The following is a 60,948-nucleotide window of genomic DNA, read 5'->3' as shown; positions in this document are numbered from 1 at the left end:
AGCGCCAGGTGTAAGCCACACTGGTGGAGGCAAAGCAAAATCCTGAGGTTGACGGGTAAACCAGACCCCACCCCTGGCATTTGACATGAAGGGGCTGGTGCAGGACTTGATAAGAAATAGGAATTCCACAGCAATTGTATTAAACTTCTCTGAATTAAATTGACCAGGGCACATTTGACTTGCTCCTGGACACTTTCCCATCCTACTTTTTTTCATGATGTTTGCCTCCATCTTTATAGACAGAACAATAACTCCATGTGCAGTTGGCCCTCCACAGATTACCATTTGCTCTCCACAGAGGCACTCTAGTGAGCAGAATGGGGTGTCCATCCCTGTTTTAAAGATGGGGAAACTGACTCTCACATTGCTTATAAGTACTGTCAGTGGCATCTTGATTGGAATGCAATTCGATTCAACAACATGCACATCTGAAAACCTGCAATGGGTATGGACCCTTCTCCAAGGTCCTGGGCTAGGTCCCGCCCCAGAGGAGTTGATAGTTTATAACTGGAGTTATTTACTCTGGTCTAGACCAAACTCTCCCGGCTGGAAGAGACAGACGTGCATTCAAGCTTAGTTACAGGAAAAGAAAAGAAAAAAATTGAAAATAAAAAAATTTACAGAAACCAGAGTGGCCTAATGAGAACTGGTCTCTAGAGCTGGGAACCCATGGGAGATTGACTCTTTGTCTTTTTGCCCTGTGTCACCAGGGCCCCTCAGCATTATTTTGCTGTATTCCTCTCTGGTAGCTAGGATCTCTGACTTAGGATCTCTGTGTGGCATTGACTCTGATCCCAAACAAGGACTTTAACAACCTACTAGCTTATAGCCTAAGGGCCACAAATCCAAATACAAGAACAGGCATCCAGCCGGCTCATCCAAAGTCAGGCGGTGACCCTGCCAGGAAGGCATGGTCGTATAGGGAAGGCAAATTTTTCTCTTTACCCTCTTGAGGTGATTCAGCTGGGTCCCAGAATTAAATCGACATAAAAGAGATCCACAGGACAAAAGCAGGCACATTTATTTAACATAAATTTTACATGACACAGGAGCCCTCCCAAGGAAATGAAGGTCGACAGAGGCAGCTAAAGTGGAACGTGGGTATATTGAATTGGACCCAAAGTAACACATTGTGAAAAAGTAACTAAATGATGTGAAGATTAGAGTTATGTTAATTAGTTCCGCACAGAATTCTCCAATCTCAAGTTCTCATCTTTATGATAAGAATGCTTTTTTCCTACTATAGAGAGGGAAATTTCACGTGGGAATTTCACCTCCTGTGTTGAAGTAGCAACATGAAGGTCAGAGTTAATATTCTTGTACCTTCGGTTTTAAAAGTGTATTTATCTGAAAATTATCAATGTGCTAGAGTGGCGTTATCTTGGGGTGGTATAGGCTTAGCTCCTTCAATCACCTGGCACCAACGTGGCCAGAGATACCCAGACCCATCAGATACACTGGAGAGAGAATTCTCATAGGAAATATTTGGGTCCAGGGAAGGTTCCCCCAAACCTGCATAAGACACATTTATTGTTCTACCAAGTCATACAGTCTGTGTCTAATAGACCACACGTGTCCCATTTTGCCTGATGTCATGGCTACTAGTGTCCTTGCTGTGTCCCCTACTGAACTTGGAGGTCCTCTAGGAAAGAAGTTCGTCTTCCTCACTTCAGTCTCCGGAGTCTGTGTCTAGCTGCAGGGCGGGGGCTAGCTCTGAGGGGACCTCCGAGTTTTGTTTCAATGAAGAGTTTACTCTCCACTCATCCCTCTTCCAGATGAGATGGCTACTTTGGAAATGATCTGTGGAGTGTCTCAGAGTCATCTTCTGTCCCCATGAGCTGCTTCTGTTGTCTGCAGGCCTCTGGACTTCGTGGGGACTTTCAGTAACCGGTGGTCCTATGGAATCGCCTTTGGGGCCACAGCCAATAAGATCATGTTCTTGTTCTCAGAAGGCTACCAGCCCCTGCAGGTCCCGCAGTGGGCCCAAGGTACAGGGCTACCTCACTCCTGCTGGGACTTCACCGTGGACATTCTTGCTATCAGGGGCCACAGGGGTTCTCTGGGGACAGGGGGGTTAACATTGTGAACTGCCATGTTCTTCCCGGCCTGTGACTCGCCCAGGGTCAAGACCTAGCCCACCAAGCCCTAACCCTGGTTTGTGGGGCTTTCCCCTGCGAGGTTCAGAGACCCTTTAGACGTGATGTAACAAGGGAGCAGGAAGTGGGTCACCTACACCTGGCTGCTCTCCGGAGTCCCAGCCTCGCTGCCTCTGGTTATCAACAGGCCTGGGATTCCTCCTCAAAGCATCATGTTTGCTCCTTCAGCCTTTGGCTCATCCTCCCATCCACCCCTACCTCCCGCCTCATGCTCCATCTGAAGGAGCGGGGCTAATTTACAGGTTCAGTGATTTCCTAGACAATTCCCGAACCTCTCTGCCCAGCCCATTTCCCTCTCGGGGGCTCTAAGCTTAAAAGATCAAATGCCTACCAGGCTCTCGTCCATCTTCAGAACCCAAACGCATCTCACTGGACACCTATCAGAAGTACCCAATTTGAGAAGTTTTGACCAATATTTATTTATACCCATGAATCCATTGCCAAAATCAAGCTAAGGGACCCCAGAAGTTTCCTTATTCCCCTTTGTGACCTCTGATTCCCTGTGGCCTCCTGTCACTGCTCCATCTCCAAGAAGACACCTACCTGCTTAGTTTGAGTTTCCCAGGATTGTGTATAAATGGAGTCACCTGGAATGCCCTTTCTTTTCTTTTTTTGACCTGGCTTCCTTCACCTAGCTTAATTATTTTGCAATTCATACATGTTTAGCGTTCATCAATAGTTCATCTTTTTTTTATTGCGGAGCGTATTTCACTACCTATCGCAGTTGATCCATTGACCTGTTGATGAACATCTGATCTACTTCCACTTATTGGCTATGGCAAATAAAGCTGCTACAAAAAACGAGAAATCTACATGACCTTAGTTTAGGCAAAATTTCCTTGTTCCTCTGTGTACAAGTCTTGGAATCTGTCCATGTTTCCAGTTTCCTCAGGTAAATATCCATAAATGGAAGGGCTGGGTCATATAGATCGTACAGTAGATCATGCTTTTTAAGAAACTATGTAACTGTTTTTTAAAGTCATTGTAACCATTTTTAGATGACCACCATGGTATATGAATTGTAGAATTCCTACATCCTTGTCAGCACTTGGTACAGCCAATCTTTATTTTTAGCCATTCTGTGTGGTATGTAATGGCACTTCATGGTGGTACTCCTTTGCATTTTCATAGTAATGGTGCTGAGAGTATTTTCATGTGCTTATTTGCTGTTCTTATATCCTCTTTGATAAACTTTAATAACAATGATTCTGTCCAAGTCACTTACCTAGTTTTGAAAATTGGGATTTTTGTTTTCTTATTGAATTCAGGAAGTTCTTTATATATTCTAGGTATATAATTATCTGTTATATGAGTTGAAAATGTTTTCTCCCATCTCTGGCTTGTACTCTCATCCTCCTAACAGACTTTTGAAAGGCTGACCCCTTTAACTTTGATGAAATCTAATCGACTCTGTTTTTCTTTTATGGATCATGCTTATGGTGTCATATAAGAAATTTTGCCTAAACTAAGGTCATGTAGATTTCTCGTTTTTTTTTCCCAACATTTGGAGCTTTGATACCTCTTCTTTTTATGTCCTCGGAGCCTCTCCCAGGACCCAGCTCAGAGTAGACACTTGGTACAGGTCCTCCTGCATGAATGGATTCTCCTAGATCCTGTTAGAACATCTCAGAGCTGGGGAGTAACAGGACCCGTATGTAGAGGGTGTGCTGTATGTACACAGCATGTCCCTCTGTGTTGCTACTGTGCGCTTGTGGTACTACATTCTCGTAGTTTTTGTGAGTGTCTTTCTGTGGTCTGTCTCCACCTGTCATACTGTGAGCTAATCACCTGTAGGGATTGAATCTTCTTCATCTCTTTAGAAAGCCCCTGCCTGCCCAGAGCAGAACCAGGAAGGGCCTGTTGCAGGAATGACAGGCTCTGCTCCTCCTTGGGTGTAGCCTGGAGCTTCTCCACTTTCCCCAACTTGAGGTCTGTACAAGCACCGCAGCTTCCCAGGGTGAGGGGGGAGCTCACGGTCTCTGGCCTTTTCTCTGCCAGCTTTTGTGCTTCTGATCGGAGGCTTCGAGGTCGGCCTGTCCTTCTTCCCCTTCTTCGCCTGCCTCTCGTCCGAGTTCCGGCTGACCAGCTCCATCCTGGGCTTCTGCTACTCCCTGCTCTGGTAAGATGGACTCTGCTGCTCCCCTGCACCCCCTGACTCCTTAGGCTGGAGGTGATCTGAGTGCAACCCTTGAAGGACACCTTTGCCCAGGACTGGGACCCAGAGTGGGCAGGAGTGATCTGTCCAGGGTCCCATGAAACCCCCTTGTTGAGATGCACTTGAGACTTCCAAAGGTCAGAGCAGCATTCTGTCTGCCCCACCTAAGGCTGCTCATTATTAGAGTATTCCTAGAAGTCGGGGACTTAAGCTGCCGAGGGTCCCCCTGGGGGAGATGAGAACCCCATTTGATGCTTCTCTTTAACACTATCATGGCTTGTCTCAGGATCCTCAGAGAAAGCGCACGTGCCCTTGATTGGCATTCAGGGGCATCGAAGCCTGGCCTCTTCCTCCCTCTGCAGTCCCCAGCAGTGTCTAGCACACACCTCCACCCCACGAGACCATACTCCTGCATTCCTGCACCGGCTCACCCAGCAACCACTCTTATATGCCCACCATGAGCCAGGGGAAGCAAGACAGAGCCGTGGGCCTGTGTGTTGTGGCCCTTGGTCTGTGTGTTCCTGTTCCTGGTGTGGGTCGTCTGCCCTCCACCGGGCTCAGGGGTAGATATGAACTCCTGCTCCATGCACAGTGGCTCCCGCCAGACACCCAGCTGCCTCACCTGCCTGTTGGGCTCCGTGCCCTCAGCACGGGGCACCAGACTGGCACAGAGCTGGCACCAGGGAACACTGTTAACTGAGTAACACCAAGAACGATTCTCCAGCTCCCAGGGGAGGCTCATTTTCTTGCTTCCAAATCCCTTCAGAACCTGCTAGTGTTTTCTAGGGGGCAGGTCCTCATTCCAGCCACCAGGGGTGGCCGGCAGGGCCTCACAAGCAACTGAAACACCAGCGGCCACAATCCCAAGTTTGTCAGTGACGTGCTTCTTAGACATTTAAATTGAGGGCTTCCAGGGTTCGATGTGGAGCGCTATCCTCCATTAGCCGGTGACAAACCCTGGACAAGGAAACAAGAGCATGGGAATCACTCAGCAGCTTGGCTGCCATGGGGCTGGGGCCCGACCTTGAACGTGAGCAGGGGAGTGTGTTAAGCCAGGCTCACAGCTTCAGAGCGGGGGTTTACAGACAAGGCCACAGAGAGCCAGAAGAGCCTCAGCTGCCAGGTCAGGAGGTCTGGGTCCGAGCCCTGGCTTGCCCCCGCATCCCTGTGCCCTGGATAGACCTTGCCAACTCTGGACGTCCACGTCCCACCTGAATGATGGGGGAAGGGAGAACGAGCTCCCCACATCTTCCAAACAGGGTGCCTGAGTGGGGAGGGACATACACGGGATCCAGGCACCAGCCCTCCCCAGGAGGCAAGGAGCGGGAGGCAAGTCTGGGCTGGTGGGATCCGGGCTGTTTACACAGGAGCTACTGGTGGGGCTGGGCTGGGAGGGAACCCGGTGCCCTAAATCCTGTTTCTGTTCCTCCAGGTTTGTATTCACTGTTCTTCAAATCTCAGAGTGTCCTCATGGGCAGGTGAGTGTCTGCTGACCTTACCTGTCACATCATCATGGCCTACCTGCTGTGTGACCTTGGACAAGCCTCTGTCACTGTCTGGGCCTCAACTTCCTCATGTGCAGAAAAGGGGGAGTTGGAACCACTCGTGATGCTTCCATTTGTGTAGCACCTTGTGTTCATCCGTCAAGGGGTTCACAGGCAGCCCCACCTGGTGGGGAAGTTCCTCAAACCTATTTTACAGGTGAGGAAACTGAGTCCCAGCATATTAAGTAACTCCTAGGAAGCCTAGAGTTGGGAATTGAGGTCAGGTCTGGCTGACTCAAACCCCCATCTCTTTCCATTCCCTGTAGCCTCAGTTTCTCTGTCTATAAAATGGGTGGATTCGACTAGGGCACCCTTCGGGCTTGGCCATGAGTTGTCCTTCTCAGAGTTGGTGGAAGCTGGTTCATGTCTTTAGCCCTGGAGCTCAGAAATGGAGAAAGATGCAAGTGGCCTGCTAGGCCCCCCTCCCTCCCTCCCTGCTCCGGGGCTACTTCTCCCTATTCCTCTCTTCCTTCCCACCTCGTCCGTCCATCTGGCTAGCTGCCTCTCAGTCTCTCATATTTTTCAAAAAGAACATCTAATTTCCTAATCGGGAAAACCAAAAAAGCCACGAACACTGTTTTCATAAAAGAAAACGGGGTTGGAAAGACCCTCAACCCGGGCTGCGGGACTCCAAGTCCAGGGCTTCCCGGGGCATCTCGGGCGGGCGGGACCCGGGACTGGCCGCGGACTTCGGAGCGCGGGGCGGGCGGGCCTTGGTGGGAGCTGCTGGGCCGCCGAGCCCTGGTCACAGCGCCCCCTGGTGGCCAGGCCCTGCCCCGCTGCAGCCCGCGCCCTTGCTCTGCTTCCCTTGCAGTTTGTGGGGAGGTATGAGACCCTGCTCTTCTACTGGCCCTCGCCGCTGTGCCTGGCTTTCTTGCTGGGCCGCTTCCTGCACATGTTCGTCAAGGCTCTGAAGGCCCAGCTGGGCTGGGAGCCCCACGCGGTGAGTGTACTGGTTGTGTGCACCACAGGTTTAATCCTCACGGCAGCCCTGGGAGGTGGGTGCCCTTATAACTTCTCACTTCCTGGATTCAAAAACTTGGACCCAGAGAGGTGAGTTGAGTTGCCTAAGGTAACCCAGCCAATATATGGCAGAGCCAGAATTGGAACCCAGTCTCTTAACCCCTGTCATGCACAGCCTCTCTGGCTTGGGGTAAATGTCTGTAGCCTGGGGTCATGCTGTGGTTAGATAGGTCCTCTTCTCTCCCCACACCTTCCTGTTGAATCAGAACTTGGGGTTTCTAGTGACACCTGGGACTCATTTGCTGCAGCTTTGGCCTTTTGCATCTCCTGAGTTTGAAGGAGTTGTGACTAGTTTGTTTTATTTAACTTGAAAATTTCTTGTCATTTGGTTATCTTTTCAAAAGGAATACATGCCAGTCAGGACAAGCTAGGTTATGCTGTAGTAACGAACAAGCCTCCAGATCTCAGTAACTTAAAACTCATGTCTCACTATTGCTGCATGGCCATCAAAGGGGTGTTGGGGGCTTTCTTCCAAGTTCCTTTCGCACTGTGACCCAGGATGATGGAAGAGCCATCACTGAGAACGCTACTGATTGGCACAGAACAGGGAAAGAAAACATAGTGAAGAATGCACTAGCTTTTCAAGTCTCCACCATGATGTCACTTGCCATTCAGACATTTTTGGACAAAGCCACCCTTTGGTCATGCACACCTTCAAGTGGGTGAGAAGACACAACATTATGTATTGTATCTTGAAGGATGTAGAAGCAGGGTGTTTGTGGATGGCCACAAGACTCAGCAAAGAGACCTGCAGCTGCCTAAAAATAGCACAAGAAAGAAAGTGACATTAAGGTGCCCAGGTTATGACAAAGAGCTTCGAAATGTTTCAAATTTGAATATGGAAGTTAGGTCTTCCTGGATTCCCCTCCAATACAATTGCTGGTAGAGTGTTTTTTCTAAAATATAAATTTTATCTAAATATATACTTTTTTTTTTCTGTAGAGAAAAAAGGCCAATTTGGATGCTTTTGCTTAAAATTGGGAGAAAAAAGGGAAGATTTTTTTTTTTTTTTTTATCCTGAGAAAATAGCTGTCACTAGTTGGGGGCTTTTCCTGGACAGGCATTGTGCAAGTGCTTTGTAGAGAGTCTCTTCCTGAGTCCCCACCATAACCTTCTGGGAGGTATTATTTTCTCCATTTGCTAGTGAGGGGCCCAAGAGTAGCGACGAAGCTTGTCTGAGGCACACAAATCCCGATCTCCAGTGGAATCCTAACCAGATATTTTGGACTCTACCCCAAATTTTGGATATATAAGATCTCCCCTCAAAGTACAGAAAATGTACACACTACTATGGGAAGCTCATTCCCTTGGAGAAAACATTTCAAACCAGGCCACTAAAATTTCTTTTATTTAAATGCTGAAAAGGTAAGCAATGAGCCAGAGAATCTCCTCTTCATCAACAATGAGAGCGTTAGGATTTGGGGTGCATCTTTCTTAATTCAGGACTTGAACTGTGATGGGAAATCGCCAGTGTCTCGGGAAGTCAGTCCTCTGACACAGTGACATAGTGGCTGGCAGTCAGGGGGCAGGAGGGCCGAGGACAGCAGCCAGAGCCTGAGCAACAGAAATGATGGCTAAATTGCATTCCCAGAGTCCTGCCCTCAAAAGCCATAACCCCTCAGAGTCCTGAACCCGAACCAGACAGGTGCCTTCCTGTGTCCTTTCCCACAGATGGAAAAGCCCCTGCTGGAAGCCCACCAGGCCGAGCACGTCAAACAGCTCCTGAGGAAGGCCTGCCCACGGTAGGCTGGCTTCTGCCCTTCACCCCCAGGCTCACTGAGGAGTCCCCGGGGGACAGGCCCGGGGACGGGTGGGATGGCACTATAGGAGCCAGGGCTCTTGTTGGCTAATTACAGAAAACAACCCCAAGTGAACTATCTGCAAGAAAGGAAATGAGTGGGTTCATACTGCTAAGAAATCGGGAGGGAGTCAAATCTAGGGGCGTATTGTTTTGTTTTGTTGGTAACCAGGGATTGAACTCAGAGACACTCAACCACTGAGCCACATCCCAGCCCTGTTCTGTATTTTATTTAGAGTCAGGGTCTCACTGAGTTGCTTAGTGCCTCACTTTTGCTGAGGCTGGCTTTGAACTTGTGATGCTCCTGCCTCCGCCTCCCACTGGGGATCACAGGTATGCACTGCTGTGTGCGGCCCTCCAGGGGCTTATTGATATCATCAGAACTAGGTCTCTTTCCCCGTCTCTTCTCCCAGCTAGACTTTCACTGTTTGGGCTTCACAGGTAGGTGGGCTTCCTCTATGTGGTGCTCCCAGACTTTTAAGTTTATATCCTCCTGACTTGAGCTCAGAAGAAAAATTTTCCTTTCCAGTTATGCAGATAAAAGTCTCAGACTAGCTGGGCAAAGTGGCACACACCTGTAATCCCAGCGACTGGGCTGAGGCAGGAGGATCACAAGTTGGAGGCCAGCCTCAGCAACTTAGTGAGACTTTGAGCAATTTAGCAAAATCCTGTCTTAAAATCAAAAATAAAAAGGGTTAAAAATGTTGTTCAGTGGTAAACTACCCCTGACAGCCTCTCCAAAGTCCCCCCCATCCCCGCCACTTTTCAAATTGTATTGGCCTGAATTTAGTCTGGTCACTCTTCACTGCTAAGAAGCTAGGAATTTGGTCATTTAGCTTAATAAATTACTGCCCCCCACCTAGAAAACCCCCACAGTCTTTGTAAAGATAAGGGATTATGGGGGCTGGGCTGTGGCTCAGTGGTAGAGCACTTGCCTAGCATGTGTGAGGCCTTGGTTCAATTTTCAGCACCACATATAAATCAATGAATAAAATAAAGGTCCATCAACATCTAAAAAAATCTTTTTAAAAAAGATAAGGGATTATGAAAACAATAGAAACTACTAATGCTCTTTCTGTACCCTAAATCATCTCCAAGACAAAGAGGAGAAGATGGTGCTGTTTTTGGAAGAATCGGGTATTTCTTTACCTACGTCTCTTTTTTTGGTGTTTATTCATTCACAGAGAGAGAGAAAAGTCTTGGTTCCAAACCAGGGTTTATGACTGGGACCCCTGTTTTCAATTCCCAAGCAGAATGGTTGGAACTATCGTGTTGGCTTTCATCTGCCTGTACCTTGTAAGTAGCTCTGTGAAAATCCTTTTATATTTTATAAATGGAGCAGGGCAGGGACTGGGGTTATAGGGTCTTTGAGGCATGAAATCTGGGTCAAAATCAAATCTTGGTAAGTCATGAAAGTACAGGGCTGCAGTGCTACCATTTTACTCCCAAAGGACATGTTTACCCACAGGGTGAATATCACTAACAAAATGAATCCACACAAAATAAAACTGATAGTGGTTACAACTCCACGTGGTGAAATTTATCATTAACTAAGAATTAATGGGAGAAAAAATACATTTGAAATAATTTCATATACAATTTGACCCAGGAAAGTTGGTAGGATTAATGGTCCCTAAAGAAAACTTATAATTAGGACTCAGGTTGTAGCTCGGTGGCAGGGTCCTGGGTTCAATCCCCTGCACCACAAAAATGAAAATAAAAGAAAACATAATTATATAATCTAGTTAGTAAACTGTGCTGTTAACAAAATTCAAATCAGTTAAATAACAAATAATTGATCCTGCCAAATTATTAGTGAATTAAAAATAAAAGTGGGATAGCTGGGTGCAATGGTGCATGCCTGTAATCCCAGCAGCTTGGGAGGCTGAGGCAAGAGGATCGTGAGTTCAAAGCCAGCCTCAGTAACTGCGAGGCATGAAGCAACTCAGTGAGACCCTGTGTCTAAGTAAAACACAAAATAGGGCTGGGGATGTGACTCAGTGGCCGAGTGCCCCTGAGTTCAATCCCCGGTACCAATAAATAAATAAATATATAAAAGTGGATAAACTAGAATTGGTTTATGGTACTATATTTTTCAAATGGAACGAAATTTAAAAGTCTAATTTAAATTTGCTTTCTTGCCCCCCAAATACATTTTTAGTTGGAGATGGACACAACACCTTTATTTTATTATTTATTTTTATGCAGTGCCAAGGATTGAAATAAGAGCCTCACACGTGCTAGGCAAGTGCTCTACCACTGAGCCACAGCCCAGCCCCTCACCCCAAATTTTTAAATGTTGACATGATTCTGATTTCGGTGTTTATTAACTGTAGAATCAAAACTTGTGTGGTCAAAAGTATCTGAAGTAAAATGACAGTCAAGAGAGTGTCAAATAGAATAAAAATGGTAAAGGCCAATCATCTTTTGCTCGTCTCTACGTATAGGGATGATCCTTATTTAAATTAATCCTGTGATTAAGTTTTCAAGTGAATGTATTAATTAGGTTATGCTAAAGTGTCCAGTAATCCCCTAAATCTCAGTGGATCAACACTCTACATTATTTGCCCACACAGCGGTGCTGAGGGGGTACTCAGAGGTAATTCTCCACCGTGCGGTCATTCAGGAACCCAGTAATCTTCCATCCTGTGTCCCTGCGTCCTGAGGACCTCATTACCTCTGCATGCTGACAACAGAAAGGAAGGAGCATGGAGAAATGCCTATGGGAGTTTTCTTTTCTTTCTTTCTTTTTTTTTTTTTTTTGGTAGCAGAAATTGAACCCAGGGCTGCTTAACCACCAGGCCACATTCCCCAGAACTTTTCTTTCCTTAATTTTGAGACAACGTTTTGTTAAGTTTCTGAGGCTGGCCTCTAACTTGTAATCGTCCTGCCTCAGGCTCCTGAGTTGCTGGGATTACAGGTGGGTGCCACTATGTTCAGCTTATAGGAAATTTTCATGGACTGGGGGGCAAGTATCACATGTCCCTTCTAGTCCTCTTCCATTGCCTAAAATTGGCCATGTAGCCACTCCTAATATAAGAAGCTAGGAAATGTGGTCTAGCTTTGCACCCAAAGAAGGGAGAATGGATTTTCAGGGACACCTAGAGTTCTCCTCAATATTGAACAACTCCCTAGGAGTTATGGCATTTCTTAAGTGTTCATTGAGCATCTATTGTATGTTCAGCACTGTGTCAAAAATCTCATGTTCTGAGTGATGGATGTAAGACATGGTATGGATATATAAGACATCTTCTAGTCTAGGATAAAAAAGTGGATAAGGTGAATGTGCTCTGGAAGTTCAGTGAATTCTTCTAAATTGAGATACTGCTTGTACGTGATAGCATTTGAGCTCCACTTTCAGAGACAAACATGATTTGGTTGGCAGAGAAAAATGGCAGCAGGAGCCATAGAAACAATGTGCGATGATAGGATGGCAGACTGGTGGGTAAGCACGTTTGTATGGAAACACCTTGTTCTATTTGGCTCCTGTCAGGATCAATAAAGGCTAGAGCAATGGGAGTGGTGGTTGTAACGGTCCCTAAGGCCAGCCCTTTGTCCTGCAGGGGCTCAGACCCTGGGAAACAGATTTGTCATCCATGCAGGTAAAAGAAGATGCAAGGTGCAGTTGGGATGGTAGACATGCTCTACTTGGAGACAGCAGGAGCGTCTAGCCACCAGTCCTTCCATATGCATTTTTATATGCAGACCAAACAAAGAAGGCACATTGCCAGCAGGTTACATAAGTGCGTGCCCACGAGAAGATGTTTTTGATCTGAGCAAAAGTGCTGAATCAGGGTGTTTATGACCTTGACTACACGCTAAAACATAGCTGGCTGGAAGTCTCATCGAGGGAGCTTAACTGTAGCCATCTGGGCTTGCCCTACACCCTCACTCAAAGTTAGCCATTCATTTCACGCTGATCCCATTAATGTTTGAGGAGTTCCTTGGGGCCCGTCTTGTGTGCTATAAGGTGAGAACAGAGTGGAAAGTTTTCTATCAGCTCCTGTTTCATTCATCTTAAAATAGCCAGGGTCACTTTTGGAAGTTGAAATGTCTGTAAGAGGCTGATTTCAAAACCAAAGGGAGTCCATATGCTATTCCCCTGCTGAGCCAAACTCAGGTGAGACCTTGAAACCTTTGCTCTGTGTCCCCAGTTCATCATCATTGAGTTCTGCATGTTTGTGTTCGTGAGAGACGAGCTGGATGTGTTTGAAGGCAAGCTGGAGAGTTATGTCGCCTTAATGAACGAGACGGGGACCCTGACCCCAGTCATCTTGCAGGTGAAGGAGCTGATCAGCGTCTCCAAAGGTAAAACCATCTGCTACCAACATTCCCGCCACCAGCGTGGGAAACCAAGGGAATTTTAAGTGTGGCAGTGCACACTTGTAGTAAGTATTGCTGTTAGTGTTGAGATCACCTGGCAGAGATGCCTGGCCTTGGAGCAAAATGTGCTAGAGTTGATTTGTGCCTCCCTGGGTCAGCCGAAAGACACAGGAGTCGGGACACAGAACATTTTGTCAGATTCTGTTTGGGGCTGAACTGAATGTGCCCTGAGAATTTTCTTATCTTAAATAGCCTATTTTTTCAATTCCACTTGGAAAATAAAATAAAACACTGAGTCTTCACTTTTCTTTAAGATAACATGAAAAGTTCATTAACGTTTTTCAAAATTTGCCCGAAGGTCACTTTTAAAAATAGATCTCTTGTTGTAAGTTGGAGGCCAGTGTAGGCAACTTGGTGAGACCCTGTCTCAAGATAAAATTTAAAAAGGCCCTGGATTCAATCCACAGTACCACACATGTACACACACACACACACACACACACACACACACACACTCTTGAACTTATTTCTTTTGTCCCACTGAAATTTGTATCCTTAGATTAACAGCTCCCTGAGACCTTCCCTCTGCCACTGCCCACCGCTGAAAACCTCCATTCTCTACTTCCTGCTTCTATGAATTCAACTTTTTAAGATTCCACATGTATGTGACATTTTATGGTATTTGCCTTAATATCCTCCAGGTTCATCCATGTTGTCTCAAATGACAGGATTTTCTTTTTTTTACGACTGAATAGTGTTCCATTGTGTACACAACTTTTTTTAAAAAATCCATTCATTAGCTGATGGACACTTAGACTGAGTCCATATCTTGGCTATTATATTATATTATTTATTATTATAAATAATACTGCCATGAACATGAGAGTGAAGATATCTCTTTGACATACTGATTTTATTTCCTTTGAATATATACATAGTAGTGGCATTGCTAGATCATAAAGTAGTTGTATTTTCAATTTTTTGGAAATTTTTTTGAAACGGCTTCCATACTGTTTCCCATAATGGTCGAACTAACTTATGGACCAACGGATACTATGCAGAATTTCCTATGTCTCCACATCCTTCCCAGCACTTAAGTTATCTTTTTGATAATATTCATTCTAACAGGTATGAGATGATCTCTCACTGTGGTTTTAATTTACATTCCCTGATAACTAGTGATGAGCAGTTTTTACTATGACTATTGACCATTTATGTCTCCTTTTGAAAGTCCTTTGCCACTTTATTGTGGGTGACAGAGAAGCCACGTCCTCTTATAAAGAAAGCTTTCTTGGAAAATGATAGATCCTAATGACGTGCCCATTGTCTGTGGAGGAAGAAGAATTGTCTTCTATTTCCAAATGAGAAAGCACCTGGACAAGGCGTCAGGATAAACTTGTCCTTGCTGCAGGACAAGTTGGAACCCTTCTCTTGGCCTCTGTTTTCTCATCTGTAGAGTGGGGCTTGTAGAGGCTTGCTAAATGGTTTGCAAAAACTTTTAGGACTCTGATATTTAATGGCTATTGTTCTCTAACTCATGAAACAGATGTGGCAAGTGACTCTCCCCCACCCCACTTAAGACTCATGAGCTGGGAGAGGGCTTTGATATGAATTACTCTCTTACACCCAGGTATGTCATGGACGTTACCTTCCAGGTGATGCTGAGGCAGGTACTGCTCCTTCAATAGTCCCATAGTTTACTGTGGCCCTTGAACATTTCATTCATCTTCAGGGCAGATTTATGTTCAGCATGGTGAGATCCTGGGCATAGCACAGAGAGCATATACTACCCTTTAATTCAGGAATACCCATTCTAAGTCTTTTTTTTTTTTTTAAAGAGAGAGAGAGAGAGAGAATTTTTTAATATTTTTTTTTAAAGAAAGAGTGAGAGAGAGTGAGAAAGAGGGAGAGAGAGAGAGAATTTTAATATTTATTTTTTAGTTATTGGCGGACACAACATCTTTGTTTGTATGTGGTGCTGAGGATCGAACCCGGGCTGCACACATGCCAGGCGAGCGCGCTGCTGCTTGAGCCACATCCCCAGCCCATTCTAAGTCTTATTTGTGAAAGTCCCCATTGGTAATAGATTGACCTATAAACTATAATGGTTATTTTTGATACTCAATTCTATTCCATTGATCCATTTGCTTATCTTTCTGCCAGTTCTATACTAACTTTATTACTGTAGTTTTGTATTAAGTTTGAAATTAGGAACAGTGAGTCCTGTAATTTTATTCTTTCTCAAGATTATATTGACTATTCTGGGTCTCTTAATTGTAAGTGATTTTTAGGATTAGCTTTGTTAATGCAAAATGGCATTTGGATTTTCATACAGATTAGTTTGAGTATGTAGATCAATTTGGAGAATATTGCTATAACAATTAATATCCTATATGTGAGCAAGAAATGTCCTTTCATTAATTTGGATCTTCTTTAATTTCTTTCAAAATCTTTTGTAGTTTGCAGTATACAAGTTGTATATTCATTCACTATGTTTATTCTTAAGTATGTTATGCTTTTTGATACTATTATAAATGTAATAGTTTTCTTCATTTTCAGATTGTTCATTTTATTATTACTTAATGTATTATTGTAATAATACTTAATGTATTATTCTTATAACATGAAAATTTTGCAGAACTCACTTATTAGTTCTACTATTTTTTTGTGTGTATCCCCTAGGATTTCCTGTATATAAGATCATGTCATTTGTGCATAGAGATAGTTTTACTTCTTCCTTTCCAACCAGGATGCATTTTATTTTCTTTTTCTTGACTAATTGCACTGGCTACAACCTCCAGTACAATGCTGACTACAATTGACAAGAGCTGACATTGCTTATCTTGTGCCTGATGTTGAGGGAAACTTTCAGTCTTTCACCATAAAGTCTGATACTTATTGTGGGTTTTCAGCAAATGCCCTTTATCAGGCTGAGGAAGTTCCCTGCTATTACTAGGTCATTGAGTGCTTTTAATCAAAGAGATTAGGATTTGTCAAATGCTATTTTTTCCTACATCTACTGAGGATTAGCTTCTTCAGAATCTTTTAAACCAACACATCACCTTCCTCCCCTGATTCCTACATCCCTCCCTCATTAACGCATAGAATCTCTCTGAAAGCAAGTTAGATTCTAAATATAAAAACTTGATTAAGGGTGAATGAGTGAATAGCCAAGACCTTTTGATCCCCATTATCCTTGTATCTGGTTGCTGTGTAACCAACACACTCCTCAGAAGTGGCAATTGTAATTCAAACATTAATGATGTTTTCCATCGACGGAGGCTATCACTGAAGTGTGTACTCCACAATTTTCCCTTCCTTTATTCACTACAGAGTGAAAAATATAACACTAGAGGAGAGAATTAGGAAGGAAATAAAGTACATCAAGGGCGTATGTGGTTAAAATGAAACAGAAAAATGAGTAGAAGTTATCTATCAAGAAATGTATGGATAAAGGAAATGAGTAGATAAAGGAATAATTTTGCTTAGACCTTTTGGGTATGGGATTCTGCTTCTTGAATATTCCATTCCAAGTTTATTTTTCAAGGCCTCTCATCTCCCTTTTCATATTCCAGGAGTCTGGGTGGCTACCATTTTGCCTGCATCTCTCACGAGTGTGAGCTATCTGTTCCATATTTTGGCCTGTTACAGGTAAGAGGACTCTGGGAGTCATTTGTGTGACTTTAGCCAGAATGTTATCACCGACTTCTCAGAACTCTGGAGCAGTACCTGCAATACCAATCTGTGTCTAGGAATTGAATGCAATGTCCAGGGTAGCCACATCTTTTGATAGGAAGGAAGAAAAAATTCAACTATGGATTTGAACTTCTTGGATGAACAGGCATTAGGCTAAAATCCTCATTGAATGTCTCCATTTTTATGCTTTGAGAAAGCTGAGACTCAGCAATTAAATAATATGCCCAAGCAATTAGCAGATGGTTCAGTCTTTCTGGCCACAGAGATGTTATCTGGCATTTCCATTGGGCATCAGATCTACTCAGCTATTTGAGGTTGATAACTTTGGGCTCCCAACAGGTAAATCTAGATCAAGGGACATCAGTGGAACTTGGGTCATGTGGACCAGGAGCATCAGTCTCAAGAATGACAGTGCAGGGACAGCAGTGCACAGAGCAGGAGGAGGGGATGGCCTTAAATATGCATAAGCATTTACTTACAGGCGTCAGTTTTGGTATATACTGCTATCTTTCTCCCCACAAACCCCACAGGCCCAGAGAGAGCATCTCTGAAGCATCGTATCTTAAGATTCTCCCCTTTTGCCTGCCCAAAGAGACCCAAAGGGCAGGTCTCTTGCAGATGGAGCCCACAAGAATATTCTCCTGGCATGAAGGGACCCAGCTCTCCACCCAGCCCTGCCTTGCTCCCTCTCTCTGCTTTCTTCTCTGTGGACCTGGTGGGTGGTCTACCTGTGGCTGGAGATATTCTGTGAAACCTCTGAGTGTAACCAAGGGCAACCACACTGCAGAGGGGCTGATGGATTTGGAGGAGGGTGGCTCAAGAGGAGGGAGGAGAGGGTATCTGGAGAGAGGAGGTCTGTGTTCCTGTCCAGGTGGCTCCTTGCCTTCCACTGTCCTCCAGGAGGGCCGACCCGTGCCTTGCCTTCTTATCAGGACAGTGGGGCAGAGGAAATTATGGGTGAGAAAACCCCCTACATACTTCAGGGCACTAGCACTGTGCCAGCATTTTAATTGCTCTTGGCATTATCCTAAGCTACATGTAGACACTTTTAAAAAGTATTATGAAGAACATTTAGTGTAAAAGTAAGTCTTCCTCACACTTGGATTCCTAAGGTCTTACCCCCAGATATCTACTGTTAACTGTTTTCTGTGTATCTTTCTAGAAATTTCTTATGCACAGTACAAATATATGCTGTGCGTGTGCGTGTGTGTGTGTGTGTGTGTTAGTGGTGGTAGTGTACAACTCCAGTGCTACCAAAAAAAAAAAAAAAAAAAGGAAAGAAAAAGAAAGTCATGCATGCAAATTTGAAATTTCTGGTACTCCTATTTAAAAAGTAAAAAAGAGACTAGTTACATCACATATTTAATAATACATTTTATTTATGTCAATATAGCCTAAATATTCTCATTTAAAAATGTAATAATTATGAGAATTATTATGAGATTCTTCTGTTCTTTTTTTTATTCTAAGAGTTTTGAACTTAGTGATCATGAAAAGTGAAAAAAAAAAAGTCCTGGAAAAATGCTGGAGGTAAAATGTTAAGTTAAAATAAAAAACAGCACAAACGCAAACATGCCCTGGGACTGTGACAGTGTCAGCCTGACCTCTATGTCCAGGGCCAGGCCTAGAGAAGGACGAGGGAAAGGAAGCAGTCCGTGTGGGTGGGTGGCGTGGGCCACCGGGCTCTAGTTCCTCTCCGCACTGTTGTAAGGGCAGGCCAGACCCACCACCGGTCTCTGTTTTCACCTGTTCTTTGAATCTCATCACCTAAGTAATAGATATTCCTCATAGCAAACTCCGACAGCGTAGAAAGCAAACTGAAGAAAATAAAAGCCACCCACAACGCATTGATCAGATTCAGTTGCCATTAGGACTCAGTCATTATAAAAATCATTTTTACAAAATACATTAAACCTGTGGGTTTGGAAGGCAGATCGGGTGGTGCTGTGAGCTGGTACTGAACGCAGCAGAGTCCAGGCCGCCTGTCCCCCGCGTCCTCAGGCCTTTCTGTTTCTGCCCGCGGAGGTCGGTCATGCAAAAGCAGCCGTGGTTCTGGGCATCACTTAATTATTTCACACTTTTTCTCCAGAAAGCACATGAAGAGGCTGTGGGCAGGAGATAAACACTTCCTCCCCTTGCGGTTCCACAATCCTTCCCCGTCTGAGAGTGTGGTGAGTCTGAGACTGAGCCATGAGCCCAAACCTGCCTCTTTGGGTGTGGGGAACCTCTGAGACTGGTCAGGGAGTCAGAGGGAACGAAGGTTCTCTCCTGCTCTGAGGTCACTGTTTCCTTCTAAATCTCAGGTGGCCATTGCAAGGTACTCCGGCTGGCAAATAGCTTATATTCTGTGGGGTAAGTGCCACCTGGGGCCTGTGCAGCCCAACACACGTTTCCTGGGAGGAAGGAGAGGTGAGTGGGAAGCAGCCCTACTTCTGCCCTCAAGGGACCTCCAGGATGGGGGAGAAACACACAGGCCATCATCCTGTCACCCTCCCCGCCTGTCCTGAACTCACAGGCCATGTATGTTAAGGTCCACGATCACCAGAGGAGCAAGTGACTAACCCCAGCCAGGACAGGGCTCCAAGGCTCTCAAGGGAGTCTGCATTTGAACCTCACCTGGCCAGGTGGGAAGAGAAGAGTGGGAAGATAGGGGAGGCCATGCCAGGCAGCAGGAATAGCATCAGCAACCATGCCAGGGCCTCTGGTGGACTGCCGGGAAGACACGGGGGCAGATCATGGTGGCCTCCAAGTGAGCCTTACTCCCCTGTCCCCAGGCTACCTCATCATCCATGTGATGCAGAGCCTGTGTGGCCTGATGATCATGTATGGCCTGGTGCTTCCTGTCACCCACCACAGGGGCCTGGAGATGCTCCGAAGGCTGGGACTTGGGATGTAAGTGCTGGGTGGGTGGCCTGTCCTCCCTGAGTCCTGAGAGCCAATCCCTGGGCCCCTGATCATCTCAGCTCATCAGAAGGGAAGCTTCCAGTTTGAAAAAAGCTTTCTCTCCCACTGTTACAAGGAGCCTTTATAACTCTGTGTGTGTGTATGTGTGTGTGTGTGAGAGAGAAAGAGAGAGAGACAGAGAGACAGAGAGACAGAGAAATAGATGATGTCCATTTTCCATCTGGGAAAACTGAGTTCTCAGGAGGTGAGGGAGAGACAGGACAACATGATGGAAGGAGGCAGGGAATAATCCTGGCTAAATTTTTAGATGTGCTGTGTGACTTGGGGCAAATGACTCCCCTTCTCTGAGCCTCAGTTTACCCATCTGGAAAACGGTGAATGCTGGTATCCTTGAGCATTTACTATGTGTCTTTCCTCATGTCAGCTCTGTGAGTTTGGTGCTTATGCACAGTCCAGAAAACAGTCACAGAGCAACCAAGTGCTCTATCCAAAGAGAGGGAGGATACAGCATTGGAGGCCAGGCAATCTGAAACCAAAGGCTTCTTACCATGACCTTACACTGTCACTCAGGAGTGTCAACACAGCATGTGACACTCTGGGGACCTCCCTACCAGAGCCCCATGCGCGTCTGGGGTGGAGCCCACCTTGTGCACCTTCCCACGGCTTCTCAGGCTCTTCCCAAGCACCATTTCTTTCTCTCATTCTCAAACTGTCAAGCCACTCACCGGCTGCCACTCCTGGTAAGAAGGGACATCAGTGAGAGCCATAGGTTATGATCTGGAGCCAGAAGCTCTGGCTGTGGGGCCTTGGTAAATGAGCCTCTGTTCCTCACCTGCACGGTGGGCATAGGATGGCTCTGGAGCATGAAGCACGGAGCTCACACTCTGCGTGGCCAGCCTCTCTCCTCCTATCACTGGACATCTGAGAAGGGCCTAGAAGAGCAGGGGAGGCCACCTCAGGTGCCTGCCCTGTGTTTCAGCCTCACCATCTCCATCATCTTGGGCCTCATGATCCTGCAGATGTGGATTGCCGCCAGCTTCTTCCTGCAGCCCAAGCTGGGCCCAGGGGACAAGCAGAAGCCCTTGGCTCTCAATAACAGGTGAGATGAAGAGGGATGGGGACATGGCTGGGCTTAGGCTGTCTCCTAGTCCTTCCCCTTCACCCTTGCCAGGTTCCAGGGCCTCTCCGTACTCTGAGAGGTGATTTAGATGTGCTGTGTGACTTGGGGCAAATGCCTCACAATGCTTGGCCCCCAATCCCGGCTCACCGCTAGGAGCCCTGTGACCTTGTGTAAGCTTACTAAACATCTACGAACCTCAGTTTCCCCTTTACAAATCATTTTGCATATCTTAACAATGTGTGGTAAAGTTGAAATGTGTTCAAGTATGGACTTAAAACAATAGTGCCCAGCTCCTGGTGACCCTTGCTGATTCTAACTGGGGAAACCTGGGCCCTGAAGGGAAAGAGAGAATCCTGACACCACCTGCCGAGAAGCTCACAGCCCATCAGAACAGACAGGCACACAGACAGCAAGGGCGGCAGACCCCAGAGGGTGCAGAAGGATCTCTAGAGAAACATGGTCAATGGAGGAGGAGAGGCGTAGGTGGAGGAGGAGGAGCTGGGGTGGAAGGGTGGGGAGAGGGTGGTAATTGCACTGCAGATGGGAAGTTTGAGTAGGATGGTAGAATTTCTGCACTTATAGTAGAGGACATGGCCAGCAGCTATCACAGCATGACTGTAGGCAGGAAACCCCAAAAGTAGGGTGTGTTAGGAAACTGAGGATATAAGATTGTCACCATACAGGGGTCTTAGATGCTGTGCGACAGGAAGGAGACACAAAATGACAAGACCAAGAGGTGTCCTCTCTGAGGGAGACCTGACACTCAGAATGCAAAGTTTGGGTTTTATCTCGGAGACAACAGGAACCATGAGATCCAGCGACCCTCTATTTCCTCTGGGGGACTGGAAACAGCTCCAGCTGGGGCAGGTCCTAGTTGCAACAGATGGGGGGGGGGGAAGCCCCACCAGCTGGGACAGCCCTTGCGCCAGCTGTAGCACCATGAGATTTCCTCAAACCCTGAGGATCACATAAAACAAGTACAGTCCCCCCAACATTTGTCCTGGATTCTGCCCTGTGCCCTCTGCACTGTCCAGGGCTGGGAGATGGGGACTCAGCTTCCCCTACAGCAGAGTGTGAGAGCCCAAGGCTAGGAGGCAGAGTCATAGGGTTTTGCAGTGCTGGAGATTGAACCCAGGGCTTCATGCATGCGAGGCAAGCGCTCTACCCCTAAGCTACGCCCCCAGCCCTCAGGGTTTGATGCTGGCTATGGAGGACTCCAGAGCCCGCCTGCCTAGCCATCTTGTTTCTGTCTGCAGGAAAGCCTTCCACAACTTCAACTACTTCCTGTTCTTCTACAACGTGCTGCTGGGCCTGGGCGCCTGCCTCTCCAGGTTGCTCATCAGTTGCGTCCTGGGCACGTGGCTGATTGCGCGCATCGACAGGACCATCATGCAGAGTGGCTATGAGGGAGCAGACATGGGTGAGTGACCAGCCCCTGCTGGCTACCTCCTCTGGGGAGGGCTGGACTTGCATCTTCTTGATGGCTGTTTGGAAAGACAAGACAGGTATGAGAAGCCTGGAGTGTGCACCTTCACATATGCTCAGAGTGTATCCTCAGTGGAGACCGTAAAGCTGAGCAATAAAACACATGCTGCCCCATGGTCAGAGGGAGTTCAGGGCTATTCAATCCTGCCTCTTCAGCAGACATTTCAGGAATAAAGAAAAGGCAATAGTCAGAGGGAGGCAAACTTCTTTCTAAAAGTGAGAAGTTTAATTTATGAATACACAGTCTTGAAAATCTTGAGAAAGCCCACATGCCAGAATCATTATTGTTGTTCATCGGAACTTATTTGATTAAGAAAATGTCCTGTTCAGTCGGACACTCCTAAATCAAAACCGTTCCTGAAGAAGCAAAGTTTTTGTTCTGCTTTTAGGCCACGATCACTCAGTCCCTCTGCCCTTCAGGGCCTAGAACCAAGGCTTTCTCGGTTGTTGCTAAGGCTGCTGCTGGCCTCCTGGAGCTTCAAGTTCTCCATAAGGTGAAACAGATTAGAATATGATCTCAAAGCCTCCTTTCAGATCGTTATACCTCATTTTCTAAATTCTCAGCAAAGACTCAGGCACCCCTGGAGCTTATCATTAAAAGCACCAACTGGGCCACGCTTGGGAGGTGTGGCCTGGCCTTGATCTGCCACTGGGTTTCAGGGTTCAGCGCGTGGATCGGCATGCTCTATGTGGACCATTATCACACCAACCCCGTGCTCGTCAGCTTTTGCCACATCCTGATCACAGGCCACAGGGAGAGGAAGCTGCAGAAGGCCATCAAATACTGGTGCCTGGACCAATCAGCAGGTAATGTCTCCTGCTTGAACCTCACTGGGTTTGAAGAGCAGGAAATGAACCCCCTGAGGCTCCCTGAGGTCCCTGACATGCTCCAGGTTTTCTCTTTCCTGCCCCTTTTTCTCTGCACTCTGTGTCCTGGGTGTCCTTCCAGCAGGGAGCTTGGGAGGCTTAGCCGACTATGGGACCCACTCATGCTTTATGTCTGTGTCCTGCTGACTGGCCTCCACCGTTGTTCCTGGAAATGAGCTCCAGTTCTGCTAGTGGAGTCTTCCAGATCCCATTTGTTTGAGATTTCAACTTATATCCCAGGCTACATGCCAGACGCCTGCTAAGGTGGGCTTCAGTCTGGGTTGTTCTGCTCTGGTTTCTCGCGAGTGCTCTAGGGCGCCCCTGTATGTTCATTGCTATTCCAAACACGGTGGGGATCCAGGACCATGAGATGACTCCTTCATGCCCACACAACTCCCAAACCAGCTCCTTTACCATATTTCTCACACTGAAGGCAACTCTCCCAAAACCCTTTGAGAACAGCAGAGGCAAACTTCCAACCAGCCACCCGCCTCCCATGCTGTGGTCAATCTGCTCTGATTCTCTCCTAGGTCCCCGCATCTCAGCTAGGTCCAGGACGAGGTGGCGCCTGCTACAGACCCTGATCAACAACCCCAGACTCATCATGCTCAGAAAATCAAAATCAGGGCATGGTTCTCAGGAGTTTACCCAGATTCTGTTGACGTGCTCAGAGAGCTGACACTGGCTACCCACATCTGCTCCGAGGCCAGGTCAGGTCGTCTGCTCCTGAGAGAAGGCTCAGGCTAACCAGCAGCTGTTCCCTGTGATGGGAGGGGGTGGCACAGGCACTGTCCACACACATGGCAGACAGCATTGTGGCATGGCCACCTGGACTGAGGGTCGAAGTTTCAGGACCATTTCACTCTTTTATGAAAAAAAAAAAAAGATAAAAAACTAAAGAAAAGTTTGTTGAGCAAACTTTATCCGCGGATACTTCTACTATCCACCATTGGTAGGTGACCTTGGGAAGTTACCTGTTAAGAAGCCCAAAGCTTGACTCCAAGGCAGAACTTTGTCACTGAAGAAGGTGGTAAAATGTTTACATCATAAAACTCTGATTTCCTAGAACAGAGTGTGGTCCTCAGTTCTGTGGGGTCCTCTTTGCTTTCTTCTTTCCAGTCTTTAGGGTGGTGGGAGAGAAGGAAACCGAACACCTGGCCCCTAATCTGGGAAGATAAGCAGGCACAGAGCACTCGTCCCATGGCAGCTGGGGTAAGGAGAGGATCAGAGCTGACCTGGGCCTTGCTTGCAGAGAAGATGCTCAGACTCTCTCTGACCAGGGTGGGAACCCCTGGGTAAACCACCTGTCTGAGGAAGCAGAGTCGGGGTAGGCAGGCATTTCAGGCAGGGGACACTAAGACCAAAGTGGTGTAAGCAGACATGCCCCAGCATGTGTGATGAGGGTGAACTTTGACGCATATGGGGGTGCGGGGTGCCATGGGTTGGTTAGGACCACTTCAAGCACCTACAGATGCCGGGTCAGTAGGCTTGGACATTTGTTTTTGTGCAGAGTCCAGAACTTGCCCAAATTTTTAATGCTTAAGCATAAAGTATCTGATGACCCAAGATCTGTGTAAAGTTTGATCAACCATTCAAAGTCCCTCATGAGCCTGGGAAAGTGCCCTGAGGACCCCATCAACATGGTAAAGGAAAATCCCCATCCGCCACATGAGTCCCAGACCATTATTAAGTACGTGGTGTAAACTCAGTCCTGTGGCTAGGTCTATTTTCCAGAGTTCTCTCTTTTTAGCTTAATCTCCACAACCAAGCTTTGCCATTCTGCATTTAGCAACAAAAAAACAAGGACTCCCACACCATACTTTGAAGCTGTTTGACATTGGCCAAATAAATTACTTTGCCCTTCTCCATTCACTTTTCTTATCTTTAAAAAGAAACCCCGTAAGTTAATACCTCTAGCGGCCAAAATTATTTTAAGGATAAAGTGAGTTAATAAATATGAACACTCTGAAGCTAGTTTCTATCTTATCCTAAACTCTTAAAAGCAAAAGACTTGGCTTTGTAAGTTGCTATGACTTGACTATGGGTTGTGTCTCCTAAAGGTTCATGTATTAAAGCCTTGTTCTCCAGGGTGGCACCTTTGGTGAGGCCTAGTGGGAGATCCTTAGGTCATCTGGGGTGTGCCTTCAAGGGGACTGTGGGACCTGGGTCTCTTCTCTCTGTTTCTTGCCAGATGGAGTGGGTGTCACCATTTGCTCCCACCCTGTTGTGCTGCTTGGTTGGAGGCCTAAGACAATGGGCCACTTGACTGTGGACTAGAACCTCCAAAAACACGAGCCAAAAGAAACCTCTGTTCTTTATAAGTTAATTATTTTAGATATTTTGTTACAGTAACAGGAAGCTGACTTAAACAGATGTCATTTTCACAGAAAGATATCCAAGTGGCTAACAAGTATAAGAAAAGGTGCTTCACATTATAACACATCAGAAGACACAAACTAAAACCGTGCTGTTATACCACCACATAATGATTACGATGAAAACTGGTGACACTATCAAGTGTTGAGGAGGATTCATAGCTACAGGCACTTTTGTGCACTGTGGTTTGTGAAAACTGTTATAACCACTTTAAGAAATTCTTTAATGGTTTCTCCTAAAGATACATAGGTACAGACTCTATGACCCAGCAATTCCAATCTTAAGTATATGCCCAAGAGAAATGCCTACATATCTTCACCATGCAAAAGAATGGTCAAAAGCATTATAGATATAGTCCCAAATTGAAAATAAAAACAACAAAAAACCCCAGTGTGGTTCAATACTACAAAGGATAAATAAACAAAATGGATTATGTTTTCAAATAATGGAATACAGAAATAAACTATACTCATATTTAAAAATGTATGGAATTCAGGTTGCTTCCCGTCTGCTCCGCAGGCCGGGGCGCGGGACCATGGGCTTGGGGCTCTCCGTGCTTTCGGGCGCGCGCCCCATGACACCGAGTGGGGCCAGGGGGCTGACCGCCATGACCCCCCAGAGCCCCGCGTGAGGGGCCAAGATGCAGCAGTCTGCCAGCATCTGCTGCAGCCTCCATCTGTGAGTTGCCCCATCTCTCCACGCCCCTTGATGCCCCTGACACCACCGCTGGGCACCATGTCGACCTCGTCCCTTGGGCACCAGATGAAGAACATTGTCCACAACTACTCGGAGGCGGAGATCAAGGTCCGTGCGGCCACACGCAGTGATCCCTGGGGCCCATCCAGCTCTCTCATGTCTGAGATCGCCGACGTCCCCTATAATGCTGTGGCCTTCTGGGAGATCCTGAGCATGACCTGGAAGCGGCTCGATGACCATGGCAAGAACTGGCGGCACGTTTACAAGGCCATGACCCTGATGGAGTACCTCATCAAGACCGGCTCAGAGCGTGTGTCCCAGCGGTGCATGGAGAACTTGTGTATGTGCAAACACTGCAGGACTCCGGCACGTGGACCGTGATGGCAAGGACCAGGGCGTGAATGTGAGTGAGAAGGCCAAGCAGCTGGTGGCCCTGCTGCGAGACGAGCACCGGGAAGAGCGTTCCCACGCACTCGAGACCAAGGAGAAGCTTGCACAGACCGCCATGGCCTCCTCAGCAGCGCTGGGCTCCGGGCCCCCCCTGAGGCGGAGCAGGCCTGGCCGCAGAGCAGTCGGGAGGGGGAGCTGCAGCTCCAGCTGGCTCTGGCCATGAGCAAGGAGGAGGCTGACCAGCCCCGGTCCTGCGGCCCCGAGGATGACTTTCAGCTCCACCTGGCCCTTAGTTTGAGCCAAGAGGAGCACGATAAGGAAGAGCAAATCCGTCGAGGGGACGACTAAGGCTGCAGATGGCAATAGAGGAGAGCAAGAGGGAGACTGGAGGCAAGGAGGAGTCAGCTCTCATGGATCTTGCTGATGTCTTCAGGGCCCCGGCCCCTCCACCGGCTTCAGACCCATGGCTGCCCCCCATCCCCACTGCCCCCTGCCTCAGACCCCTGGGGGGGACCTGTTGTCCCTCCAGCTGCTGATCCTTGGGGTGGTTCAGCCTCCGCACCAGCCTCCGGGGATCCCTGGAGGCTGGCTGCCCCTGCGGGACCCTCTGTTGACCCTTGGGGTGGGACCCCAGCCCCTGCAGCTGGAGAGGGCCCCATGCCTGACCCATGGGGAAGCTCTGATGGTGGGGCTCCAGTCAGTGGACACCCAGCTTCTGATCCCTGGGCTCCTGCACCTGCATTCTCTGACCCCTGGGAGAGGAGGGGTCACCTGCCAAACCCAGCACCAATGGCACTGCAGCAGCTGGAGGCTTTGACCCATAATCTGATGAATTCTCAGACTTGGACTGACTCTGCACAGCTCTGCCAGCCTCTGGGAGTCGCATGGAGGAGCTGGAGCTGCTTGCAGGAGAGGTGCCCGCCAGCAGCCCTGGGCGTCTGACATGAGTGGGGTTGGTGGGTCTCTGGCTGAGACTGAGGGAAGTGCCTCACCTGCCACTGCCCCAACCCCCACACCCCCCCCACACGGAAGAATCCTTGCTGGGGACCAATGCAGCCCTCATCAATCTGTACTCTTTGGTGAGCCGACCCGGCCCCACTCCTCCAAGAGCCAAGGCTTCCAATCCCTTCTTGCCAAGTAGAACCTCTCAGCCCTGTGCCCCCAGCCCCTGGAGCACCACCACCTACATCTCTCCCCTTGGTGGGGGCCCTGGTCTGCCCCCAGTGATGCCCCCCCAGTCCCCCAGCACCCAACACTAACCTCTTCCTCCTATAATCCAGGGCAGGAGGCAGACCTGGCCTGGACGACTTCCCCCCACTCCTGTTCCCTGGGAGACAGCGTTGTGAGTGCCTGTGAAATGGGGGCACTCCCACCCCAGCGCCCTTCCCCCTTCTGTGGCCCACTCACACTATGCCCTCTTCCCACATCCCCAACCCATTTCCCCCAGAGAAACTGGACATGGGGGATGGGGAGGGGAGCCAGCCAGAGGAGGACCCCTTTCTGTGGCATCAGAAGAAGGAGGGACAGCTAGGGTCCCCCCATCATTCCCCCTCGCTCCAAATTCCTGACCCCCATCAGTGTTCGAGCCTCCTCATTCCCCTCTTTGCACCCCGTGGTGAACTCTTGGTGATGATTTGGGGAACTTTGGGAATAAATGGCAATTCTCATGGGTGTGGCTCCCCTACCCACTCCCCCTCCCAAAATGTATGGAATTCACCAACATAATGAAAGAAGTCCAACATAAAAGAGTCTAATCTGTGTGATCTCATTTAAATAAACATTTTTAAAAAGAAAAACCAACTTGAGTTAAAATGTTTGATGGCATTGGGGAAGACAGGGAAATGACCTGAGAGGGTACTTAAGGGTGGTTGCTGGAGGGTTGGTAATGCTCTGTTTCTGGGGCTACTGGTTCCTTTCAGATAATTCACTGGGGTATACACATGAGTCGCATACTTTTAGGTACGTATGTTATGTTTGATAGGTGCAGGTTCTACCAGTTGGACAAACCCCCCCCCCTTTTTTTTTTCTGATTAGTCTCAAATCCACATGGCATGGTGGTTAGTTCAAGATTTTTGAATTGCAGGGTCTAGATTCATATCTTGAATCCAACTTTTTGGTGGCTTAGAGATCTGAGCCAATTTGCTAATCTGAGCATCTGTTTCTTCATCTGTAATATGGGTTAATGGTGGTACTCTCTCAGTTATTTGAGGAAATTGAATCTTCTCAATAAGTATTAGCTCTTGGAGTCCCTGTTGTTCAGTTCCTTCTATACACTACAGAAAAGATGGACAAGGGTAGAGGAAAGACAAGGATGGATTTCAACTCCAGAGACATTTTAAAGAATTATTTTGTTATTTTATTTAATTGTTAATTGATACAATTTGTTAATTATATAATTTAATAGTTGATTGTACAATTATATTGTTAATTACACAATTTATGGGGTACGGTGTGATATTTTGATATGTGTATACAATATGTAGCTCAGATTAGGGTGATTAGCATATCTATCACCTCAAGCATTTTTTATTACTTTATATTGGGAACATTCTCTCCTAGCTATTTTGAAATATCCAATAATGTTTCACTATAATCACCCTACTGTACTACATAGAACACTAGAATGTATTTTTCCTTTCTATAATTTTGTACCCCAACCAAACTCAAAAGACATTGTAAAATGAAGATTTAGAAGGGAAAAAATCAGAGATATGGAGTGGAGGTGCAAGAGAGCCCAGAGCCACGGGCCAATTTTTCATTCCCAGTCTTTCCCTGGCCCATCCCTCAACATGGGAGGAGACTAAAAAGGTGATCTGTAACTGGTTAGTCTTTCTCTTGTGGAGTTGGAAGGAAACAGACATGCTATCCAAAAGCCAAGCACAAGCTGAAGTGGTGGTGCACACCTGTAATCCTAGTGACTCAGGAGTCTGAGGTAGGAGCATCACAAGTTCAAGGCCAACCCTGGCATTTTAGCGAGACTGTCTCAAAATAAAAAATGAGATGTAGCTCAGTGGTATAGCACCCTTTCAATCCCCATATCTGCAAAAAGAAACAAACAGCCACACACATATTTGTACATTTGATTCAAACACAAAAACAAAGGCCCAGAAATTTGGGAATAAAGTGTGCTACATTCTTAGCAGTGGATTATGGATTACTTTTGTTTGTTTTTCCCCATTGAATTGTTTTCCATTTTTTGCAACAAGTATGTTGTTTAATCAGAACAAAACACCACACATCATATATCCATGCCTACATATTTATTTATTTATTAATATTTATTTATTAGTTTTCGGTGGACACAACATCTTTGTTTGAATGTGGTGCTGAGGATCGAACCCGGGCCACATGCATGCTAGGCCAGCGTGCTACCACTTGAGCCACATCCCTAGCCCCCATGCCTACATATTTAAACCCATGACAGGAATAAAGAAAATCCAAAAGGAATAAAGAAAATCCAAAATTGCAGATGTGCCAGGAACCAGAACCTGGTTTTGTGTCTGGGCAGGGAAGACAGTGTGTATCTGGTGTATAAGGCTCAAGACTCCTTGGATGGGAAGGAGAAGAGAGACTGCAAATGATTCCTGAACGCTTTGTATTTTATATTGTGTTTTTCACCCTTTCCCTCAATCACTGACACTTTTTCTTCTTTCAACTCAAATGAATTCAATATTTATTACAATATTTCACCTTGCTAAAATCCCAGACCAAAGAATGAGAACAAAAGGGTTTTCTATTCACTGTTTCTTGATTTCTGGTGCTGGACTGGACAGAACAATCGCTTGCCCTGGGAAGTTGGCATAGGGAATATCTATTAGCAGTCTGTGAAGGATCCCGGGCCAAGGGAGGGCTTCTCTAAGAAGGAGCTGGGTATCCCATACACAGCCCAGGGGAAACTTTTGATCACCCTTTGGTCCCAACCACCAATATTTTCACTTCTGGCCAGGCAAGTTTGAGCCTTGAATTCTCCGAGCCCTGGTTTTTGGTTTTGTTTTGTTTTTGTTTTTAGAAGGAGACAGATTGATCTTTCAGAATCTTTCAGATTTCTTCCCTGCGAAAACTGATTTCAACCAAAGCAAGGAAGAAACGAGGGGTTTTCTTGACCATGATGGCTCAATGCCACCTCTCAGATAGTTTTCAGGACGTTTGGTGTACTGCTCAGGACAGCTCTGGGGTATTCTCTTGTACAGAAGAGAGACTGGCGTTCAAAGAAGCAATTGGTTAAGTTTCACTACTCCACTTCGGGGCGCTCGGGTTGCTAAGGGCAACCCCTTTCCCAGCGAAAGGCAGCGAGCTGACCCCGCCCCTCCGCGTTGCCTTGGAGACCATGGGTGTCCCGCTGCAGTTGTGGCGGGACTCGCCCAGGCGAACCTCACAGGTGCTTTCAGCAGGTGCGGACGCTGCCAGCCCGGGGACAGGGCCTCTTTGCAATCTGGGCTCAGGGGGGACGGTCAGGGACTGCCCGGGCCGCTTGGGGGTCTCGGAAGGGGAGCGGGAGGACCCGGCTGGGTCTTCTGGGCACAGAGTAGGCACCTAATTCGTGTGGCCAGAATCAGGCCTTTAGGAGGCTCCTGGAGGCTAGGGTAGAGTCCTGGACCTAAAGACCCCTGGCTTTGGGGTTCCAGCCCCAGCAGACACCTTGGCGCGTTGACTTTTCCCAGAAAATCTCCGCAGGGTGAAGCGCAAGCTGTAATCCCCAAAGTCCCTGGTGGATTGGCACCTTGCGCGACTGGGAGCGTCCGGGCCGCTCATTGCCGCTCCTTGCCCCGTCCCCTCTCTGTTTTGTTTAAAATTTAAACCCCCGAACTGCCCTCGACCCTCGAGGTGCGATCAGGACCTGCACTCGGGGCGGGCGTGGGTTCCCAACCTCGGGCGGGAGTTGACACCAAGCGCACGTTTCCAGGACGACGGCTTCCGGGCAGGGGCGTCCCGCCAGCAGCCACCATGTCGTCAGTGGGGAAGGTGACCCAGGTTCAGAGCGGCAAAGTCTACCATCAGATCTTCCAGGCGGAGGTAGGACCTGCCCTCCCTCTTTTCACAGCCCTCTTCTCTCTGTTCCTCCAAACTTCCCTCTGCTCCCCTCCAAATTTCTCTTCCTGCTTGGGAATCTAATGAATTAGGGCTTTGAAACAGATTTTTTTAAAAATTCTTATTGTCTGCATGTATGCATGGGATATCTATTCTTGAAAATTAGGAAAGATAAAAATAATAAAAATGTAAATTTAAATGTCGCAGAAATAGTCTGAATTAACTGTTCAGCACTCTGGAACCTTTTCTTATGCATAAAAGAATTTTATTTAGAGACTGGGTTTCATTCTGTGTTAAGTGTTTTGACACCTGCCTTCTCCGCAACAGTATCTCACAGACCAGTTCCCAAATCCAAGGCATTCCTGAACCTCAGTGGTTCCTAGAAGTTGCCTCACTACTCAGAAACCTCTCATATAGTGACAAAGTCAAAGCCTCTGGATGATGGCACCAGCTGACCAAATTGTGTGTCCTCTCCAATGCAATGCACAGACCAAACAAGACCTGAGGAGAAGCCCATAGACTTCCAACCCTTCCTTCAAAATTATTTAAATGGGATTTTCATTCCTAATTTGATCCCTAAATGATGCTCTCTGTAGAACCTTTGTAAGTTACAGGTGTACAAAAAAAAAAAAAAAAAAAAAAAACACTGCTCCCTAATATGCCATTCTTAACATATGGCATACTCCCTCCCACCTTGCCATTCATTTTTTTTAAAAATATTTTTTAGTTTTCAATGGACCTTTATTTTATTTATTTATATGAAGAGCTGAGAATCAAACCCAGTGCCTCACATGTGAGAGGCAAGCGCTCTACCACTGAGCCACAACCCCTATTCATTTTAAATGCTATTCACTTTAAAACTTGAAATCATGTAATTTGGTTATAATTTTAAATTTATGCTCTTAATTAATATGTTTAACTATAATCATCTCATAAGCATTTCCTCGTGTGACCAAAAAAATCCTAAGTCTTATCTTTAATAAACACCTAACAGTCCATCAAAGGGATGTACCATATTTACTTAACCAGTCTCCTCCTATTGCAGAGTTTTGTTTTTCTAATTTATGATGATGATTTAAAAAAGGCTGAGATGTGCATCTTGTGCCTTATTTTAATTCCTTAAAGGGAGCCTTCCCTGAAGTGGCTGGGTGGCTATTGAGGAGGGGGAGAGCCCTCCTGTACAGGGTTTGCAGGGGTCTGGAGCCTCCAGGCCTTCCTTGTGGCAGTTCCCAGGGGTCCTTCGAAGGTTGGCACGGTCACCCTGATGGTGCTGAGGGGTCTGCAGCTCTGACTACTTCCCTCATCTGTGGGCTTCCATGGATTCAGGTGCAGCTGGTCCAGTCCCTGGCAGCCTCCAGAAAGCGGTCTGCGGAGCGATCTGCGACCCCCAAGAGTGGCTCGATACCCATGATGAAAAGGGTGGAGATTCCTGAAGGGGAGATGATGTCTCCTCGGCAGCGGAAGTGGGTGCACAGCCTTCCCAACGACGGGGTTACAGAAAACCCCGTTCTCTACAAGTAAGTCCTGCCTCTCAGGCCACACCCACACACACTGGGGCACCCCCATCTTCAAAGACTCAGGAAGAGCTCATGAAAAATGAGTGGAGGGAGGAAGGAAGTCTCCAGTGCCTGCCTGGAACCAGGGAGGCAGTAACACCTATTTGGAGGGATTGCGTCTTTCTCTCTTCCCCAGTAATGGTTGAGTGCCTAAGGCCAGGTGCTAGGGAGGAGGATCCCACCTTCATGGAAGGGGAGGCCACTACAGAAACAAATAAGTAAGGTGGGAAAGCCTTCCCTCAGGACAGGTTCAGGAAAGCTCTCTGAGGAGGAGCCTCAGTTGAGACCAGAGGGTGGGGAAGGGGAAGGATGGGGGCAAGATACTGAAATGGATGGTCTCGACCCATTCTAGAAAGCCAAAGATGAGTGGACCTGGAGAGAGGGCAGAGGTGAGGCTGAGAGAGGCCTAGCAAGCCTCGGTCCATGTGTTGGATTTTATTGCAGTGAGTAGCTGATTTTGTGCGTCCAAGGTCCCTTGGGCAGCGTGTTGGGGGAGGCTACAGGAAAGAGGCAGGGAGACCAGAGAGGAGGGCCCCATAGTTGTCCTTGTAACTTTGGTGGTGGCTGGGAGAGGGAGAATAGGGGTGGACTTCAGGTATCTTTGGAGGCAGAACCCCAGGGGGCTTGATGATGGCTGCAGAAGGCCTGGTCTCTGGCCTGAGTGCTGGGTGCGCAGGGAGGCACTGAAACCTAAGAAGAGGGTCGGTGTGGAGGCAGGGGCATCTCGCATTCCTTGTGCAATTCCAAGTTCGGAAGTTACACTTGAGATTCCTAAACATGTCATTTCTGTTAGCTAAGCTCCGACTTCTCCACTAGGGAAAAGAGGAAAGGAAGACTCCATCTTTCTCCTGGCTTCTTGGGAGAATGCAGCAGGAGCCTCCTCAGGCTTGGCATCAGCCATAAACACCTTCCCTGGCCTGGAACTCAGGCTGGACAGTCTGGTCTCCTCTACCTGCCTTTGTCTCTTTCACCTGCTGTAGGGCAAGTTCTCTGCCCTGACCTGAGCCTCAGCCACCTAACTACCTACAATGGGTGCTCTATTGGCCACTCAGGCCAACGCAAGAGGCCAGCCTCTTCCAGCCACATCCCCTGCCGGATGCCTTGGTAAAGATCCAGAGGCATAGGCAGCTGGGACCTGTCCAAGCTCCACCTCTGCTCCCAGGAGGGCCATGTGGCATCCTCACTGTGACTCCAGCTCCCACAGGAGTCTCAGCTGACCTCATCTAGGACCAGGCGTCTCCTGATACCTGCCTTTTTTTCTTCAGGGTTCTTTCTTCCCCAGGGTTCAGCCTAGGGTCACCTATTGTCCCAGATACAACATCAGTCAGGAGCTCTTGGCACCTGCAGGGTGGTTTCAGAAAGGCACTTCTCATGGGGGTGCTGGCATTGTGCTGTGCTGGCTTCCTGGGACAGCCGGATAAGCCCAGCTCTGTCCTGGACACAGGACCACAGCACAGATCCCTGTAGCTTGGGCAGGAACAGAGGATGGGTTTATAATTTGTCAAAAGGACTAGGGCCACTAACTCCACATTCCAGAGTCTCCCAGGGGTCACTTGTTCCCTGCCTCTGAGAAATGTTTCCCTCCCTCCCTCCTCTGTCCATATCTTCTGCCTTCACTTTCTCTGCAACCAGCTTGGCCTAGTGGCCAGCTCACCAGCTCACCTTCCTGAGCCTCATCCTTCTCCCCACCCAGCAAAGCTCCCACCCTTCTTCCTGAGCCAGAGCAGCAGGAAAAAAATCACCCGCCTGTTGGGAGGGCTCCCAGATACAGCAACCAGCTCACCTGGACCCTCTGGGCAGCCCAGAGACTCACAGCAGCTCTCCTGACCTGCCACACCCCCTCAGGTCCTCTTCCCTGCCACACACTCCCACTGTTCTCCTTTTACCAGAGAAGAGAGGCCACAGGCGTCTTTCCTGGTCTCCTGGGCTGCCCCAGCTACCTCCCAGGAGCTGGAGAACAGATAGGGGAGCCTGGCTTCCTGCCATCATCCTCTCCAGCTTTCTCCCTCCCCCCCACCATCAACCCCACAGTCTTTCACTGACCCTGGCACACAGTGTCCCCTTTCCTAGAAGGGAAGCCTGTCTCAGCCACTGCTTCCCTCCTGTCCTCACATGTCCCTGCCTCCCCCACCCTTCCCTGGAGGCCAAGTGTCTGGGAAGAGCCTCTGCCTGCCCAGATATCCTCAGCCTATGGCAGTCCCGCTCTGGTCTTCCTCTAGCCACTCTTGCAGAGGTCACCTGGGTATTTCTGTCAACTCTTCTGGGTGATCCTTTGGCAGCCACTCTCTCCTCAGAAACCCCGGGTCTCTGGGCGACCCTCCCTGGTTGCTCCCACTCTTCCCATGAGTCAGGGCTCTCAGGCCTGTCCTGCCACCAGGGCCGATTCCCCTGGATACTCTTCAAGGATAACTGAGGCCAGACTCAGTTGAACTGATGACTGACAGAGCCGGGATGTCCCATCTTCCTCAAACCTCAGAGCAGATGCTTGAAAACTGGGCCAGAGAAGGCCAGTCCACCGGGCTGCTCATTCAGCCTGGCAGGGCCCCAGGTTGGGTGGAGACCAACCCAGGGTAGGGGGAACCACTAGTGTAAACCAAGCCCCAAGTCTCCAGGGCAGGAGGCTGAAAAGCCAGAGTTGACAGCAGCTTTTAGGGACCTGTGGGCTCTTAGGAGGCTGCTCTGGGCCCCGGACATTGGACTAAAAAGACGAAAAGATCCCTCTTCTTCAGGGTTGGCCTGGGCCCCCATCAGCTGCAGCCCAGGCCCCGCGGTTTTCCTCCCTGCCCGGGTCTGAATGAAGACCAGCGCGAAGATGGCTGGAAAATACTGAACCCACGGAGGCCCCCAGGGGTAGCAGGGGTCACCGAGAACTTCAGGATCTCTGTGGTGCCTGCCCTGTAGATGGTACATTTGGGAATTTTTATTCCAAAGCTAATGTCACATCCAATCCTGTTCTCCAGCTGAGCAGGTTTGTCCAGCTCTCTCCTCAGGCCCAAGCCCAGGGGTCGTGGGGTCATGGGGGGTCAGTTCTAGAATACAGGATAAGGATGACCCCAGCTGGCCCAAAGGAGGGGCTGCTCAAGGAGAAAATGACGCATGCCGGGAGGTGAAATGGCTCCGGTCCACCACCCACCCTTGTACCACCAGAGCTGAAGTAGGCTCTGGGTGGGACCCAGGTTCCCATGTAGAGTCCGACAACGTCTGCTGGCCAAAGATACTTGGCACTTCTCAAAGAACTCTGGAATCAGGGTGGGCGTGGGGCATTTCGCTGCCTGGGCTCCCTCCGGGGAGTCCCGCATGTGCCAGAGTTGTCCTGGGTGGGATCTGGCAGCGCCTACTCCTCCCCTCTGCTTGTCTCTCAGGGAAAAGGAAATAGCCAGGAAGGAAAAAGTGCAAGAGAACGAGGGAGCCATGGCTGCCCGAGAGGTGCAGGGCCTCATGGACACCATCGGTGAGTCCCCGTTCACCTGGAGGGCAAGAGAGAGTCCCTGGGCAGGGGCGGCTCCTGGGAGCCCCTCTCTGGAAGCCCCTGGTGATCGCACTGTGGTCCTCTGCTCTGTCACCCTGAGGGTATTCCCTGAGCATCTTCCCCAAGAGCTCTCCCTGGCTCTGGTGCGCACTTGCTGAGGAAGATCTGGGCTAAAGGAGGCACCTTGCTTGCTGGGATTTCATGGTAGCATGTCCCAAGCCGCATTTTCTTCCTCCCTACTCCATTGTTTTAATTTGACTCTATCTCAATATAGAGCCCTTTGTCTTGGTGATTAAAAAAGTAACAGATGCTCACTGTAACAAAAAAAAAAAAAAAAAGGAGGGAGATAAAGCAAAAAGTAAAACTGCCCTTCCACAATAGCACCCCTTCTCTACCCAGGAGAGCTCTCTGTCCTATTAGCCCATGCAGCATCTGCCTTCCCAGGTAGAGACAGGGCAGAGTGGAGCATGGGGTGGGAGTTCAGAAGGTCCGAGTCCAGATCCCTGCTCAGCCCTGGATTTTGTTCTTTACCCCCCATGCCTGAGTCTCCTGACTTGCAAATGGAGCCTAGTAATAGGACTTACCTCCTGGCTTCACCTGAATAGTAATCGAGTTAGATCAATGCCTGCTGTGTGGATGGTGCTCTTTGCATGTTTGGTATTATTATCTGTACAGACAATCCCCGATTTACTGTGGTTTACTTACAATGTTTCAATTTCTAGTAGTTCAAAAGCACACCCATACAACCATTCTGCTTTTCACTTTCAGTGCAGATTTCAATAGATTAACTGAGATATTCAACACTTTATCATAAAAAAGGCTTTGTATTAGATGATTTCACACAAGGCTAAGATAAAACATTCTGAGCACATTTAAGGTAGGCCAGGTTAAGTCATGATGTTCAGTATGCTAGATGTTTTAAATGCATCATTGACCTGGAATATTTTCAACGTATGTAGGTTTCTCAGGATATAACCCCATTGAAATTTTTAAAAAACACCTTATATGTATTTGTGGCTTTAAAACTTAAAAAAAAAAAATGGTACCTTATCATTTGGGAACTTTGCTAGATTATTTATTTATTTATTCATCTATCTATCTATCTATTTAGTGGTACAGGGATCAAACCCAGGGCCTCACGCCTGCTAGCTAGGCACTCTACCACTGAGCCACACCCCAGCCCCCAGGAAGCCTGAGATCTTGTTCCCTGAAGCATTCATGGATCCCCTTCATCTTTCTTCTTGCTTAAGCCTCAGCTGCACTGCTGGGCTGGCTTTGGGGTCCACCTTCTGAACCCCAGCCTGGCAGTGCAGGTGCTCAGTCTGCCTAGGAGCGCTTCCCTCTCCCTGGAGCTCTGAGGCAGTCTCCTCACCTCTGTTGTGGCTCCACAGTTTCTCAGGAGACCAGCACCATCACCCTTCAAAGGCGACAGGCACAGAAAAAGAGGAACTATGAGAACGCTCTGGCCAACTTTCAGGAGGAGATTGCAGAAATCACCAGGGTGAGACCCGGCACCCCCTCTCCTCTTCTGTTCCAGTGGCATTTCCTAGGCAGATTTGACCTCCCTCCCGCTCCCCAGCTGGGAGGTCTTCAGTGGCTCAGCAAGACACAGAAGTAGATGGACTCATAGTGGCCATGGGTGAGTGACTTAGGAGTGCCTGTTTCGAGCTCTCAACTCTTGGAAAATCCCCACTACTCCATTTTAAAGTAAAAGAGAGCTTGCATTACAGAGCACATAAGGGACCAAACTGGAACTGCTCTCCAGGTCTGTGTTCACTGAGACCTGTTGATGTGCCCCCCTGACAGCCCACCGCTGCTCGCCCCTGATACACTTCCACTCTGGGCTCCTGTTCCTCTCCAGACCACACTGGTGCCTGGAATGTTCCTGAAATGAGCCCAGCCTTTGCCCCCCAACTTTTTGGGTAGTACCAGAGATTGAACTCAAGAGCACCCAACCACTGAGCCACATCCCCAGCCCTATTTTGCATTTTATTTAAAGACAGGGTCTCACTGAGTTGCTTAGCACCTCACTTTTGCTGAGGCTGGCTTTGAACTCACGATCCTCCTGCCTCAGCCTCCCTAGCTGCTGGAATTACAGGCCTGCACCTCCATGCCTGACACCTTTGCTCTTCTGATTCCTCTCTGAGCCCCGGGTTTCCACTCACTCCCATCTCCCTGAGTCTTCTCTGATTCATGTTACCCTATCCTGAATTCTGAATACTGACTGTCCCCAAAGCACAAAGAACAGGCTCCCTCTTTTAGTCATCTTTTTCGCTGCTGTGACTAAAAGACCCACAATTTTAGGGGAGGAAAAGTTTATTTGAGAGCTCATCGTTTCAGAGGTCTTAGTCCATAAAAGGGCGGCTCCTTTCCTTGTTGGCTCAAGGTGAGGCAGGATATCATGGTGGAAGAGTGTGGCAGAGGAAAGCAGCTCACATGATGATCAGAAGCAGAGAGACTCCACTCTCCAGATACAAAACATATATACACCCCACAGCCACATCCTCAATGAACCACCTCCCCCAGCCACCCGCCACCTGCCTCCGGTCACCACTCAGTTAATCCCATCAGGGATCGGTTCACTGATTAGGTTAAGGCTATAACCAATTTCTCCTTCAAACCTTCTTGCATTATCTCACACGTGAGCTTTTGAGGAACACCACACCTCAACCATGACACTCCACCAGCCATGTTCTCAGATCATCTCACCTCGATGCCAGCGCTGCTTTCACCATGTGCTCCCTGAGCCTTGGTTTCCTTACCTGAAGTAAACTTGGCACTCTTTCATTTGGTTCTTCCTCAGTTAATGTTTGTTGAGTGCCAGCCCTGGACCAGGACTAATGTCAGCACCCACCTCGCCAGCCGTGATGAGAACGTGGGCTGAGCACTGGCAGAGCGCCTGGTGAACAGCGTGGTGCCGTAGTCCTGTGTGCATGAGTTAGTCATAACCCCAACTCCTCAGGGCCAGGCAGTCAGGGTCATTTTTGAGATGGGACTGTGCTTGGCACCCCCATTACAAGAACTGTCCTTTCATCCCTGGGGGGATGTTGATGTCGTCACCCTCCTGGCCTGTTGCAGGAAATGGAACCTCCGATCTTAGAGACAGGGAAACTGTTTTTGAACAAGCTGTTCCAGTCTGACAAAAACATCAACCATCTCTTCAAAAAGATCGAAAACGACAACAGCCTTGAGGACTACACCATGCAAGTAGGGGTCCCTTGGGAGCTGGGTCTCCCCCTGCCCCACTCTGCAGCTCCCAGCCTGACTCAGCTCCTTGTGCAGACCCTGTTGGAACTGTGGGATGAGGTGGCCCACATGTTCGTGCTCCAGAAACAGGAGATTAAGGCACTGGACGAAGCGCTGCTGTCCCTTGAGGTCTCCAGAGGCGATAAGGTAAGTTGGCAGCAAATAGGCTCCTTGGGGACACTCACTTGCAGGGTTTAAGGGCCGTCCTTCCCTTTTCTGTTAGTGCTCAGGGAAGTGGGAGTCGCTAACTGGCACCTTGTCCTCCCCAGCTGAAGAGTGTGTTGAAGAAATATGTGGGAATCATAGAGAAAACGTCCTACCTCATGCAGCCCGACGTGTACAGGCTCATAGATAAGGAGGCCACGGTGAGTGGGTTTCCCAGGTGGAAACCCGCCCATGGGAGAAGGATTAGGACCCCAGCTCCCCAAGCTTTGTGCCTCGGGAGTGGGGGGGCTCTCATCTGTGACATTTCCAAGTGATGCAGGTGGGCTGCTTGCGATGGGAATTGAGGCTCTGTGATTGTAAGCACCTTTCATGGAAACCTTTGCGAAGTACGTTTTCTGTTTCCCTACCATCTTAGAGCAGGCACGCCTAACATGGGCCATGATTTTGAGCTCTGAAGATTCTAGCTGGCACTTTCTGGGCCGAGTTTGAGCCACAGTGTGCAGTGGCACGGGGGCCACTCTGTAGAGTCATCATCTTGGGATGTCGTGGTCCCAGAGCCATCTCCACCCTCAGGAGCAACCCCAACCTGTTGTCTGGTTTTTCTAGCTGTTGCCTGACCTCTTCCTCACCACCAGCAGTGTCTGTTGCTCAACCATGCCTACCTCTTAACTCTGGCCCCTCACCCACAGCAGCCTCAGTTGCTGCCCTTGGTGGTGGAAAATAAGCAATTCAGGGTTGTTCGTGGTGTCTCCAAAGTCAGAGAAAAGCCCAAGGTCTCTTCTTCTGGCTGCCCAGAGGTACATTTTGCTACTGTGGGTCTCCTGGGATTGCCAGATAACAGCCTCCAGGCAGTACAGCCCATGTTCAGAATTACAGATGGGTCCAGCCTGGCTCCTATCTCTAGTGCCCTGGACAAAGCACAAGAGGAAGGGACACGGACTTCCCTCTCCACTGCCCGTTGTGGAAGCTCCTGAAATGGCTCAGGCCCTGTGCCCAAAAGATCCTCATCCATAAAATGGGCATAGCATTACTTAATGCCAGGACTTTGGGGATAATTACTTGGGATGAGGCAGGAGAGTTCAGTGTTGGTAGCCTTCTTTGATAAGTGAGAGTTGAAGTCTTCAGTGTCCAGATCATGCCTGAGTTCCACTTTCCTGTGCTTATTCTTCTCACTGTAACAGCCAGTGTCCGCTGCTTGCATTTATTTCATCTAATTTCTCAAAATCCCCGTGCTATAAGTAGCTCTATCCCCACAGCGTAACTGCAGGCCTGGGGATGAGCTCCACCAAAAAGCAGCGATGGCTTCTGCCCATTGAGCCTGGTAGAGCCTCACCTCCTAGAAGGCTTTGGGAAATGTGTGGTGGCATCTGGGACTCTACTTGTGCCTGGGAGGAATGGGGGAAGCTACTCTCATTTGAGGGATAGGGCTGCCAAAGGGCAGAAGAGTGCCACATAGTGAAGGCTTGTCCCTACTCCCGTGCCAAGGCACTCAAGTGAGAGTCACTTGGAGAATCACCAAAGAACGTCTGACTCCTGCTTCAGTGGGTCCCTGTTCTCAAAGCAGCCACACATGGCTTGTTCCTGATGGCAAGAGCACTCTACTTTTGGAACAAATTTGTGAAAAACGGTGGCCACTTTCAGTCCACTAGAGCACCCACTCCTTCCACCTTCTTTAACAAACAACCCAATCTGTTCTGAAAGCTGGGTTGAAGTTCATGGTTAAGGCTTCAAGGAAGATCCCTGTCCCTGTCTGTGGCTGCTTCCTTACCTGCTGACACCTTGGTGGTACTCAGACCCGCCCTGCCCCACTCAGGCCTGGCCTGCACCTCCCCGGTCCCCTCCCACCTCTCCCTGTCCCTTTAACTGAGACTTGCTCTGACCTGAGAGCGTTCCATCCCACCCTTGCCTTGCCTGCCTGTGACCACAGGTCATGAACTATGCCCTGCTGGGCAACCAGAGGGCCATCGCCCAACTGTCCCTGAACCTGATGGAGGCCACCCTGCAGAAGGAGCTTGACAGTCGCTACCGCTGGCAGTGCCTGGTGGACACCTGGAAGGCTCTCAAGAAGGAGACCCTGATGGAGAGCTTCAGGTTGGCGATGCCAGCGCTGCCCGCTGCTCTTCCCCGGCTCACAGGGGCCCACAGGCTGGCGGCAGCTCCCGCCCATTTCGTCATTGTTTAGAAGTGCTTCTCAAAAAGTTAAGAGTAAAGATATTAAGAAGAAATTTAAGCCCCGCCCCCCACTAATCCCGCCCCACAGTGAGGAGCACAGCTCATACTTGGGCACAGTTTCTCCCAGACGTTTTTTAGACCCATGTAGCATACGCAGCTTGAGAGCTTACTTTCTCGTGAACATTATTTTGCGAGCGTTTTCTGAGCTCAGCACGAATTGTTGGAAAACATTCGCCTGATTTCTGTACACTTCCCACTTTTCCTTATTGTTCATAACTTGGGATACTGGGCTTGGGACAGAGATGAACAGGGACTTGCCCAAGGTCACAGAGCAGGCGGCAGCAGTCAGGATTCCCAGCAGACAAGCTTGCTGATCCTGTGCTGTTGGTGGCAGAACTTCAGTGGCATCCCTGCCCGCCTTTCTCCTCCCGCTGACTCCCTCCACCCCTCAGTGTCCCACAGGGGAGGCTGAGGTGGGCAGGGAAGGGCAGGGTGCTGGGCTCTGCGTGTTCTTGCCATGAGTCTCTTCCCTTCTCGCCCCTGGCCTCCTCTCCTCTCTCTCCTCTCCATGGTGCCAACCTGTCTGGCTGCCCAGAGAGTTCATGGCCAGTGAGGATATCCAGTCTCCTCCAGTGGTGAAGAAAGAGCTGGAGGAAATGCTGACCGTCCAGGAGGTCCTGCAGCAAAAGCGGCTGAAGCACCTCTGCACCATCTGGTAGAGCCTGGAGGGAGGGGTCACTTGGAAAGGCACCTTTAGGTGTCCAGTGGGGAGATAGTATGGTCCTTAGCCTGTCCCCTGCAGGTCCTCCAGAACAGGCCATTTCCTGGTTCTCAGGTACTGGCACTGGATACATGTACTGGGGGAGCCCAGCCTCATGGCAAGAGTGAACACAGCCCATTTGCTGCAGAAAGCAGCTCTGGGTGGCCATGCCAAAGAGCTTGACACGAGGCAGTGTCCAGGAGTGAGGGAGGAGCAGGGCATGCAAGCCTGGGGAGCCAGGGTAACTGGTTGGACCTTGACCTGAGGCAGTTTGGAATCCTGGGTCAGAAGAGTCTTACACTGGAGACCCTGGAAGTCAGTGAGGAGACTACACCATCAGATAGGGACCCATTAGAGGCTGTGGACACTCCCTCCAGATGTGGATCCACCAACTCTGATCCAATAATAAAGCTGTTCAGCCCACTGAATGTTCTAGATCCTAGAAGCCCCCTATCCAGGGAGTCTGTAGCCTCCGCCATGAGAAGCAAGATGGAACTTGCAGGGTCTTGCAGAGTGGAGACTTTGATGTGGGGAAAAGGTTTCCCCGCTTCCTGGGCTCTTCAGTCATCCCTCCTGCTCTGGTAGTCACGGAACACGAGGCTTTCTAGTCTCCCCTCCCCAGCTCCTAGGTTTCCTAGGAAGTAAATGACTTTAGGACCACACTGGGCTTGAGCCAGAGGATTTCCTCCAGGAAGATGGCTCCTGCCCCACGTGCACCTACATTTTGATCCAGGTATAAAGTCGATAAGGTGGATACACAGAGCCAGCAAAAGTGATTGTGTTGTTTTCTATAATTTAACTTAGTTCTGATTCTGAGCCCTGGTTCTTTAAGTTAGGGAAAACTTGGTTTGGGGTCCCATCCCTTGAATTCTAGAATCTCGTGCAGTTCCAGGGCTAGTGTTGGGGTGAATGGTCCTCGGCCCCAGGTTCACCCAGATGCTGCTGGGCCCCTCCTGCCTCCAGACAGTTGGATTTTGCTATTCCCTGAGCCCTCAATCTCAGGCAGCTTTTCTCTCCAGGGCCTTGGGTCTTGAGGCTGTCCCCACATTGCCACCAGGTTGCCACTGCCAGGCACCCTTCAGCCCTGCTGTGCCTGCACTTGCCCCACCCTTTTCTGTTGAGTGGAGAAGACAGCTGGTTCCCAGCACAACCTTGTCCCCCAGGCTCACACCCCTCAAACACTTGTCCCATGTGTGGGCTCTCTAAGAACTTAGGCATTCGAAAACAAAATCCAGGGAGATTTCCAGGCTGCTTCCCCTCAGCCCTGCCAAGCCTCTCCCACAGGCTGCAGTTGTGGGGCTGTCTGGCTACCTGTCTGGAGGGCAGAGATGGGGCCCAATACACGGGGGAAGAAGCATCCATGGACACTCCTGGCTGCAGCTCAGGGGCACTGTGTAATGGCCATGTCTGCAGGTGGAACTGGGCCGTTTGGCCTCGCCTGCAAGGAGTGGGGGCACCTCTGTAAATCAGATGCAGTGTGGGTGGTGGCAGGACCAAGTGGGTCCTTCACAGTGAGGGTACCTAGACAAGTGAGGTCAGGACATGATTCAAGTGTCCAGAAGTGTGAACAGCAAATGCCAGGCTTGAGCACACAAGTCTAAAGAAAGTGGCAGAGCCTTTGTCACAGAATCTCAGTGAAGCATCAGCAGGGAAGTCTTGGTTTGTGGTCCATATGTGCAAGGGAGACTTGAAAGTAAACTGTAGATGACCCTGTGCCCCCTACAGAAGCTGTCCCAAGGAACTGCCTTGTAGGCAGCATGGAGAGTCCCAAACCCCATCCCAACCCATAGCTGCAGGCCCTTCCTTCAGAGCCCCCAAAGCCTGGGTTGGGGGGGGGGGTCCTCACCGCTGCACACACAGCCCAGGGGGAGGCATGTGGCCCTGATGACAGAGGGGGGACATCTAGCTGTGATTCTCCAGGGTCTCCAGAGGGAGTTATCCAAAGGCCTGGGGGGAGCCCCATGGATTTTCTTGGCCCCAATAAAATACATGTGCATATTATTTAGAAATAATCATTCCAAAAAAATAAAATTTGTATTTTGGAGTCATGTTAGCTGAACAGAAAAGTTACAATGACAGCGCACAGGATTTCTAATCCTTACTCACCAAGTTTCCCCTAAAGTTGTCCCCACAGCAACAGAGGGCAAACATGGGTACAGCCCTTCCTCAGCCTCTTCCTGTTCTGTTTGCTGACCACCCCATTGGCCAAAGCCAATCCAGACAGGCCCAGATTCCAGGGCTGCAGAAGGAGGCTCCACCTCCCAAGGGGAGGAGCTAACAACATGGTGGGGATGGGGAGGGAGTTACAATCTGCCACATTGGCTTTAGACTTTACAGGAGGATTCACAGTTTTTTAGATGGTTTCCTACTGTTGAGTATGAAGTTTTTTTAGAAAAATCATTATTATAGGTTTTTATAAGTACTGCTGTTTAATTGATGCAAAACTTAAGGCTTAATCTTAATGCATAAACCTTGTAGGTTTTTATATTGTCAACCCACTTTAGGTTCCTAGAGGCAGGCTTCCTTGGTCAAGTCATGTGAACAGTTGTTTTTTTGTTTTTTTTTTTCTTCACTGGGAAAATTCAACTTTATTTTCTAAGAAAGAAACTCATATTAACATTGAAAGACCTTTGTGTAAGTTAGGTTTTGGGTACCAGGAAGTCCCCAGCAGGTCCTTTGTCCCTTCAGTATTCAGTGGATAATACATCTTTCAAAGACACTACCCATTGTGACAGAAAGCCTTTTAATGTGCAGGGCTGACTTGTCCTACCTTCCCTCCCCAGTGACCTCCTGCCCCCCAATTACAACATGGCTCAGCTGACTGAGTGGCATTCTTCTCTCAACGCCCTGAACCAGGAACTCGGTGAGTGAAGTTTGTAGGAATCTCTCAGATCTCTCCGGAACTCTCTTCAACTAGTGGCTTTTTACTCTGTTCAACTAGTGGCTTTGTCGTAGCTCTACCAGTCGGTCATTAATCTGAGAGGAAGTGGGTGGCACCCCCCTCCTGGGAAGGAGGGAAGGGAATTGTGCACACTGATGGCGGGGAAAGCCCCCTCCACCCTCCCAGGACCTTCTGGACTCGCTGCCCCTCCCACAGCCTCCAGGCGCCACACTCTGACCCCTGGCCCCTGATCTAAACATGGAGAATAGAGGTAGCTCCCATGATCACCTCTGACAGCAGCTCCTGGGAGTGTGAGGGCTTGCATTAGAAAGTGAGGCTAACGGCCAGCACTGCTCCATCCCAACTGTGTGACCTTCAGGAAGTCCAGGCCTCCTGAATGGCCCTTCCCTCCTGGGGCTGACATCCAGATTGGGTTCCTGGCAGACCCAGAGGGTACTCAGTCATAAATGGGAATGTTCTAAAATGCTCTAGAACAAGGGTCACCACACTACAGCCTAAGGGCGGGCTGCCTATTTCTGAATAAGTTTCACTGGGACACTGTCATGCTCTTTTGTCAGCTTGCTGTGTCTGACTGCTTTTGTGCTGTGACAGCAGAAACCTCAGAACGGCAGCAATAAAACTATTTACTCTCTAGTCATTTATGGAAAAATTTGTCAAGCCTCACTGTAGATGATCTATAATAATTTGACCATTTCCTTTGAGGCCCACAGCAGCCCGTGAGGTCAGTGGTGTCATTGTCCTCCAGTTATAGAGAAGGACTCTCTCGGTCACATGCGTTCGGAACACATAGACATGAGCTCCTTATGTGAGGTCCTTATCCTAGGAACTCTGCGAGGACAGAGACACCAGCCCCTGATCTGAATTGGGACCACCTGCCAATCTGCACCTAAATCAGTTTTACAGAGGAGGCCTTTGCTGCAGAGAGCTGCCTCCGGTGCAGAGGGGACTCTTTTCATTTCCCTCTTCCTTCTGGAAGAATGACTGACCTATTTTGTTTTCTGCACGTGGAGACAACTACCACATGGACCGCATGATGCGGATCCGCTTGCTGTACGAGAAGAGCTGGCAGGAGTGCCTGGCCTGTGTGCAGAAATGCAAGGTGGGCACCCCTTTCTGCAGACCTGGGAGGAGGAACTACATGTGCTGGTGCTGGGGCCTGATGTGTCCCTCCTTAGACTTCTCACCCCTCCCCCACACCCTTCAGCCTTGATCTAGGCTTTTGTTCCCAGGTACCCACTCACCTCTGAGCATTCTGATGCCTGAACTCCCCAGCTGTCCCTGCCATCCCTTAGGGCTTAGCTTGACACCAACTTCTCCAGGAAGCCCATGTGAGCTGGAGTTGTGAGCTTTCAGGCCACCTCCTGCTTTATCCTTGACCGCGTCCCTAGTAGCACAAGATCTGTTCGTTATTGGAGGTTGCACCTTGGGGGTTATTGCAATGTCCCTTTCATAAGAGAGTGCTGCCCATCTTTTTCCCAGGCCACGCATACTTCACGACAAGGTGAGACAGTGAGTTCACTCCCCAATCTCTTCAGGCCAGTGACTGGTTTTCTGAGGTAGGGGAAATAGTTCGCAAAAATATCCCCTTTTTGAGTATCGTTTTATGCAACAGAATTTATTCCAAGCAGAGGAGAAAGAAAAAAGTTTAAACTAGAATCAGATAATAAAAAAGAACAATGGTCATTGAAGTTTGCATTTCGATGCCACCAACTCCAGGGAACCGATACCTAAAGAATCTGAAAACATACGTTCTTTTGTGAGAGGAACTGTTCTTGATGATTTCTCCTTGGAATTTCCATGTTTAAATGCTTTAAATAATCTAAATAGTAATCAGTGGATAAGAAACAACAACAACAAAAATCCCCATCTTCCCTCCTTGGTAAGTTTAGGTGAAAAAAAAGCCTAGTTATTTTGAAGAGCATCCAAGCCCTGAGGACCCTACCTGCTGCCCCCTTGGCACCTCTGACAGTTTTTCTCTGTCACCCAACAGGGGGAGCCCACGTCTGATTTGCAGCCCAGGGGGCCCCTGTAGGATGCAGTTCTGCCTGGACGTGGGGGGGGCGGTCTGCGGCCCTAAGCCAGGTCACCTTGATCTCTCTCACTCCAGAAGCAGCTGCTGGACTGCAGGTCCTTCACCGAGGAAGAGGCGGAGAGCCTGGTGAACCCGACCTTCTTCCAGATGGTGGGAGAGCTCCAGAGCAAGGTGGAGGGGAAGCTGGAGCTCCTGGATGTGCGTGCCCCACAGGGACTGGGAGGTGGGGAGTGTCGCCCTGGTGCACCAAGCTGTAAGGAGAGTAGAAATCTGGGGACTTCCAACTGTGTGTCCCTGCTATGTCTGTTATAGAAGTCATAGGCCAGAGGCCAGACTCAGGGGTTCCAATTATCCAGGTCCTGCCATTGCCCCCCTAAAACAAGCAAAATGGTAACAGTGAAAAGCAGGAAAGGAATTTTAATCAATATGGCCCCATGGGAAAGACAGGTGAGATGGAGTGTCTCAGTTTTGTCTTCTGCTGCTGACATGAGCTTCAGGTTTAAACAGAGAAAGAATTGGCGGGGGTGAGAGGTGATGCATAATTAAACAGTCAGGTCAGACTATGGTTCTGGTTATCCCAGTTCTGGTCTGTAAGGTGGCTCTGGAGAGGTCCTTATCACTTGAGGGGACAGTCTCCATTTGCTGCTCAAGATGTCTATTGATCAGACCAGTGATCCTAGAAAGGACAATTCGGGTCCCATGGGATGGGTGCTCCTGCCAAAGGGGGCTGTCTCAGTGCAGGGTGATGTGTCTGCAAGGCTCTAGTGGCCCTGGAAGGTGTAGGGCAGTGACGGAAGGATTCTAGGCACCACTCCAGGGGTCTGGGTCAGGATGCTGTAAATGTCCCTGCAAATCTTGAATGGGACAAAATAGGTTAGGTAAGTTTAGGGCTAATAAACTTGTATTACCAGTTTTTAGATGAATATTCCTTAATGACTAATACGCCTGCATGCAGAACTGAGCAGGTCACAAAGTTGAAGTTAATAAAGGAGAGAGATGCAAAATGAAACAGAGATGCCAAGCTTTATCCTGCTTTTAGTTACCCATTGAACATCTGTGGGTCTAAGTGTCACTGCTTTTAGCAAGGACAGCCTCTTTTTCGTCCCTATACATGTCCACTCCCTTGCCCTCCCCAGTCTTTCTCATAGCAGATCTCCTCCACTGGCCACTCCAGAAGTATCCCCTGGCCCCTCGCAGCTGCCCCTGACATGGGTGCTGCATAGACTCCAGGAAATGATCTCAGGCCATGAGTGCACCTGAGCCCTTGCTGACCCTGGGTGCTGGGAACTGTGGAGGAGTAAGACATTCCCAGCCCCAAGACACTGACAGTCTTGAGCCGAGGTCAGCATATTTTTTTTTTTTTTTTTTTTTGTGAAGAACCAGATAGTGCCTATCTTGGGCTTTGCAGGCCATCAGGTCTGTGTCACAGCTTGTAGCTCCATAGCCCCAAGAGGTACACTACAGACATGACAATACAGACACGAATGAGCATGGCTGTGTTCTAAAAACTTTATTGATGGACACTGGGATTTGAATTTCTTAAAATTCTCACATCATTTTTTCATTTGTTTTGAACTTTTTCAACCATTTAAAACTGGAAAATCTGTGCTTAGTTCACAGGTCCAAACAAAATAGATGGAGGGTCACATTCAGCATGCAGAAAATAATTTGCCAATCTGTAACCTGGATGGGTACATAAGACATGAATATTATTTTTAAAGTGGGGTGGTTGGTGGTGGTGCATGGGGGTTGAGCAGCAGGTATGGTGTTCAGTGCAGATGAGAACAGAGGTGCCCAGGCCCAGATGGGTATGGCAGGAGGGAGGTACCAGAACTCAGATGTGACCCAGATGTCAAACTTGAAGGATGGTACCCAGACAGTGATATCCAGTCCTTTTTTTTTTTTTTTTTTTTTGTGAAGAACCAGATAGTGCCTATCATGGAGCTTCGTGGACAGGCCTGGGCTAGTCAACCCGTAAGGCACCTTTTCTGGGTTCTTTCCCTGCAGAAATCCTTTGAGGCCCTGGCCAAGCAGACCGAGTGGCAGAGCTCAGACCTCTTCAGGTATTTCCACGAGGCTGTGCAGCTATGGGAGATGCACCAGAATATGCTGTCAGAGAAGGAGCTGGAACTTGAGAAGAATATGGAGCAGTATCGGGAGAAGCACAGCCTGGAAAACCAGGTGCCCCCAAGCCCGGTGACTTCCAATGGGAACGAGGAATGGGCCACACTGCCCCAGGCCAGGCCAGTAAACTCAGTCAGCATTAAGATGCAAAAAAACAAAAGAAAAGAAAAACCCACCACAAACAAAAATGAACTCAAAACAGATCCTAGACCCAAATGCAAACCCTTAAGTTGTAAAATGGATGTGGATGGGGAAATGGAGGCTTACTTGGATCCTAGGACTAGATGGGAGGAACAAGGTTGCAGTTGTGTGATGGGTCTTCAGAACCAAGCCTGTCTGTAAGAGAGTGTGCAAGGGAGAGACAGTCAGGTAGAATCAGGAATACTCTCTGGATGACTAAAATAAGGCAATGATTAAAATATGATTTCATAAATCACAGTTTACTGTCATACAAAGATCTTTTTGTCTGCTCACAGTGTTTGAAGAGGAGGAGAATAATGTGGAGGAACCATTGTGTGAATACACACAATAGACCAGGTTCATTCACTACTCTGTGAGTTCCAAAATTATTAACATCTAGTTGCCCAAGTCAGTGGAAGCAGGCCTCTGAGGGAAGTAAAGTCTAGCTGAAGGTTCTCCAAGGGGTTTCTTGGGAGAAACTTGCTTGACACCAACACAGCCGAGATGGTGGTTTCAAAGCTTCAAGGCCTGTGCAGCCTGAGCGCTCACAATGCAGCCCAACTCTTGGGTTATGTGCATTTTGTAGTCCAATAGTTGAGGTCAGCAACTTACATACACAGTCTGATAAGGTGTGATGTTAACTTTCCTGAGGGGTGGGGAGGGCTCCAGTTCTCATACATGGTGTGTCTGATAAGACCTCACATCCTCTCACTGGGGCAAAATACAGCAAAATATATATCATTCACTGTTGCATTCCCGGCGACAGAAACACTCAGGGTCACTCCAGGGGAACTGGGTCATGCAAAACAGCCACACAAGAGACAGAGATACCTTTTCCTTTGGGAGTCCTGTGATGGCTCCTCTGACCTTAAGGGTCCTCAGAAAGAGAGAGCCTGCGCATGTGCTGACCCCTTTTATTGAGGAGAAGCCATTCAAATGAGGCAAGGGGTCAGGTTTCAAAGGGCTGAGTCTAGCTTCATGATATCTGCTGTCAGCAAGTTGACTGACATCTAGGAAGGCCACACCCAAAGGCAGAGCAAGAGAAGGGGACACACAAAGGGCATTTCCATGGAACATTCTATCCCAAACCGGGCAAGGGGGTAATTTCACAAAGGAACAGGTGAGCATAGCTCGACCCATGGAGCTGCAGGAAGTCACGCCTACGCATGAAGACACATTTTGTGACATTTTGTGACTTCCAAGATCAGGGCTGCCATCTAGGGCCACTTTGATGTGGCCAGATCACGGGAAGAGACGGACAGAGTCTCAACCGATCAGGGAAGGAAAATGCTGGTCACATAGCGCGACAGCCTCCCACAATTCACACGGCAGATTACGTACATGTTAGGTATCATTTCAAGGCTCTATTACGTGGGAATGAAGTATGTGTGTCTGACAGTCTCTCTGACCCCCACAGATCAGTTGGTCCCTACCCCCACTGCCCTCACAGTCTAGGAGGTGGTGGAGTGCAGGGGCTGGGGGACAGAATCAGCAAGTGATCTTGAATATGATTAATGACAAAAAGAGGGAGGAGAAGGCACTTGGGAATGTGTAGCCCAGACCTGACCACACTGGGTGGGGGTGAGGGACATATTCCTGAAGAGTCCCACCCGAACTGGGTCTTAGGGGAAATAAAATGGGCAAGAACATTTCAGGCACAGAGGGGAGGCCAGAAGTCTATAGCAGAGAGACAGAGCAGTAATAGATCTGGTTCCCCTTTTGTGGACAAGAAGTCCTGGCCTTCCCCAGCTGCCTAGACCTCAGTTCCAGGGGCAAGGGTTCTGCATGTCACTTATACTCTGGGAACTCATATTTGCTTCCTCTTGTTTTGGGGGAGGCTGCCAGGCCCAGGAGGCCAACCTTGATAAGCTCTTGGACCAACTGAGACAGCAAAACCATGAAGAAGCATTGAAGTTATACCTGGAAAAGGCCAAAACTTTTCTGAAGAGCATGAAATCTAGGTAGGTTGACCAGAATCCAGAAGGCAGGTGGGGATGGCTTGGATTCACATTCAGGTCACAGGCAGCCTGAACAGGAGGCGGGTGTGCCCAGCAAGTTTAAGATAAAAATTATAGTCGTATGCCAGGCGTGGTGATGCGTGCCTATGGTCCCAGCAGCTCAGGAGGTTGAGGCAGGAAGACGGCAAGTTCAAAGCCAGCCTCAGCAACTTAGCCAGCCCTAAGCAACTTGGTGAGACCCTGTCTCAAAATACAAAGTAATTAAAAGGCTGGGGATGTGGCTCAGTGATTAAGCGCCCCTGGGTTCAATCCTGTGGCTCCAGCATTGGAGTTCATCGTAGTCCTTTGTAGCTCTGCTTGAAGCCAATACAGAAGCTTCCAGGGAGAGTCTTGGAAAGTTTGTGGAGTGAAGTTTCAAGGCAATGCAGTTTAAAGGTCAAGACCTTGGGCCCCTTTTTAAAAATTTAAACATGCATGCTCTTTGTGAAAAGGAAAAGAAGTCAATGACTACAAACATACAGATTTCTCCCTCATTCCTGCCCAACTTTTCCTTTTAATGGACATAATGTGGATATAGACACATTTTTAAAATAAAGAATGGATTATATTATGTAAATTGTTGTATAGTTGCAGATAAATTTCAATTTTTAAAAGACCACAAAGAACTTATTACTGGGCTGGGGGTGTGGCTCAGCAGTAGCGCTATCGCCTGGCATGCGTGCGGCCCGGGTTTGATCCTCCGCACCACATACAAACAAGATGTTGTGTTTGCCAAAAAACTAAAAAATAAATATTAAAATTCTCTCTCTCTCTCTCTCTCTCTCTCTCTCTCTCTCTTTCTCACTCACTCTCTCTCTCTCTCTTTAAAAAAAAGTTAAAAAAAAGAACTTATCACTACTGGTACTTTGTAATGATTTAACCATCTCACAATTGATTAGCTCTTTTCAGTTGGTTCTGGTTTGTCAGTACAGTATTACCAGCAGTTTTTGTGAACTTCCTTATATCTTTGTGCTTTTGTACAACTAATTCTGTGTAAGGACTATTCACATAAATGAAATTGCACTCCAGTTGATTTCAGTACTTAGATCCAGAAGTATAACTTTGGGCAAGTCAGTCCCTGCTGAGCTTTGGTCTCCTTACCTGAGAAACATAAAATGCTGGGCCTTGGAATGTTTGAGGACTTGGTGGGATAATGTAGGTCAAGTCTGAGGTCAGAGAGAAGACAGTGGACAAGAAAAGGGGATCCACTTGACAAGCAGAAAACTCATTTATTTTCTATATTTTTCTACAAAGAGCATGTATTCCTTCCCCTTATGATCAGAAACATAGTAAAACAAATCAAGGACTGTTTCTGTGAAAGGGATCCCCACACACATAACAGCTCTGTGCAGAGCTAATTGCCAGATCACTGCCCACCTTGCTGGGGTCAAGGGCATGGCTCCTGGCTGGGATCAGCAGAGCTCCCCTTAGACTGTGGTCTCCCCTCCCTCCCTCCCAGGTATGAGTGTTTTCATGGCATCCTGACCAAGGAAGTGATGGAGTACCCAGTGGTCGTACTGAAAGAACTCAACTCCTACAGCTCCACCCTCAGCCAACATTTCTTTGTTCGTGAAATCTTTGAGCAGGTATGGAGAGGGAAACGATAGCCCTGGCCGCTCATAAAGAAGCAAGGGGAGAGGAAGCCTCTCAGTCTGGACTGCCCAATCTTTGGAAGTCATGCCTAACGCTGCAGAGTGCAAATCCATGTCTGGACAGCAAAGAGAAAGAGGCGGAAGGCGTCTCTACAGGGACCATCTCTTTCTGAGTTTAAAAGAGGTTGACAGGCTCCTGGGTTGCATGGACTTACAAAGAAAAGGCTAATTTATATGGCAGTCCCAACCTACTCACGCTGTCCTCACCAACTCTGCAGACCCAGCTTACTATGACCAGGGACACCCTGTCCACCTTCCGCCCTGAATCCTCCTGGCTCAGCAAACTCATCCCCCTCCTGCTTAAGCTCCCGCTCACAGCCCTCTCTCTTCCTGCTCCCTGTGCTGGGAATTTCTGTCTCTTGGGTCCCAAACCCACCCCATACTCCCAGTCCACTACCAGGGCAAGGATCCTACCTGCTCTCAACTGAACCCTGTCTCTCCTTCCTCCTGTACTGCCACCTCTTCTCCGAATTTGTTTATTCTTAGTTACTATTGAATCCAAGAGTGCAGAACACCCAATCAGAATGTGTTTCCTGAAGGGTGTGTTTTATTCAACTCTGATTTCCCCTTAGCCCTGGGTCTTGCACATAATTTAGGCACAGTAAATGCTGCGGGTAAGCTCATGCAGCCCTGGGAGGAGTTGTTTTGAATACTCCAGAGTGGCTTCCCCCACCCCCATCTCCAGCCAGAGTCTTCCTGGTCAGAGTGAAGCTAAACTTGGCTGAATGTTTCCCACAGGAATTGGGTACCCGGTTCTTCTGCAGAAGGGATGGATCCCTGTTCAGATTGCTAACAAATGTTCCCCACGTCACCTGGGTTGAGGCGGAGGCTCAGCCTGTAGGAGGGCAAGTTCATTGTCTGCCCTTTGAGATGGTTCTGTTGCCTGAGTAAAGGTGTGGACACCATTATGATCCCCATTTCACTGGAGAGGACACAGAGCCCACGGGGTTTAAGGCACTTGACCAAGGCCACTCTGCTTGTAAGGAGCTGGGATTCTAATCCAGACCTGCAAACTCCCCAGCTCACACCATCGTCCATAAAACAGCATGCCCACAGCTTCACCCAGAGTTTGTGAAACAGGAAGTGGTAGGTTAACAACGAGACTCCCGGACCACGGAGACCAGGCTTATTCTGTCCGTCTCTGTTCAGCTCCCAGAGCAGATTCTTTCTCCCTTGTTTGCACCCTTCGACTTACATTTTTCTTCCCTTTTCTCTAGATCACTGCCAAAATATGTCAGGATGAGCTTTTATTTCATTACTTCCCAGTGTGCGCTGTAAAGGGTTGTTAGCCTGCGTGAAATCAGGGGAAATCTTGTGCCCTGGGTTGGAAACGCCCTCATTACCCCAGTGAATGAAGCTGGTCAAGGCCTGCATCAAACCTTGTTGGGGAGGGGGAAAGAAGAATCGCTTTTACTTGAAAGAAAAGTGACACTCTGAAGAATGGCAGTGCTGTTCCTTCAGTGACTCACGTTTTTTCCTTGTAGAACTTGGCTGGGGAAGTCATTTTCAAGTTCAGGAAACCAGGTAACATTTTTACATTTTGAGTCCAGTTCTCCCTGTGCTCCTGTGGGCTGGGAAACCCAGTCCAGCGACACGGGGTGACTTGTCTCTCCTTGTGCTTTGGTGTCGGACATCAACAGAAAAACACGAACTGTATTTCCTGAAGAAAATGAAGAAACTGAAGAAAAGACACAGGGCCCAAGTGGAAATGTACAGAAGTGAGGAGAGCCTAAGCAGAGGGCCAATTTCTATGAGGCCTGCAGAGGAGATGGAAGAAGAAAGAGGTCAGGACCCGGAGTCCTCCACAGAAGAGAGCGGGCTGAGCCAGCAGGACAGATCTGCATCGGGTGACCAGATGTACGAGTCCAGAGAGGACTCTCCGCAAGGATTAGAAGAAATGAAGGTTGACAGAGAGAACTCCTCAAAACCCTCCCTGAACCAGGAAAGTGTGGGGGCCCAAGAAGAGGAGGAGGAGGAAGAGGAGGAAGAGGAGGAAGAGGAAGCAGGGGAGAGTGAGGAAGAGGAGGCAAAGGGAAAAGAGGAGGAGGAGGAGAACAAAGAGGAGGAGGAGAACAAAGCGGAGGAGGCGGCAAAGGAAGAACAAGAGAGATTGTCTGTGTGTGAGGTAGGCCAGCAGCTGGTTCTCTCTTGGGAAGGAGAAACTGTGCTGAGTTCACTCTGTGTGAATCTCTCATATAGACTGGGGTCCCCCAGACCTGGTCTCCATAGAGGTGCATGTAAATAACTAGAAAAGTTCTGGGCTGTACCACTATAATGCAATAATAATGATAATAATAATAATGATAATAATAATAAAGGTGGGGATAATATATAAAACTAAAACAGAACTAAACAAAAATATGTGCTGGGCCAGGCACAGTGGTGCAAGCCTGTAATCCCAGCAGCTCTAAGGCTGAAGAAGGAGGATTTCAAGTTCAAAGCCAGCTTTAGCAAAAGCAAGGTGCTAAGCATCTCAGTGAGACCCTGTCTCTAAATAAAATACAAAATAGGGCTGGAAATGTGGCTCAGTAGTCGAGTGCCCCTGAGTTCAATCCCCCCAAAACATAAATCCTTCAAAAAACATAAAGTGTTGGGCCCAGGGTTGCACACTTGTAATCCCAGCGAATTGGGAGGCTGAGGCAGGTTTGAGGCTGATTGCACATTTGAGGCCAGCCTCAGCAATTTAGCAAGACTCTCTCTCAAAATACAAAATAAAAGGGACTGGGGATGTGGTTCAGTTGGTAAAACGCCACTGGATTCAATTCTCAGTACTAAAACAAAACCAAACAAAGCCCTACATATGTATTTTTTCCTTTTAATTGTTGTCAACAGGAATTCAATTTTTCAATCACAGCAATGATTTTTAAAAATTCACCTTCCTCTCCTACATCCCCGCAGCCCACTCTGAAGTCACCCTTCAACTTGGCTTTCTTCTTCCCTCCCTTGCTTCTGTCTTTCTCTGCCCTTCTGAGCTGTACAGGTGAACTCAGCCCCTCCTGCTCACCCTGGCCGGTTCACTCTTTCTCACCCTTCTGGGTTCCTGATTTCTCACTCCTTCCTGATTTCTCTTCAAATATCAGGAAATAGGTCAGCTCTGAGCCCAAGCCCACCCAGCATCCCCGGCGGTGTGCACAACCAGAGCCTCCTGGCGGAGACAGAGCAGTCATAGCTCCCCCCGCCAGGGATGCTGGGTGGGCTTGGGCTCAGAGCTGACCTATTTCCTGATATTTGAAGAGAAATCAGGAACCCAGATTTTTATGTGGAACTTCTCATTTTTAAAAGCATTCTGTGTACATTGGGGGCGGCGGGAGGGTAGGCAATTATAGACATATTTGGCCCAAAGGTGTACAGTCTTGCACGTCAGGTGATTGGCACCCTTAAGTCCCTTGGATGATGTGGATTCTGAAGTCTTGTTGCCTCTTTAGGGTGATGCCAAGGAAGACTATCTGGAGGAGTTCTCCTCTGAGGACATGGAGTCCTTCACAACCTCCAGTGGGAACAATTATTTTGTCTTCGTATCCCTGGAAGAAGAAGAGGAGGAGGGTTACAGGAGGCCCCATTCCACCTTCTCAACCCCACGCTTTGACAACACTTTCCGCACTGAGTTCACAGAAAGAATGATAATTCCGTCCACACTAATTTTAGAAATTAAGAAACAGTGAGTACAAAACTCTTTGATTCTCATTCTCTTGCTCAGAGATTTATTCACAGGTTAATATAAAAAAATAGATTATCTTTAGCTGAAAAAAAAAGTAAATGTAGGTAAGTGAGGAAAACACAATAAAACATGATGAAAGTCCAAGAAATTATTTGCAGGCACAGACCTCCTAGGTGAGTGTGGTCCCCAAGCCCTCCCAGGCTGCTCTGTGGGCCTGGCCCTCATACACAGAAACAGTTTTCCCTGGAAGATGCTGCTGGGTTCCTGGTACATCTTCTTTTGTTTTAGTTCTATAGATATAAACCATAGGTATGAATAGATCATGTATGGTATTTTATGCTGATTCTTTGACAAACTCATGGCAGAAAACAGAACAATGAAGAATAAGGAAACGATCCCTAATCCCCCCACTGAGAAGTGACCTCTTCTAAGTCCCAAGTTTCTGGGCCTTTGTACTAGAAGAACAACAAATCTGAAAGTAAGGCAATCGTAGGTGTATCATTTAATGAATCAAAAGTGGAAATTTGCCTTTGGCTTTTGAATGGTACTTCCATTGCCCTCGCACCTCTACCATGTCATAGGCGGGACTAATCAGGTCAGGGTCCCCGGCCTGGTCCACCTCCCATATTCACAGGTGGCAAGAGGCTGGAGATTGGGAGCAGGAGGAGGAAAGTCAGGCCTAGGGCTCTTTCTTCTGTACTTCAGGGTCACCTCATATCTAAAATGTCTTGACTCCAGTGTTATCCTTCTTGCCCACCACGGGTCTTCGCCTTGCCTCTCCAGAGCCCATACGACAAAGATCAACAAGGATCACTCGACAACTATTATTTACTGAGCATATTTAATTCCCTCAACAACTGTAAGAGAGGGACCGTAATGAACTCCATTTTACAGGTGAAGAAACTAAAGCTCATAAAAAGTTAGTCATTTAGTCACAATCTCCGTGATAGAAAGTAGTTAGATCCAAGACACGAATCTATTCCTTATTAATTCCAGAGTCTGACACCAACCACTGTGCCATTTGACCTTGTAACTAACTAGGAAAAAGTTCTGTGTCCAACTGATGGAATCTGTATATTGAAGAATAATAAATCTGAAACTGTGGCAGTCATAAGTGTAGCATTTAATGAATTGTCCAATGACAGCACACGTGTTACCCAGAGCCCACAGAAGCCGAACTGTTACCAACCCACCAGGACACCATCAAATGGGCCCATTTCCAGTCACTGCCCTGTCTTTCCCAAGGATAAATATTTTAACTTCTGAGGTCATTTTACTTGCTTTGGAATTTTACGTAAGTGAAATCATTCAGAACTCATTTTTTTAAATGCCAGGCTTCTTTCATTATGTTTATAAAAGTCATATAATATCTTTGAATGTGGCTAGAATCCACTTTGTATCTCTGTGTGGTATCCCATTATAAATGCAATTCATTTTAATCCATTTATTTATCCAGTCTACTGATGCACATTTGGGTCTTTTCCAATTTAAGGATATACCAATAATGCTGCTCTGAACATTCTCGTTCAAGTCTTTTTGGTGACCATGTGTCTACATTTCCATATATAACTCATAGAGAAAAGTCCTGAGTCACGGGGTATATGTAGGTCCATCTTTGGGAGACGTGGCCCAAAGGTTGCCATCAAGAGCTTTTGAAAGTGGTCCTAACAGTTTTACAATTTTAAACAAACAACATGTGAGAGTTCCAGTTGCTGCACACCCTCCACAACAGTTGATGTTGCCAGTGGTTTTTATTTTATTCCTTCTGGCGTAATTGTAGTGGTATCTCATTGTTGGTTCAGTTTGCATTTTCCTGGTGAGTCATGATGTTATACACCTTTTCGTACACTTGTTGGCCATCTGATTATTTTTTTTTTGTGAAATGCCTAATGAAATCTTTTGTTTATATACTTTGTGATGGGTTGTCTATCCTTTTTCTTATTAATTTATGGGAGTTTGTTAGATATCTCTGTATTTGCTTTTATATAATTTCTTACTGTTTTTGAGAGATGTATTTTTTTAAAAAAAATTCGTTTTAGTTGTAGTTAGACACAGTACCTTTATTGTATTTTTATGTGGTGCTGAGGATCAAACTCAGAACCTCGCACATGCTAGGTGACCGCTCTACACAACTCTAGCCCCTAAAGGCATCTTTTGGTGAACAGAAATTCTTATCTTAAATAAAATCCAATTTATTCATTTTTTTTTTATTAGTTTACCTTGGTCCTCTATGTGAGATCTTTGCTTGCCCCAAGGTCATGAAAAGATTCTCCAATGTTATAAACTAGAGATGTTATTATTTTAAACTTCCATATTTACTCTGCGAACTTGTCTTTTTATGGTGCAGGAGTGGAAATTCTTTTCTTTCCCCTATGGAGAACCAGTGACCCGGGTCCTTCACAGAGAGACTCTGCTCTCCCCTACTGTCCACCATGCCGCTTTTCTATTTCTCTGTGTCTGTCTTTCCACATGACTCCCAAACTGCCTGATTACTATAGCTTTATACGAGGTCTTAATATCTGGTAGCTTAAGTCCTCCAACTTCATTCTGCTCCAAGGTTGTCTTCACAATTCTTGGCCCTTCGTATTTTTATATAAATTTTAGAATCATCTCATCCGTTTCCATAAGAAGATACTTGCTGAGGTTTTTTTCTTGCTATTGCATTGAATCAGCAGATAAATTTTGGGAGAACTGGTATCTTAACAGTATGTGTTCGAAAAAACACAGTACATTTTTTAAAGAAAAAATGAAAAACTGAGAAACAATATTTGTAATTCACATCACAGTGACCAGGCCTCACCTAGAAATTATTATTTTTTTTAAATAAAGAACAGCTACATAATAAAGAAATGAGCAAAAGATATGAAAGGATATCATACAGAAAAAGAAATGATGTCGTCAAACCGCATGGACATATGCTCAGTCTCAATCAAACTGTGACAAAATTGTCAAATTCAGAATTTTGACAATACACACTGAGGCTGTGGAGAAACATGAACTATTATTTCTTGCTGGTGGAAACACAGTTCAGCCATAGCTACCAGATCCACAAATGTATCTTAATCTCTGATCCAGCAATTCTAGTTCAGGGAATTTATCCCACAGAGTTGCCTCTTCACTTGACATATGTACAAGGTTATTCATCACAGTGTTTTGATAAGAGCGAAAGGTTTGAAACCATCTGAATTCCTCCAGCAACTGAGTAAATGATGGTCTCTCCACACACTGAGATAGGAGGTAATTGGGAAATAAAATGAGGGCAGCATTGGGGGTCTCCAAATGGAAAGGTCTCTTCCTGGTCATGATTGCTGGGAGGGCTGACCTTGCTGTTTGCTCCCTCAGACTTCGAATTGGCTTCTTTGAGCACCTAGAGAAGTGGTTTGACCAATGTGCCCTCAATGCCCGGGTCATCGTGGCCTCCAAGATTGATGAGTTGGATTCGGAGCTGGAGCTACAACTGCACCTGCACCAGCC

The 60,948-nt window shown here is 47.9% G+C and overlaps 2 protein-coding genes and 1 pseudogene across 2 annotated transcripts in view; all 3 read left to right on the top strand.

Moving 5' to 3' along the window:
- The first annotated feature begins 1,933 nt into the window (after window positions 1-1,933).
- Window positions 1,934-23,750, top strand: LOC143385652 (stimulated by retinoic acid gene 6 protein-like). The gene is made up of 15 exons (XM_076841181.2): window positions 1,934-1,988; window positions 4,155-4,275; window positions 5,744-5,789; window positions 6,670-6,798; window positions 8,550-8,620; window positions 9,861-9,972; window positions 12,831-12,984; window positions 16,575-16,650; window positions 18,785-18,866; window positions 18,999-19,047; window positions 19,470-19,587; window positions 20,579-20,698; window positions 21,976-22,139; window positions 22,865-23,011; window positions 23,602-23,750. The coding sequence occupies exons 1-15, from the start codon at window positions 1,934-1,936 to the stop codon at window positions 23,748-23,750; spliced, it is 1,593 nt and encodes a 530-aa protein (XP_076697296.2).
- A 2,432-nt stretch (window positions 23,751-26,182) lies between these two features.
- On the top strand, window positions 26,183-27,808 carry LOC143390829 (epsin-1 pseudogene; annotated as a pseudogene).
- Window positions 27,809-31,477: 3,669 nt separating this feature from the next.
- Window positions 31,478-60,948, top strand: part of Ccdc180 (coiled-coil domain containing 180) — a 62,229-nt gene continuing 32,758 nt past the window's right edge. The window contains exons 1-19 of the mRNA XM_076841168.2: window positions 31,478-31,546; window positions 32,888-33,078; window positions 36,480-36,568; window positions 37,978-38,087; window positions 39,665-39,793; window positions 39,869-39,979; window positions 40,102-40,197; window positions 41,925-42,088; window positions 42,765-42,884; window positions 45,713-45,792; window positions 46,842-46,930; window positions 47,939-48,061; window positions 49,871-50,044; window positions 52,013-52,128; window positions 53,624-53,750; window positions 55,301-55,340; window positions 55,457-55,941; window positions 57,242-57,474; window positions 60,817-60,948. The exon at window positions 60,817-60,948 is cut by the window's right edge and continues 44 nt beyond it. Coding sequence (XP_076697283.1) covers window positions 31,478-31,546; window positions 32,888-33,078; window positions 36,480-36,568; window positions 37,978-38,087; window positions 39,665-39,793; window positions 39,869-39,979; window positions 40,102-40,197; window positions 41,925-42,088; window positions 42,765-42,884; window positions 45,713-45,792; window positions 46,842-46,930; window positions 47,939-48,061; window positions 49,871-50,044; window positions 52,013-52,128; window positions 53,624-53,750; window positions 55,301-55,340; window positions 55,457-55,941; window positions 57,242-57,474; window positions 60,817-60,948 — 2,678 coding nt within the window. The remainder of the gene's footprint in view (window positions 31,547-32,887; window positions 33,079-36,479; window positions 36,569-37,977; window positions 38,088-39,664; window positions 39,794-39,868; window positions 39,980-40,101; window positions 40,198-41,924; window positions 42,089-42,764; window positions 42,885-45,712; window positions 45,793-46,841; window positions 46,931-47,938; window positions 48,062-49,870; window positions 50,045-52,012; window positions 52,129-53,623; window positions 53,751-55,300; window positions 55,341-55,456; window positions 55,942-57,241; window positions 57,475-60,816) is intronic.

Source organism: Callospermophilus lateralis, chromosome 2 (genome assembly GCF_048772815.1).
Source record: "Callospermophilus lateralis isolate mCalLat2 chromosome 2, mCalLat2.hap1, whole genome shotgun sequence".
Lineage (NCBI taxonomy): Eukaryota > Metazoa > Chordata > Mammalia > Rodentia > Sciuridae > Callospermophilus > Callospermophilus lateralis.
The sequence above is the reverse complement of the archived record's forward strand: the minus strand, read 5'-3'. Positions and strand labels throughout refer to the sequence as shown.

Coding starts and splice junctions, on each gene's coding strand:
- LOC143385652 (XM_076841181.2), top strand. CDS start 1,934: ATGTTCTTGTTCTCAGAAGGCTACCAGCCCCTGCAGGTCCCGCAGTGG. Junction 19,048..19,469: donor AATAGCTTATATTCTGTGGG/GTAAGTGCCACC, acceptor CCCTGTCCCCAG/GCTACCTCATCATCCATGTG. Junction 20,699..21,975: donor CCCTTGGCTCTCAATAACAG/GTGAGATGAAGA, acceptor TTCTGTCTGCAG/GAAAGCCTTCCACAACTTCA.